The 72089-nt window shown below is 36.4% G+C and overlaps 2 protein-coding genes and 1 non-coding gene across 3 annotated transcripts; 2 read left to right on the top strand and 1 right to left on the bottom strand.

Moving 5' to 3' along the window:
* The first annotated feature begins 2035 nt into the window (after nt 1-2035).
* On the top strand, nt 2036-10970 carry LOC145583026 (uncharacterized). The gene is made up of 8 exons (XM_081640130.1): nt 2036-2667; nt 4412-4552; nt 4729-4824; nt 4925-5051; nt 6223-6332; nt 7235-7315; nt 10051-10133; nt 10289-10970. The coding sequence occupies exons 1-8, from the start codon at nt 2293-2295 to the stop codon at nt 10503-10505; spliced, it is 1230 nt and encodes a 409-aa protein (XP_081496256.1). The 5' UTR covers nt 2036-2292; the 3' UTR covers nt 10506-10970.
* A 5799-nt stretch (nt 10971-16769) lies between these two features.
* On the bottom strand, nt 16770-16876 carry LOC145583694 (small nucleolar RNA R71). Its single transcript, XR_014100293.1, has one exon. It is a non-coding gene; the product is annotated as a small nucleolar RNA R71 (small nucleolar RNA).
* Nucleotides 16877-16886: 10 nt separating this feature from the next.
* LOC145580916 (uncharacterized) lies at nt 16887-53605 on the top strand. Its single transcript, XM_081637999.1, has 7 exons — nt 16887-17061; nt 17191-18891; nt 19031-19603; nt 19698-20491; nt 20607-20840; nt 20986-21412; nt 53433-53605. Exons 1-7 carry the CDS (start codon nt 16887-16889, stop codon nt 53603-53605), a joined length of 4077 nt encoding a protein of 1358 aa, XP_081494125.1.
* Nucleotides 53606-72089: the final 18484 nt, after the last annotated feature.

Below are 72089 nucleotides of genomic sequence, written 5' to 3'. Positions count from 1 at the left end.
GATCCCCAAGAACCCTAGAATTAAACTACTCATGCATAATTAAAACTAAACTGATCAAAGCAATTAAACAGATTATAATTAAAACAATAATAATAAAACTAAAACAAAGCAATAATAATAAACTGCAATCCAAACGAAAATAATAACACTATGAAATCAAGAACGGAATACGGAGTATACTTTACTACTAATAATCAAAAGCATAGAAAATATTAACTAGAAAGGACGAAAAAGACGAAGCGAGGTAAATAAAACAAAACTGAGCTAAAACTAAAAGAAAGTTAATAAAAAAGCAAAAAGCTTATGTAATTCGCAACGCAGTAGAAGTAAAACAAATTAAAAGTCCCCCTCCAATTGTTCAGAACTTGGTTTATATAACAAACTGCTAAACCGACTTAACGCAATAAGCCGATACTCGCTTGATCGGGCCCCATCGATTTCGCTCAGCTGACAACAGTGTATTATTAAATTGTAACTTTGGGCTTCATTCAAACTGGCCCAATTTCCTGTCCTCATTACTTGGTCCATGCTATAATTTCTTCGTAGCCTACTCACTTAATCGAGCCCTTAATCACCGAATCAAATTCCTCTAACTCGGCCTTGGGCTAAAATATCCGATTATAAAATACGATTCAACTCCAATATCTTTGTAGTGGCTCGGAATAAAAAAAAAATATAAAATAGACTCGTTAGTGCCGAAGTGTGGGTGCCACGTGGCGCGCGAGGATTCGTTGCTTGAAACTTGAGGTGGCCGGCTATGGGAGAGGAGTGGAGAGCAAGTTTGGTCCCCCCCTTTCCAAATGGTCCTCACCTAACCTCTCTCATGAATATACCACTTGTTGATTTATTAGTAGCTTGATAATTAATTTTATTTTTGATTTAAAAATAAAATGGAAAAATCAATTCTCCCACATTGATGGAAGAGCAAATCTCACTCTTGTTTTTCCCTATAAATACCCAAGTTGGGGTATTGGGAAAATCACTTGAGTAAGGTGTTGAAAAAGACATCTCCATTGAGAAAACCTTTGAACACATATAATTACTCAGGTTTAGGTCGAGCTTAGCTAACTCCTAAGCATTGGACCATTTTCGGGGCTCGAGTTGCGAGTGGACTTCGTTGGAGGTCCTCGTGTGAGCGGGGCTTAGAGCTTTCGAAGTAAGAGCTCTTTTAGTGAGCGAAGCACGCGCCAAAGGTATTAATCTCTTTCTTAATCTTATTGTTTAAGTTAATTATGCTTCATGATTATATTTATTGTGAGTGTGGTCTTGGCTCGGGTTTTTTTCAGCGGTGAGTCGGACTCATCGAAACCCAACAATTGCCGGTCAATCGGTGGTGGAAACTGGTTGGTAGCCACAGTCATTCGATTTTGACCATGGGCCAACCGAGTCCACCACTGTTTCCACCCTTGGTTGACCACAGTTGACTAGTAGTTTAGGTTGTCGGTTCACTATGGTGGATTGGTGGGTGCTTCCAGCAACCAAAAAAAACATGTAGCCCGTACCTCCTGAGGTGCCAATGGCGGGGTTGGTGATCCTCCGATGACCTAGCTTCGTCACCATCCATTTTCCTTCTAGTCAGTCGCCGACAATCCAGTCACGGTGGTGGTGAATGTGGTGGTGGTGATCACTGTGGTGGCGTGACTGATGGTGGTTAATGGTTGCTATGGCGGTGGTTTGATGTACTTAGGAGAGAGAGAAGCTAAGTGGGGTTTAGTAAGCATATTGATGTCCGTTTACATAAAATGTTGACTATTTGATAAATAATGTAAGCTGGATTTAGCGATTCAGTAAATGAATGTTTCGTACCACTCAAACGACACAATACAACAAAGGGCATCACTTTCCTTTCTCACCCTTTCCCTCTCTTGATTTCATTCCCTTTACCCCATCTAAACCAAACACCCTCTAAAATCGTATATACATTGAGGGGAATTTTAGTATTTCTCACCCCCATATGTTAACTTGAAAGTATAGTTTTACAAGAGCAATTTGACCACCAAGCTCATATCAGAACGTCACACATGGGATTCGATTTATTTTTGTGGGAATGCTAAATACCGCCATAAAAAATTATCAAACCGTCGTCATTTCAATCAAAGAAACATCCTTGCAATTACTTAAATTTTCCCCATTAGCTTTAGTCCATCCACCACTTCTAAAACAACCAAGTCAACTACCACCAATCACAGTACCGGTATGACCCATGCCATCACGTCGACCCTTATTTTTACCTTTAGGATTAGAAGAGAGTACGTGAGAAAACAAAACACAAGCCAAACCCTAGCCTAGCCAATGTGGTCACAAACCAGACCCTTGTCACAAAAATGCAGTCTTCCCTACTCATCCTCTGCCTTTTCCACCTTCATAACCCTGATTATGATTCCAATGAATCCTTCTCACAGAATCACTAGTAGAACTCTTAGTAGAACCCAAAGCCAAACCTCCATTATCACTTCCTTCTCAAGGTCATCAGCAACAAGGTCACTCTCTCTTCCACCTTCAACAAGAGACCCAATTGATGGGATCCTCACATTGCAAGAGTGGCAGAATTGGGGCACTAATTCCCCTGTTCCTGCTTCTGTCATTGATGCCATTCATTACTTGAAGGCTTTGGAAACAGAGACTGATGTTCAGATGAATTTTGGTGGCAATGGTGGTAGACTCACTGTACGTTATTCTTTCATTCTTTCTCATTTCTTGTGTTTTTTCTGAATTTTTCAGATTCCTATTTCATTATTATATGTTGTGGTAATTATGTATTGAATTGGGTGAGGATTATGAAAATTTAATGTCTTTTTATGTAATTATTTGCTCAATTTGTTCTGTAGTTGGGTTTTCAATTTGTTCTGTAATTGGATTTTCAATTTGTTTTGTAATTGCTTGGTCAATTTGAATGGCGGGGAAAAATCCCTATTTTATTTTTTGGTGGGGGTAGAATAATGGACATGGGTGTGGGAGAAAAGGGGTGGTGTGTGTTGGGTGAGCTTGATTGACTAATTTGGATTTTAGGGTAGTGACATTTTTGTTGATTATGAAAGAAACCAAGATAGAGCCTAAATCGTCCTTGCGTATGATAACTTGATAAGAGTCGAGAGTTACGATTGTGAAGTCAATCAAATATAGAAATTGAGGTTGTAACATAAATTTGGTGAACTTGAGGTTTGTAGTATTTTCTACTAGAAAGTATTTGTTTCATCTTGTAGGGCGCTTTGTGTAATTTAACTAGGTTTATGCTTAGCTATTGTATGGTTCATTCTAAAATATTTTTTCGGTGATGTTGAATGATTTTTCCTAGAAGCTGAAAATGTGAAGTCTGAATTGAATCCTATGAATGACCCTATTTGAATCCAATTACTACTATTAAGTCATCAACAAATTGAATTAAATTACAAACAATATGATGCTTCTGTTTGCCCTATAAAACTTTATTTGGCACATCTAACTGGAGCCTGATCCTGATATGTGAAGTTGATTCCGAATATGATATGTAATTTGTTGAATCTAAACCAAGTCCAACTCATTGCCATTCCTATACATATGGTTCACGCTAGCCCAAAGTGGCTTGTAGATTTTTTAGATTTGATAATTTGGTTTATCACAAAGTCAATTTATCAACTAGTGTGACCAGAATACCTACTTCATGTGGCTGTCTTAATTTGTTTCTTGTTTAGAATTTATCTTATTGAAAAAGGTAGAAGTCCGAAAACTTCAATTGCTCTTATAGTGATTCAATCCTTAATTGCAAAGTGCATCATAAATCCTAATTTCACTTCACCAACTAAGGCATGCGATTTTTTCTTTTTATATCACTAATCGTGGGTGTGTTTTCTTCCTTTAAGTAGTGATTTCTAATAAGGTGCTTTTGATCCTATGCGGATGGCATATCAGTAAATAAATTTGATTCTTATGCAAAATGGAGGTCTGTAGCTTTGTTTTTTGAGCCACATATAGGATTTGTTCTACATTATGGTTTTGTTTGAACCATTAATATAGAGTTTGAAGGAACTACAACAAAAAGAGCTTTGCTATACCAATGACATTATGTCACAGATATCCTTTTCCTAATGATGTAAACGTTCTTGACTATTATCTACTATTCAGAGCTTAATTACTTTGGTATCAACTTATTTATTAACACTACTTTTCCCACCATCAGTTTATTGCTCTCATATATTGCTTCAGCATTGTAAAAGAAAATTACAAATAATATATGTTCTGGTTTGACCTAAAACGGCAACACATTGAATATTTTGCAAGTACGTCAATAAAGTAATTGTTACATAATCATTGGTGTGAAAAATAGATTATTGACCTTTACCTTTTTCGCACTATTTATGTTGGAGACAAAAAACAAGGTTGTTTTATGTTTGATTTTTGAGTTTATTGAGTTGTTCATTCATGTATGTTTCAGGGTGAATTCAAAATTAAAGAGGATAAGAAGCATAGAGCAGCCTATAAGGCATTGAGTGACTCGGAAATGAAGCTTCAGTTTTTCTCAGCACGACAGATAGCTTGTCGTTTACTTGGCAGTCGAGGATACCTTTGTCAGAAGGTACTTGATTTCTGTAACTTATTAGCATTATTGTAATTTTTGAATGCTGGTTTGTACTTATTACATACTGTCTTTGGGTCTGCCTCTATTTTTTTTCCTGGTATAAGTAATGTTAAATGATTTTTTTGCATTATTAAATCATTTTACCTAGTTATTGATGTCTATCCTGCTTCCAGTGTTGGCTTCCAAATGAAGAAGATTGCATGTGCTTGAAAGTCAAACCTAGCCCACTTTGGCATGGGATACGATTTTGGTTGTACATGCATCCTAAGGTTTGTGTTTCTGTTTCATTATATGGACATGCCTCAGTAACTGTGCAATAGCAGATGGCATATATCTACGATTGATTTGTCTTTTGTCTTATTTTTCTAGGATTTTTTGCGGCAAAACAACACAGGAAAGGTGTTATGGCAAGTGTTTGGTGTGCAGGCAGCAACATTATGCCTGTATGGTATTGCTGAACATGAAGACATAATGTGGAATGAATTTAAGAAAGCAGGTTTGTTTTTAATAACGTCTTCTAGGGTAATTTGTTCATCTTTTGGACTTTTATAGAGTTGTGTTAGTTTGGTTCCCAACCTAGATATATTGTCTCATATTTATTGTATCTGTAACTCTGTATAATTGTTTCCTATGTTGCCATTCCTCCTCTGTTTCCAATTGCAGTTGCTGCACACGAATTCATAAATTACATGGAACCAACTTCTTGTTTCTCATATATCTTGTTCACTTTAGAATAGCCATTTCCATATCTTTTATTTTACTTGTATGTTTTGCTTTTTTGTTTTCCGTTCTCTCCATCCCACAGTTTAGCTCCAACTCCAAGTGGTAGCTAGGAATTCAACTAGTAGCAAATGGCTTCCATAGTCTCCATTCTTTATGATTTGGATTAGGCTTGCTGTACTATAATGACTTTTGACCTACTTCCTTTGTTTATTTATAATGTGCTGTTAAGGTTATGCAATAGCTTAGTAAATTGTTATATCGATATTGGAACTGCTTTGTAATCTTTTGTTGATAATGCAAAATGACTAGCTATTAATAATTTAAATTGGCTGTAATATACGAAAAGAAAACTTGACTGTTGCCTGTCTTGTTAAAGTTTGGTGTGTGGAAATTGTTCTAGCCTATTAGGTTTTGTTTTAGTCAGGTTATTGAGCAGTTGAGCTGATAACAATAAAATGATAAATCATAGTATTGGAGCTCAAATTTTAAAGATACTATCAATATTGCTACTGTATTCTCTCACTTCGTAACTTTTGTGCTGTGTTATCTTTGTATTTGCATCATATTTCATCCATGCAACTATAAATGAATATTAAAATTTTGGTTGAGTGATTTGCTATCTGCTAGATTGCTAGTTTAGTACCCCTTTGAAAATTGGTGGTCTTTAGTTAGGACCATGGCAATGTATTTTGAATTGGCAACGTGATAATGAAATCAGGGTAGAGATAGCCTTAGTGTTGGTGTGCCAAGGGACACAATTCCCTTTAAAAGTTTGCTGTGAACCTATGTTATGTTTCTGGAGTCAGGTTCTCCGATCCAGCACTTGACCACTTTTTTTTTTTTTTTTGATATGCTGGTATTCAGTGGATTTCATTTCATGTGCTTTTCTTGTCACGAGATCACTCTGAGCGCTCACTGTTAACGATATACATTTACATATTCAGGAAAAAACATGGTGTGGTGCCTGTATCCTAGTAAGCCTGGAATTCCCAAGTCCGTAAAGGATTACTTCTTATGTGATATGCCTAGCATCAATGATAGCAATTTGGACAAGGTACTTATGCATACTTATGCTTTAATATCTTCTTGTATTACTAAACATTTATCGTATGTGGTGGCGGATGATGGATTGTTATTTGGTACACATTATAGATTCTTATAGGGAGGGAAGGGAGGAGTGATGTTTGAATTAAGGGGGTAGAATCATACATTGGTGAGGGGAGTCTAATGTTGAAATCATACGAAATTGGACATCAACTGCAAGTCAAAGTCAATTTTAGATTATGGTGCATAATCCATTCCTATCTGACTCGTTACCATCCACTCAATAATTTCCACTTGTTACCCCAGAATATATTGTCAATGTTTTCTCCGCTTTACTGTAAATAGTGTGTAAAGAACAAAAGGAGTAACTTTTTTTAGGAAAGTTTGTCCTTAACCACCAAACGTTTCCACCTTTTCAAATTACCACACTATGAAAACTTTTAATTATTTAACCACCTTATGTTTGTATAAACCTAACAAATCACCACCTTGTAATTGACTTCGTTATGAAAATATCATCTGTCATCATCATCATAATCAAAGCCTTAATCCCAAAAAGATGGGGTCAGCTGCATGAATCAATACTCATCCCGTATAGTCTTCCACGGTAATCCTTCTTTTCCATTTATTCCCATCTAAGGCCAAATAAGATTGTACACCCACACCATGTCCTTTTGAACTCCTTTCATAAGGTGGTAAGTTGAGAAAAAGTGGGACACATTAGATGGTTAGGGACACATATTCCTAAATTTTAACATTATATTCTTCTGTGTAAGGTTCCTGAATCATAAAAAAATGCTCATTCCTAGTATTTTTTTTGTTTTATATATACAAGTATATATTTTGTGATATCACCTATTCGTTTGAATCCACCGTGCTAATTTATTTGTCCATATTTTTGCTGCTCCACAGACAAGTGGAGATAATATCTTGAATTTCATTCTTATAGATGGAACATGGAGCAATTCTACGGCAATGTTCAAGCGGTTAAAGGTAACTCCGTCTTCGTTACATATCATTATCATTCATAAGGGAATAAATTATTCATTGTTGAATGTCCTTTAATTCGAGAAGACGAACCTGCTATTGTGAGGTTGGTTGGTTTGATATGAGGAAGTTTCTCTTTCACCTATGAGCTTCGTCTTTCCCCTTTAAAAAAAGTAAAACATATTGTTGTGTTCAAAATGGTCTATCTTGTCTCTAAATGTGCTGAAAGATTTGTGATTGGATGAATATTGGGTATCTTGCTGTTGGTTTCCAAGACCAAATTTAATATACTTCCCATTTTTTTAGTTGCAATATTTTACTTTTCACACTTTCTGAGACACATTTTTAACCATTTATAACTTTAGTTATGCATCTGTGTAAATAATAAGAATTAGGTATTTATGATCTATAGTCTATATTTGAAACAAATCATATAAGATCTCACATGACTATGTTTTTCTTATGTGCAAGTCATAAAAGATGGTCTAAGTGTGATGAGTGAATACTCATCAATACATTTTTTCTTATGTGCAAGTTATCAAAGATGGTCTAAGTTTGAAAAGGATGTGAATAATCAAAAAGGAGATAATAAGAACTCCGAAAGCAGTAGCCACCCAATACATGGCCATTGCAACCCAGATATAATATTATTGCATTTTAATGAGAAGACCGAGGGTTTTACTGATTTTAGCAGCCAACAATCATGGAGTTATCATACCAACAATATTTCAAAAAATTTCATCTTTAAGCTCAATCAGACGATTGGAGCTCATGCCCCCTAGTATTAAAATTTAAAAGGGGAAGTGGTAGATAAAACAAGGCAAAAGTAGAAGCTAGAAAACAGTGTTGCAAAATATAAATTGATTAGGATTGAAATGCAATGGACCATGGCGCCGTTGGGACATGATGACATACATGTAGTGGTGGTAATGGCTGGCAACTATGGGTTACAATCTAGAAAGAGAGTGAGAACACAGAGAAGGATAAAAATTACTGAGGTTGCTAGTCAAAACTGACCAATATGAGATGATGGTGAACACTATGTGTTATCATGGTATTAGAGCCCAAGTTGTGGGTCTCTTCTAAACCGGGTCTTCGAAGCAAGTAGATAAGGATATGCTTCAACGGGATGTCTAGCTCCTAAGAGAATGTATGTGATTACCTTTCCACTTAGCTTTGAATTTAAAGGACACTTACAAGTGAAATGAGTGTGGAACCCATATGTATGCACTTCTGAGTTGTCCCACATTGGAGAAAGAGGATATGATGAACCACTTTATAAGCATAGGAGTTACTCCTTCCAAACCCATCATTTTTGGTAAGGAACCATCTTGGGCTTTCTATTTGGACCAATCTTTATATTGGATTATTCTTAATTAATCAAAAGACGGGAATGTTTAGAGAAGATAAGAGGAAACGTGGGGTTGTTATTGTCAATTATTTCTATACTATAATGTAGCCTAAATACCTAATTTATAAACATTAAAATTATCACCAGGTTGCCTTTACCAAAGGGTGTTGTTGCCTGTTGGACATCCACGGAAAAAAAAAAAAAAAAGGAAAAAAAAAAAAGGAAAAAATGGTTTTTTCCTTGTATACAAGAGTCCTAGCAGGGTCTTGAAAGGTCTCTTGTATGCAGCTTTACTTGGCTTTAAGGGTCTTCAAAGGTCTCCTGTATGCATCTTTACTTGGCTTCAGTTTCATTAAAAGACTATTTTTATCCTTGACTTAGCGATAACAAGTAGACACCTGACCACCTAAACAGCTGCACTGTGGGGCCAAGCTGCGCTGTACAACTGCAAACTAGTATTAAAGAAGTTGTTTTCATTAGACATTTGACACCCTAGCTCTATAATTGTAGTAAAGAAGTTTATACTCCAATATCCTAAGCATTATATGTGTTTCTGAATTTTATATACCGTTGTTGCATAAAGAAGCTACTACATTATTCATGTGGTCAAGCTTGTAAAACTTTGTTCGAAGTTCATAATTTACAAATTTAAATATTTTCATGTGAGATCTTGATAAATTTGTTGCAATGTGTATTTCTGTAATGTACATTTTTCATGATTTTTACTAATAATATAAAAGATAGATATTAAAGGTCAAAGGTATGCATTTGAGGCCGTGTAAAATGCAGAGTATAACATCTTTATAGAACAGAGTGAGTATGATTCATGATAAAGGCAGTTTATCATAATTCAAAGCTATATAATAGTGATTCTATCAGCTTCATTAAATATAGGCCTTATGTTGTCGCATAATTAGGGAAGTTTCAGAGGTCCATTTAAAGTGCAGCTTTTGAAAATATATCTAAATTTGGATCACGCGGATGAATCAAAATCTTAATATCCTCTGTTACAATGGTTGTAATCACTTGGGATATGCAACTTTAATGATCAGCAACTGTTACCAACACCATAATCCAATTTTATTAAGTGGCTACACTGTCAAATCTCCAAGCCCTTGAGCATTAATAGATGTAATTCTGATCTAGCTTAAATTTAATGTTTTTTCTCCTTTTTATCTTATTAAACTGAATTTTTGAATGATCTTTCCCTGGTATGTTTTGATTTTCATTATGTAAAGCAGTTCATATTCTATAACCACTTGAATTTTGATGAAACTGTGCTCTCTTTCATTGTACAGATTCCTTGAGCTTCCTGTATGCTTATGATTTATGAATCTTTTCATTAATTTTAAAAAAATATGTATGAAGCAATAACTATGTAATCATCCAGGACCGAGCAAAACTTGAGTGGGGAGAGGATGACATAGCTTGCATATCGGTTGCAACAGGTGCTTCAGCAATGCACAGACTTAGGCGAGTTGTAAAAATTAATTTATTCTTTTACCACCTCATTATCGCCTTCTGATTCTTTCCTTAATTTCCTTGAGAAAGTTCTTTGTATGTACTTGTAACTACCTCATAGGGTATCGTGTTTCTTTTACTGACTGTTCCTTTTGTTTTGAGTGCAGGCCCCAACCATCATGGGATCGCACTTGCACAGCAGCAGCAGCTGCTGGCCTTCTTTATGAGTTGCAGCTTATTCCTCAATTCAGTTCATATTGTCTTGATAAACAGGGTGAAGCTATAGAAGATAGTGTGGATGTTTTGTTAGAGGCTCTTACTACTCGGCGCCTTCGTATGGGCAGGTCCATTACGCGTAAAATGAGGAGTGGCTATGTCTGTTAAAATTGACTTTGCGATTGACAGTTATTTCCCAGAACTGTTGAATATAAAAGATAAAACTAAAGATAAATGAGCAAAACTAATGAACATTGAATTTATTATTGCTTTATAAAAATGAGATACATCCATTTCTTTAAATAAGCTAATGATAAAAACTACAAAAGCTAAACAATAGGAAACCACTAGTCCACTACTAACCCACTTACCCTCTAACTAGTAACAATCAACATAAACAGTAACATTAACCACCCTCAAGGCCTCAACTTAAAAGCACAACTCAACATCATAAGTATGTTAAGATGATTAGTGGAGAGATGATTTCGTCATTTACTTTGATCATGTGATCATGATAGTATTTTTCTATTTTATAGCTTTAGTTGGTTGTTTTACTCTCCTATAAATTATGTTGTGTACCCAAGTTAATGTGTAGAGATTATTAAGAATATTATTATTGTTTCATTCTATTACATGCAGTATTATTGATGTTTATTAGTTCAACAATCATTTGTCGTTCCAATATTTTATCTCGTATGGTAGTGACTAATATAATATCAAAACCAAAATTTTGAATTAAGTTATAAGTAAAGATAGTCAGAGCACCAAAATAAAATGAAATAAAAAAAAGAGTAAAGGTAGTCAAAGATTCAAAGGGTGGATTGGATGTGTGACAATTGTAGCAAGTTTATAAAGTTAAATTATGATAAAGCTCTCAAAAAAGCACTTTGAATAAAATAAAGAGAAGAATTTAGAGAAGGAGAGAGTAGAATTTTTATTAATTCCAGAAAAATTGGAAAAGAATCAATCAGATTACATCAGAAGTCTTCTATGTATTTATACTACAACAATACAACTTTCTAGAATATTACAAGCTAATAACAAATTTCTAACAACCAAATAGGAAGTTAGTTACAGAACAGGATAAATTCTGTTACAGTGTATAACAGAATTTGTTAGACCTTTAGCTGACTTGATATGATGCACGGATTGATGACTTGGCAAAGATGCTTGAGTCTCGGATTGCTGACATGGCTCACCATCCAATTCAACTGTATGCAGCAAGCAAGCCACCAAAGCAATGATGAGCTGATGCAGCTGCAGCACATACTTCAATACCCGCCCTCAAGCTAGTGGGTGATTGAGTATCAATCATGCCTAGCTTGGACAAAATCTCATTATGCTAAGGAATGCTGAGGATCTTGGTAAAAACATTAGCTAATTGCTCCTTGGTTGGTACATAAAACAACTTAATCAAACCTTCTAACACCTTATCTCTTGTGAAATGGCAATCAAGCTCAATGTGCTTTGTCCTTTCATAATGGGCTGGGTTCTTCCCAATGTGAATTGCTGACTGATTATCACATTTTTACTGAACAGGACCCAAATTAGGAACCCTGCTCTTGAAGCAACCTAACCAACCAAGTTATTTATGAAGCAGCAGCTGCCATAGCTCTGTATTCAGCCTCTGAGGATGACTTTGATCTGTCTCTTGCTTCTTAGATTTCCATGAAATAGGGCTCTGACCTAGAAGCATAACAAAGCAGTAACTGATCTTCTAGTATCAGAGCAGGCTGCCCAATCTGAATCAGAATATAAAACAAGTTTGCTAGTAGACTGAATCATAATGCCTTGACCACCTGTATAGGCCACATATCTTAGCAGATGACGCAGAGCTTTGAAATGAGATATTCTAGGATTATGTAAATACTGACTAAGTCTCTGTACAACATAACATAAATCTGGACGAGTGTAAGTCAGAAAATTTAGTTTGTCAACCAAACATTTGTATTGAGCAGGATCCCTGTAAGGATCTGAATCATCAGCTCTCAACTTTGGAGAAAACAGGCAATGGAGTTTTAGCAACCCTAGATACATCCAGTTCACAATCTACTAATAATTCATTTGTGAACTTTCTTTGAGTAAGCACCACACTAGTAGCAAGCCTGGACACTTCTATCCCAAGTAAATAATTCATCTCTCCCAAATCTTTAATGCTAAACTTATTGTGGAGAGTGTCTTTGACTGTTTGAATTTCAGCACTATCTGGACCAGTGATGAGAATATCATCAACATAGACTGCAACAATAGTCTTAGAAGCCTGAGTATCCTTGAGAAAGAGGGAAAATCATTCTTGGATTGATTATAACCCATAGAAGTAAGCTCAAAAGTCAGCTTGGCAAACCACTGTCTACTGCTTATTTTAAGCCATAAAGTGATTTCTTGAGTATGCAGAATTTGTTATCAGGATTAGGAACCCCTTCAGGTACTTTCATATAAACTTCCTCAGTTAAATCTCCATGCAAAAATGCATTATTGATGTCCAGTTGATGTATAACCCACTGGTTGCTCACAACAATTGAAATCAAGCATCTCACAGTTGGTAACCTGACAACAGGTGAAAAAGTTTCTTAATAGTCAACCCCATATTTCTGAGTGAATCCTTTAGAAACCAGCCTTGCCTTGAGTCTCTCAGCTGTGCCATCCTTTTTTAACTTGACCTTAAACACCCATTTGCATCCAATGGCCTTTTCCCCTTTAGCGCAGATCTGTAAGCACCCATGTCTGATTATCTGTCAGTGCATCTATCTCCTTCTGCATAGCTTCAACCCATCTTTGATCTTGTGAAGCTTCTAGAAAATTGACAAGTTCAACCACCTTAACCATCTCATTTACCATAGCTTTATTAGAACCAGGTAACTGATCAAAATGAACAATATTACACCTGTGTCTTCCTGGAGGAATAGGACACATATAATCTTTCATCCAAACAAGTGTAACATGTGGTCTTGAAGATTGTCTGATTATATTTGGAGTGGGATTAGGGTTGGGCAGGGTAGTGTTTATAGTTTCAGTGTTTGGAGTTTGTGGTTCAGGTTAAGAATCAGTCTGTGTAAAGCTCAGAATTATCAAAATGTGTTTCTAGTTCAGGTTGGGGAAAAGAAAAAGCATTTGGATATTCAAATAAATTATCCAGATCAAGGTTTGTGTTTAGGGTAGAAAAATGGGTTCAGGTTTGTGTTTGGTTGTGGAAAGATGAAAAGGAAGGTTTTTCTCATGAAAAGTAACATCCTTAGAAACAATTATCTTAGAAGTTTCAAGGCTAAGAATCTTATATGCTTTCTGATTTAGTGGATAGCCAATCAGGACACATGACACAACTTTAGAATCAAACTTAGACTTGTTAGTCTTGAGTATAGAAACATAACCAAGACAACCGAATACTCTCAGGTGACTTAAATCAACTTTGACCTTATTTAGCCTTTCATAGGGAATTTCAGAATCAATAATAGAGCTTAAAGGCATTCTATTGATTAAGTAAGAGTCTGTTAACAATTTCCCCCTAAAATCTAACAGGTAACCTAGATTGAAAATAGAGTGCTTTAGCAGTCTCAAGCAAGTGCCTATGTTTTCTCTCCACAGTTCCATTCTGCTGAGGTATATCTGCACAACTCTTTTGGTGTTTTATCCCATTATCATGATAAACACTCAAAATTCCTCCTTCACACAGCTCTTTTGCATTGTCTATTCTAATACACTTTACTTTCAGATTGTCTTGTGTATTAACAAAAATCATAAAATTGGACAAAATATCAACAGAATCACTTTTATTTCACATCATGAATGTCCAAGTTTTTTTTGAAAAATCATCAACAATTGTAAGAAAATAAGTACAATAGTCATGAGTTTTCACTCTATAAGGTCCCCATACATCAACATGCTTCTGACCTACATTACAAGCTTAAAAAAGACCTTCTGACCTTCATGCATAGTATTGTGTTCATGTGAAACGAGTCTTTTGTCAAAATGCTGGAGTTTGTGTCACATTTCGAGTCGACTTTTGACTAGGTTGAGCGGCATTATTACCCTTTAAACACGCGAGTGTTGTGAGAAAGGGGGGTTATCATTATTAGTGGGGATGGAGAGAGATCAGGCTCATTTTTAGCTCGCCACATAAAATTGTGCGGAGTGACCACTAAGTGAGATATTCTAGTCATCGATTCCTTATGTGTACATGGTTGACTCTGTTTGATGGCCATTCAGGTTGATTGATAGTCTGAATGAGGTGATTGGTTGGCTAAGATGCTTGTGTGTCCAATTTCAATTTTGAGTATGGAATTTTCAAATGTATTATGGGGTGAAGTATGTTTGTCTGGTTGTTGATAGTCATTGATTGTCTTGTTTGAGGGCAAGCAAGAAATTAGCTTGGGGGAATTTGATGTACACGTTCTATACCATGTTTTACCCTCATTTATAGCTATTTTCGTATGGTTTTTGAGCTCTAGGAGCTATTTCTCGCTAATATTCTCTTCTCTAGTGTGGCTTGGTCTATTTAATTGATTTTGTAGGCACATGAAGATTTTAGGATGATTTGGACTTGTTTTAGATAGCCATGAGAGCTTACGAAGATGGTAGAGAATTTTCCCGTGTCCGCCCTGGAGGCCAACATTGCCCTGACAGTCAGGGTGAAGGAAGGAAGAGAAGAGCATTTTGCGGAGAGTGTGAAGAGTTCAACTTCCATCCACCCGGACCGGGCGGCATTGCCCTAGCAGACCGAGCGGACAGAGTATTGTGCGAGGAGGCTACGTGAAGAAGCATTGGGCGAGTTTGTCTGTCGCGCCCGACCGGGCGGCTTTGCCCGGTCTGACCGGGCACGGTTTCGCGAAGCCCGTTTTCCTATTTTTCGGGATTTCTTAATTAAGGGATATAAATACCCTTGGTAAAACCCGAAGAAAACACTTAGTTATTATTTTTTGGCAGCTTTTAAACATTATTAGAACCCTAATATTCTCTCTAGATCTAGATTAATTTGCACTTTCAAGTTTTGATCTTTGTTCATCAACAATTGGTACTTTTCTTCATTCAAGCAATTGGTATTCATCTTTATTTCTTCTTTTACTTTTAATTACTTATTAATCATGTTTTCTTCATTTAATATTGTTTTTGCTTCGGTTAATATGTGTGAGTAGTCTTCTCATTTCAAGATCTAGCGGAACCCGAATATAATTGATGCATGATTTACTTCTTTAAATTCTCTAATAATAATTGTAATTGATATGCTTAATTGATTATGCTTATGCCAATACTAGATTAGGGACAATTGGTATTTTTATTAATCCTTTGTTTTAATCGCAACAGGAGTTGGGTTTTGACGGATTTGAATAAATCAATTAAGGGTTTGAAGTTCATCACGGGAGTAGTTGAATGGATGATTAGGAAGTTAGAGTAATGTGCTTAAAGTCTTTAATTTACATGATTCCACGGAAGTAGGCTTGATTGTGATTAGAGAAGCCATTGATAACTCGGGAGAGATCATTGGTATTATTTAGGGATTACTTTTCCTCTTTAATCAATTTGAATTATGTGTTAGGGGTAGAACGACTATTGCATTAATTGTATTCGTGGTGATGCTTGATCTTGGATGTTTTTAGCATTGAATTGTCATATTGTTTAGATTTAATCGTTTTAATTAGTTCTTAGTTATTGATTGTCACTTATTTTATTTGGTTACTTGCTTAGTAATTGCTTGAGTCTATTTGATTAGTTAAACCATAGTCTCTTGGGATCTGACCCTTGCTTGCCTGTCTACATAGTAGTGGTCTAGTTTGGTTTATTTTTGTTAGGCACGCGACACGCCTATCAAATTTTGGCGTCGTTGCCGGGGACTAACGGTTTTATACTAGTTATTTGTGATTCGTTTTTACTAAGCTTTATCTGTTGCTTCGGCTATTGTCTCTTGTGTTCTTGATTTCTTTGCTTTTAGTTCTTTGTTGCATGCAAACTCGACGTTCAGAGTCAGACGATTTAATTCCACTTGATTCTAAAATTGAAGCAACTGCAAGGAGACGAGGAGGTAGAAGAAGAAGGAGAAATCAAAACCTTAGAAACATGGTCGATCCAGGAACAAAGTCTCTTTTGGAGTATGGTATTCCTGATACCACAACGGGACTCCTCTCCAGCATTGTCAGACCACCCGTTACTGCTCAGAACTTTGAATTAAAACCACAGTTCATTCAATTCATTTCTAATGATTCGTTTGCAGGCACACCTCATGAGTGCCCTGTCAGTCACATTGATAGTTTCTTGGAGAAGTGCGATACTATGAAACTAAATGGTGTTACAGATTATGCTATTAGACTTCGCCTTTTCCCTTTCTCATTACGGGATAGAGCGAAAGAATGGTTAAGAGATGAAGGTACTGGCTCTTTTGACATATGGGACAAACTGGTGAAAGCTTTTCTAGTCAAGTTCTTGGGACAGGAAAAGACTGCAAGGTTGAGAAATGAGCTATCTACTTTCGGGCAGTCAGATGATGAGTCCTTATATGAAGCATGGAGGAGGTTCAAGCGATTGCAGAGATAATGCCCTCACCATGGTATTCTTGAATGGATGTTGATCCAAACCTTTTACAATGGTTTAACTCATGAGTTCCGAATCTATATTGATGCTGCATTTGGGGGTTCTCTTCTGACTAAGAACCCAATTGAGGTAAAGGAGCTAATTGAGAAGATGGCGGCAAATGATAATTACCATCCAGGAGGACGACGTAATGTTAAAAAGGGAGGTATGCATGATGTTGATGCTCTAACCCTTTTAACTAGTTCTATGCAGGCATTGACAAGCAAGTTTGACAAGTTCTAAGCGGCATCTTCTGGCTCATCTGCTGAAACTTGTCAAATGTGTAATGTACAAGGTCACATTGCACCTGATTGTCCACAAAATTCACATGAGATGTCGATCGAGGAAGCCAATGCATTCTACACTTCAAATCCCAAAAGTCCATATGATCCTCATTCAAACACATATAGTGAAGGTTGGAAACATCATCCAAATTTCTCTTACAAGAATACCCAAGCTCAACAAAATCCACCTCCACCACCACCTCAAAACAACAATTATAATGCACCACCTGGTTTCCAAGTAAGACCACCTCTAGTCCAACAACCAATGCAACCACCTCCACAAAAATCCAACCTTGAGTTAATGATAGAGAACTTCGTTACCACAACGAACAACAACATCCAACAACTACAAGCTCAGAATAAGCTCATGGAAAATCAAATAAGTCAACTTGCTCATCAAGTTGGCCAATCTTTGAAGACTCTGGGCGTTTTTCCGAGTCAAACAGAGCAACCACCGAAGGGGCATATGAATGCTGTGACTTTGAGGAGTGGAAAGCAGTTGGAAGATCCTCCCACGAGGGAGCCATCAAAGGAGGTTGTTGAAGAGGTAGTCACAAAAGAGAAAGTGGTCGATGGTACCGCGATTGAGGAAGAGCCAAAGGCATCAACTCCACCACCACTTATTCCATATGTGCCACAAGTTCCTTTCCCACAAAGGTTGGCTCAAGATAAGTTAGAGAAAAAGTATGGAAAATTTCTTGATATTTTGAAGAAGCTTCACATCAACATTCCATTCTTAGATGCAATATCCGAGATGCCATCTGATGCAAATTTTTTGAAGGATATGCTCTCTAATAAGAAGAAGCTAGAGGAGAATGCTACTGTTGCATTGAATGCAGAGTGTAGTGCTATTTTACAAAATACACTTCCTAAGAAATTAGGTGATCCGGGTACCTACTCAATTCTAGTGAAGCTTGGGGATATAGAGATCAACAAGGCATTATGTGATCTTGGTGCAAGTGTGAGTCTCATGCCGCTCTCTATTTGCAAGAAACTTCAAATGGGTGAATTAAAGCCTATGCGCATGTCTCTACAACTTGCGGATAGGTCGGTGAAGTTTCCTTTGGGTATACTTGAAGATGTTCCTCTTCGTGTGGGAAAATTCTTTATCCCATGCGATTTTGTTGTGATGGAAATGGAGGAGGATGCACATGTCCTTATTATACTTGGTAGACCATTCTTAGCCACTGCAGGTGCAATCATTGATATGAAGAATGGAAAAATCACTTTTGAGGTGGGAGACGAGAAAATGGAGTATTCGCTCTTGAATGCTATGGGAACTCCTTCCATGGGAGAGACTATTTGCCAAGTGGATGTCCTTGATGACTTAGAACGTGATCAACTTCCCTTGATCAAGACAGATGATGCACTTAAAACGGTGTTGGTGGGAAATGCCAATGAGGAAGATTGGGAAACAAGGGAGTACACGCGGCTACTTGAGGAAGGAAAAGCAAATCCAACCACCGCTCTAGTGAAGGAAGTCCTTAGTGTATCATGTGTTGGGGAGAGTACTACGCCTCCCGAGGTAGAGTTGAAACCTCTTCCCTCTAATCTTAAATATGCATATCTTGGTCCTAATAATACATATCCTGTTATTGTTAATGCTGAGCTTAATGACACTAAATTAGAGCAACTGCTCACTGTTTTGAGAAAATACAAAAGTGCTATTGGGTACACCATTGATGATATTAAGGGTATTAATCCTTCATTCTGTATGCATAAGATAATTCTTGAAGACGATCATACCTCCTCCATAGAACCTCAAAGACGACTTAATCCAAATATGATAGAGGTAGTTAAAAAAAGAGGTTCTTAAATTGCTTGCTGCGGGAATAATTTACCCTATCTCAGATAGTAAGTGGGTTAGTCCTGTACAAGTAGTTCCAAAGAAAGGAGGTATGACCGTTGTCAAGAATGACAAGGGTGAGCCTGCCACTAGAACTGTTACAGGTAGGCAAATTTGTATTGATTATAGGAGGTTGAATAAGGCCACCCGGAAGGATCATTTTCCCCTTCCATTTATTGATCAGATGCTTGAACGTTTGGCTAAGCATTCCTTTTTCTGCTACTTGGACGGATACTCTGGTTTCTTTCAAATTCCCATCCGTCCATGCGATCAGGAAAAGACTACTTTCACATGTCCCTATGACACCTTCGCCTATCGAAGAATGCCATTTGGATTATGTAATGCTCTAGCCACGTTTCAACGTTGTATGATGGCAATTTTCTCAAGTCTTATTGAAAATTCAATGGAAGTTTTTATGGATGACTTCTCTGTCTATGGAACATCTTTTGATGTATGTCTTGAAAATATGGAAAAGGTGCTCCATAGATGTAAAGAAGTCAATTTAATTTTGAACTGGGAAAAATGCCATTTTATGGTACAACAAGGAGTTGTTCTAGGCCATGTGGTGTCAAATAAGGGTATTGAGGTTGATAAAGCAAAGATAAAGGTCATTGAGCGACTACCCCCCTCCTAATTCTGTAAAAGGAATTCGGAGCTTTCTTGGTCATGCAGGATTTTATAGGCGATTTATTAAGGATTTTACGAAAATCGCTAGACCTCTAACTGAGCTTTTGGCCAAGGATGCCCTATTTGTATTTACTGATGCTTGTCTTGAGGCTTTTAATAGGTTGAAGGAAGCATTGATCTCCGCTCCCGTTATGCAACCCCCGGATTGGACCCTACCATTTGAGATTATCTATGATGCTAGTGACTATGCGATAGGGGCCGTCTTGGGGCAACGGAAGGATAGAAAACTTCACGCTATTTATTACTCTAGTAAAACTCTTGATTCTACTCAAATGAATTATGCCACAATTGAAAAAGAGATGCTAGCATTAATTTATGCAATAGAGAAGTTTCACTCATACCTTGTTGGTTCGAAGGTGATAATTCACACAGATCATGCTGCATTGAAATATTTGATGACTAAGAGTCACGCCAAGCCGCGGTTGATTCGATGGGTCCTTCTGTTGCAAGATTATGACATCGAGATAAAGGACACGAAAGGGACTGAGAATGTCGTTGCAGACCACCTTTCTTGCCTCCTTCTCGATAAAGGGGATGAAGATGACCTCCCTATTGATGATTCTTTCCCTGATGAACATTTATTAGCACTTTCTCAAATGGAATCACCTTGGTATGCTGATTTAGCTAATTTTTTGTCTACAGGTACATTGCCTCATGGCTACTCATCTCACCAAAAGAAGAAATTCTTTTACGAGGCAAGGAGACATTTTTGGGAGGATCCATTCTTATACAAATTATGTGCGGATGCAATGATTAGAAGATGTGTCCCGGAAGGTGAGGTAAACCATATTATTTCCTCATTGCCATGACTTACCGTGCGGTGGACATGCAGGTCCTACAAAAACGGCTGCGAAGATTTTACAATGTGGTTTCTATTGGCCAACCTTGTTCAAGGATGTCTATGCATATGTTAAGGCATGTGACCGTTGTCAACGGACTGGTACTATTTCAAGGAAGCACGAAATGCCACTCAATAACATACTCGAGGTCGAGTTGTTTGATGTGTGGGGGATAGATTTCATGGGACCATTCCTTTCTTCCTATGGTAGTCGAAATATTCTAGTAGCCGTTGACTATGTCTCAAAGTGGGTTGAAGCAATTGCTACTCCAACCAATGATGCTCGTGTGGTAAGTAAGTTCTTTAAGAAAGTTATTTTTCCTCGATTTGGTTTACCACGTGTGTTAATCAGTGACAGGGGAACACATTTCTTGGAGAATCGGTTTTGAAAAAGTATGAGTGCAACACAGGGTTGGAATTGGCTATCATCCACAGACTAGCGGTCAAGTTGAGGTATCCAACCGAGAAATAAAATCTATTTTGGAGAAAACAGTCGCTAGAACAAGGAAGGATTGGTCGGTTAAGATCGATGATGCGTTATGGGCCTACCAAACGGCATTCAAAACGCCAATTGGTACCACTCCCTATAGATTGGTGTATGGAAAGGCATGTCACTTACCCGTCGAGCTAGAACACCGAGCATTTTGGGCCATCAAGAGTTTAAACTTCGATGCTCAAGCAGCGGGTGAAAATAGATTATTACAGTTAAATGAGCTAGATGAGCTTTGCCTTGAAGCTTATGAGAGTTCAAGGTTGTACAAGGAAAGAACAAAAAGGTGGCATGACAAAGGTCTCGTGAGAAGAAAATTCAAGGAAGGAGATCAAGTCCTTTTATTCAACTCAAGATTGAAGCTATTCTCCGGTAAGCTTCGTTCTAGGTGGTCGGGTCCATTCAAGATTTTTAAAGTCTACCCCTATGGCACTATCGAATTATGGAACAAAAATGGTGGTACTTTTAAGGTGAATGGCCAAAGATTAAAACACTATCGAGTTGGTGACCCAATCGATGAGAGTAGACATCACGCTCTCTAATCCGGCAAAAGAAAGTTGAGCAAAAAGGTGGTCGAGCTTATGACCATATAAACAAGCGCTTACGGGAGGAAACCCGTCTTTGTTTTATTTATTTCTTATTTTTTTAATTTTTATTTTTATTTTCTTTCTTTAGTTTTCCTTCTCTAAGAGAATGTCAAGAGATTTATCGTGCAATACTCATCGTTAATAATTGTTGTGTAGGTAAGGAGTTAAGGAATTTGGGCAAAAACGAGGAAGCTTTCATCGCCCTGTCAGCCCGGGCAATGTTGCCCTACCGGGCGCGAGACGCGTAAAAAGAAAAAAAAACGTGTGAATCATGGCGATGAATAACTAGTAAACTACTTCCCTGTGCCCCTATCCTTGATGATTAAAAGGTTTTTGGCTTGATTTTGATTGAAAGACTTGCAATGCGTATTAAATGATCATGACCTGATTTTGGATTGTCTTGGCCTAATGAAAGTCAACTTTGCTCAACTGTGTATGAATTTGGAGCTTGACTGTGTTAACTGTGAGGCTTGAGCCTTTATTATTTATTCATGTGTGTTATTTCCTGGTGTGACATTGATCTTAGTTTTTTCTTGAGACTTTTAGTAGTATGTCATGATACATTGCACATGCACGATGAGGAGGATGAAGGCCATGTTTGTTAGGTAGCCTCCAGATGAATTTAGAAACATCTGTTCCCTTCTTGCTTACTCATGTTGTAGCCTTGTCCATGTTCTTCATCTAAGTCACAAAATTAACCTATCGGCCCCAATTAGTAACTTATCCCAAGTCTAGCTTGTGGGAGCCATCTATGTTAGTGTTCTCTTATGGTTTGTGATGATGTTTTGGAGAAGATTAATCTGAAGCTTGAAGGTTTTTGAATTTTTGCTATATGATCTATTTTTAAAGCTCTTATAGTTTGTTATTAAAAGAAAAAAAAAATTAAAAAAAAAAAAAGAATAGTGCGATGAATTGTTATGTAGGGTGAATTAGGTGGTAGTTACTCTTAATTCAAGTTATGTTTGGAGTGTGTATTCTTGTGAATTAGTTCGATGGGATTTTGATGTGTATTGTTCATTTTTGATGGCTTAAAGGGACTATAATTACCTACATTTTCCAAAATTTTCCTACCCATTTTCACCCGACCTACATTAGAAGCTTGAAAAAAGTCCTTCTGACCTTCGTGCATAGTATTGTGTTAATGTGAAACGAGTCTTTTGTCAAAATGCTGGAGTATGTGTCACATTTTGAGTCGACTTTTGACTAGGTTGAGTGGCATCATTACCCTTTAAACACGCGAGGGTTGTGAGAAAGGGGGGTTATCATTATTAGTGGGGATGGAGAGAGATCAGGCTCATTTTTAGCTCGCCACATAAAATTGTGCGGAGTGACCACTAAGTGAGATATTCTAGTCATCGATTCCTTATGTGTACATGGTTGACTCTGTTTGATGGCCATTCAGGTTGATTGATAGTCTGAATAAGGTGATTGGTTGGCTAAGATGCTTGTGTGTCCAATTTCGATTTTGAGTATGATATTTTCAAATGTATTATGGGGTGAAGTATGTTTGTCTGGTTGTTGATAGTCATTGATTGTCTTGCTTGAGGGCAAGCAAGAAATTAGCTTGGGGGAATTTGATGTACACGTTCTATACCATGTTTTACCCTCATTTATAGCTATTTTCGTATGGTTTTTGAGCTCTATGGAGCTATTTCTCGCTAATATTCTCTTCTCTAGTGTGGCTTGGTCTATTTAATTGATTTTGTAGGCACATGAAGATTTTCGGATGATTTGGACTTGTTTTAGATAACCATGAGAGCTTACGAAGATGGTAGAGATTTTTCACGTGTCTGCCCTGGAGGGCAACATTGCCCTGGCAGTCAGGGTGAAGGAAGGAAGAGAAGAGCATTGTGCGGAGAGTGTGAAGAGTTCAACTTCCATCCACCCGGACCGGGCGGCATTGCCCTAGCAGACCGGGCGGCATTGCCCTAGCAGACCGGGCGGACAGAGTATTGTGCGAGGAGGCTACGTGAAGAAGCATTGGGCGAGTTTGTCTGTCGCGCCCGACCGGGCGGCTTTGCCTGGTCTGACCGGGCACGGTTTCGCGAATCCCGTTTTCCTATTTTTTGGGATTTCTTAATTAAGGGATATAAATACCCTTGGTAAAACCCGAAGAAAACACTTAGTTATTATTTTTTGGCAGCTTTTAAACATTATTAGAACCCTAATATTCTCTCTAGATCTAGATTAATTTGCACTTTCAAGTTTTGATCTTTGTTCATCAAAAATTGGTACTTTTCTTCATTCAAGCAATTGGTATTCATCTTTATTTCTTCTTTTACTTTTAATTACTTATTAATCATGTTTTCTTCATTTAATATTGTTTTTGCTTCGGTTAATATGTGTGAGTAGTTTTCTCATTTCAAGATCTAGCGGAACCCGAATATAATTGATGCATGATTTACTTCTTTAAATTCTCTAATAATAATTGTAATTGATATGCTTAATTGATTATGCTTATGCCAATACTAGATTAGGGACAATTGGTATTGTTATTAATCCTTTGTTTTAATCGCAACAGGAGTTGGGTTTTGACGGATTTGAATAAATCAATTAAGGGTTTGAAGTTCATCACGGGAGTAGTTGAATGGATGATTAGGAAGTTAGAGTAATGTGCTTAAAGTCTTTAATTTACATGATTCCACGGAAGTAGGCTTGATTGTGATTAGAGAAGCCATTGATAACTCGGGAGAGATCATTGGTATTATTCAGGGATTACTTTTCCTCTTTAATCAATTTGAATTATGTGTTAGGGGTAGAACGACTATTGCATTAATTGTATTCGTGGTGATGCTTGATCTTGGATGTTTTTAGCATTGAATTGTCATATTGTTTAGATTTAATCGTTTTAATTAGTTCTTAGTTATTGATTGTCACTTATTTTATTTGGTTACTTGCTTAGTAATTGCTTGAGTCTATTTGATTAGTTAAACCATAGTCTCTTGGGATCTGACCCTTGCTTGCCCGTCTACATAGTAGTGGTCTAGTTTAGTTTATTTTTGTTAGGCACGCGACACGCCTATCAACTACATGTTCATATTTTACAGTTTTTCAGATTTTTTAACTAAATGTTCAAAAGTATAGACGTGGTACACCTATTTCTAGGTGCACCATGGTGCATCTTAAAATTTGCAAATTAATCCCACATAACTAAACGCAAAAGAACAAATCATACTTAACCATTAGCAATCCAAAGAATAAATTTCTCCCTCCTATCAATCGCACTTACACTGTTTTTTTTTTTAATTTTATTTTAATATTTCTCTCTACTATTTACAATTAAAAATATATCCCTATTAATTGTACTTTATGTTATAAAATTCCTCTTTGGTCCCTACCTTATACTTAGACCTAACAAACGGCTCGTTCAGGTCGGGTTTGGGTCAGGTCAATTTTAGGTCAGCAAATATTCGGGTTGGGTTCGCGTTCATTCGGGTTTCTTGTTAAATTCGGGTCAAGTTCGAGTCAAGTTAGTTCGGGTCGGGTCAATTTTTAGGACCAATTTTCAGGTCAATTTCAGGTCGGGTCAATGATTTCGAGTCAACTTTCGGGTCAATTCGGGTCGGGTCAGGATTGTCAGGTCTACTTATAATTCTCATAAAACTTTGAGCCCTCCCTAATGCTGTAATTATTATGAAACGGAGTGGGTAGCTAGAATTTTGAAAATTACAAGCAAGTCCTTAGGTACAAATCAATGGTTGTAGCTACACTTGACAATCTTGACCCAGACTCAAATGACCCGATCCATGACCCAAATTGACCAAAAAACATAGACTCGAAAATGACCCGAAACCCAAAATTGTCCAGTCCCAAAAATGGAGTTGACCCGATCTTGACCCTACCTGAAGTTGACCTGACCCGATATTGACCGGAAGTATTTTACCCGAACAAACCCGATACTCGAAATATCCTGAACTAAAATTATCTTATCCAAGCTTAGGAGTGTTCAAAATTTGGTTTGGGCTGAAAAAATGGACCAGAGCGAATTAATCGATTCGGTCTCCAGGTTGAGAAATTTAATTTTTCGATATTCGGTCTGATCCGGTCCAAATTAAAACCCTATAAAAACCAGTCTTGGACCGGACTAATTTTTTTGCTTAAAGTTATGCATATAACCTTAAATAATGATTAAAATTATCCTTAATCTGCTGAATTTTTTTTAATTGTATGAGCTTTTTTGTACTAATGAAGTAATGATACATCAATAGTCGTTATAATATATATATATATATATATATCTTTTTTTTTTGAGTTTTCCTGAAAATTATTAAAAATCTAGATTTTTTACAAACAGATCTAGAAGCGGTCCAAAGTGGTCCGGTCTAGGTTTTAAAACGATTTTTCCGGTCTGGTCTAGGTTTGGTCCCATCTTAATCGGTCCGATTTTCGGTTCTTAAAATTCTAATATCCGATCTTTGATCTAGTCTGGATCGGTCCGATCCGATCTTGAACCGATTAACATCCCTAGCCAAGCTCATAAACCGAATTAATAGTTCTTGATCGTATTATAACAATAACAAGATATAAAATTATTGATTTGAGCTTGATTTACAAATAGAACAACCCAAACATAACCTGACCTGATTTTGAGCTGACTCGATTATTACCTGAACATACTTGACTTGAAAATGGTCTGATCCGAACACACCCAACCTGAAGGATTCGATACCTAACCCGAATCATACCCGAAATGACTTGACCCGACCCGAAAATGACCCGACCCTAACGACCCATTTGCCAAGTGTAGTTGTAGCTAGAGACTTGTTTGCAAAATTAAATAATCCTTAGCTATTAGCTTAACCATTGGAGGAAAAATATGCAATTAGCTTAGCTAAGCTAATTTTCTTGAAAGAAAACTTGCCAGAAAGAGAATGTTAAAAATCAATTAGTAATTAATAAGATAAAAACAACAAATCAATTATTTAATTAGTAAGTGTAGACACTTGATTGTGTCTCCCCAAAAACTAAGCCCAGTGATGAATACCTTTTCCGTCATTTGATAATCGAACAAGGTAAAATGTGAAAAGTCTTGTGGTGCGGTCGTTTTAATGAAAATACTTCTTTCTATTTTCGAAAATGTTTCTTTTCTTACTCTATTTATGGAAAATGTCCAGTCCACTTTAGTTTAGTCCATAATCAGGGGTCCAAAAATAGTGTAGTTGGATTGGGCTCGAAAAGAGCTTTCCAACGATATATTATAAGCCCAATTCTGATGAATAACGAGGAAATTATGGCCAAAATACTAAATTGGATTTGGAATGAGTTTTATATACGGCCCAATGATCAAGTGGAGGGCCCATTAATTGTTATTCCTAAAGTCATTAGGATTGATTTTAATCTTCTACAATAGTCTAGAAGGTTCTCTTAAGTTCTAGTGGGATTAGGATTAATAATTATATCTTTTAGAGAAATAAAGAATTTTATTTGGAATAAAACAAGTGTTTTATTAGATTAAATCTGATTTTAAAAGATAAGCACGGACATTAATAATTCTAATTTTATTAGATTAAGGACTCCATACAGTTTTAAGTTAACGCGTTCACCATCGCCAAACGACAGCTCCATCGCGCTGCGATGGAACCATCTCGCCGCGATGGACACTGTCGCGCCGCGATGGAAGTAGTTTTACTCCGAATCGAATTTGATCTTTTTCTAATCGTTTCGGGACTATTTTCTCTATAAATAGGGTCCTTATTTCCCGTTTTCAATCATCAACAATGATCTTTCTAATTCTCTTCTCTCTCTTAAGCTAATAGCTTGTTCTTTCTCCCTCTTTCTAATCCTTCTCTTTTACAAACACAATAACGTATTCACGAGTTCTAGACACACCTAGCCAAGCTCGAAGTTGCCTTTGCCCTAGACGTGAAAGGTTGATAATTTCTGAGGGTTTGGTCCCAAATCCCTATTTCAATTATTTAAATTAATAGTTTGATTTAATATTTTCCTTGAAGTTACTAACGTGTGTATTGTTTTGATAGTTTGAGGTACGAGGCAACAAAGTAAGTAATTTTATTGTTTTATTTTGTAAAAAGCATGCTTAGAGTATTATTCCTAGTATTATATTAGGATGTTATTTATTGCTTTCTAGTATCATGTTTAGGTTGCTTCCTATTTCTTCTATTATGTTAGTATCATGTTAGGGCTAAAGATTTAATCTTAAATGTTTAGTGATATGCTAGGATTTGTTATTAATCATGATAGTATCATGCCTAGGATCTTGCTAATATTATTATGATGATGATGATTTGTTGTGTCATTTTTATTATGTTGCTTGATATATTATTGTTATTGCTTGATCACGGCCTCTTTTGCAGGATTAAAAGGAATATGTACTTGTAATCACGCTTAATAAGATAGCTAATAATTTTATTTAGGCTAATATGATTTTAATTAAAGTGATCGCCAATAATAGATTTGTTTGTGCATTAATATTCAACCAACATAGATTAAACAGGTTTAGGATTAATATATTGATTGTATGTTAGTCAGAAAGCGCACATGAATATGAGAAGAATAAAGTAGAGGCTATTTTTAGGGTAGGTTCAATCTCTTTTAGGTTGGATTTGTACCTTCATCCCCGAATATCCAGTCATGGTTCCAGACCACTATGGAGTTAGCAATCTCATGGATCGTGAAGGGGTGTAACCTTTACCCTATGAACGGTTTATAAGTTCCTAAAACTTGTTGGCGACTCTTTTGCTCTAACTTCCTTCCCTTTGAATGCCACAATGCTTAAGTGTATGATCACAGTGGGGCTCAAGTGTGGGATGCTTGAAATATTCCCTACAGTAAGCTAATGGCTAGTCATTGCCTCATTGGGGCTCAAAAAAGCTAGAAATTAAAGGTAATTAGCTTAGAATCTTATGTGACATGACTAGATAGTTTGACAATTAGCTTGTCATTGAATTTGCTCTTTATGTGATTTGTTTTAATATCCAAATACGGTCATACTTATAATCTTTTACGGTTTAATGACTAAAAACAAATATATCTTTGTAAGTAAAACTTCTTAGGCCAAAAGGTCATCTTAATATACAACTGGTAAAAGGGATTATTGCTTTGTCGTAGTAGGACATTGCATTCATGCAATGATTAATCTTGTATAAGAAAATCATTTTTAATACAAAAAATTAAGGAAAAATACACATTAATAATCTCAATTTTTTTCGATGTACTTCTAATAATCCCAACTAAGGTTTATTTTTATTAATAATCCTAACTATGACCTGACTTAGCCTCCGACCTGCTAATAGACCCAAAAACCGGTTACCTGCTCAAAGGGTAAATTTTTTTTTTGGGTTTTTTAAACGCCACATGTCAACACACGATTGGCCTAATATTTAAAAAAAGTTAAATAACAAAAAAAACCCAGAAATCTATCCTAACCAACCCGGCAACACCAATGTGATTGAAATCTCAGCCACCGCAGCCAACCAAAAACCGGCCGGCGACCTCCCTGACCCCCAAAAATTGCCAGACCAAGTATGGGTTCAATTTATGGTGGTTGCTGTGCAAATTTGTTGCGAATAGAGGCCGAAATTGGTGCAAATTTGGGTTTCAACTGCAATTGCAACCAAAGTCAAAATTGGCTGCGAATCGAGGTCGAAATTGGTGTGAATTTGCGAATTTGTTGTGCGAATTGGCTGTCGCTGCTTTGGTTGCGCCATTGCGCTGGCTTTCGCTGCTTTGGTGCGCCATTGCGGTGGCTTCCGCTGCTTTGGTTACGCCATTGCAGCAGCTGCCGTTGCGGTTGTGACATTGTGGTGGTAGCAAGCTGCTGCAACTTTGGTTGCGCCATGGCAATGGCTGCAACGACTTTGGTTGCACCATTGCGGTGGGCGGAGGTTCTTTTTGAGGGAGGATGGGTAGTTTAAGAGTGGGAGTGGGTCTGCTAGGGTGGTTTTTGGCTTAGGAGGGGACGGCCGGCCGTTTTCGAGGGTTAGGGGAGACAGCCAGCCGTTTTCCGACGAGCTGGGGGTTGGCCGTGGCGTTTCACGGTGGCGGGAGGGGGAGGGAGTGGTGGCTGTTATGGTTTTAAGTTTTATTTTTCTTTTTTCTTTTTCTCTCTTTTTTTTATTATAGACCAATCACGTATTGACACGTGTATTGGTAACCTGATACAACAAGTAATTGACTTGGTGTTGACCGGCTGGGTCTATTTGGAAGCAAATTCATGTAATAGTTAGGATTATTCAAAAAATAGGAAAAATTGCCATGATTAATCCCAACTTTTCACCGTCCGCCAATATTAATCCCAACTTCTATTTATTTTCTATCACCCCTAACTTTGTACCCTATTAATTTTTATCACCCTAAGTGACTTGAAACCAGTTGAAGAGGTAAACCTTGCTGACTTGGGATTACTTGTACACATGTTGTAACCTGATTTGTTAAAAGTTAAAAAAAAATTAAAATAATTAAAATCAAAAATTAAAAGTAATAAAAAAAGCAAAACGACCCAACGACAGTCGCAGCCACCCACGGCCTGCCAATCCCCTTCCCCCGGAGCATCGACCACCGCCCCCTGCTCCTTCACTCACCAATTTCAGCCACCTTCACTCTCCAATTTCAGACACCCAAACTGACCCTTGCTCCACTTTCTCAACGGCCACAACCGCACCAAAGTAGCAGCGCCCCATGCGTCTTTCTTCTCTCGCGCACCAAAACCGGGGAAAGGAAAGGGGGCGGAATTCAACAGGGAAAAGGGTCGAAATTCAACGGGGAACGAAAGGTGGTTGATGGGGATGGAAGGTGGTTGGTCAGAATTCGACGGGGAAAGGAAATTATGGCGAAATCCGGTGGGGAACGGGGCGGAAGCGGACGAGGAAGGAGATGGAGCTACGAAATCTGGTGGGGAAGGGGGCAAAAACGGTGGGAGAAGGTTGGTGGTCGGAGTTAGTAGCGGTTGCAAAAACAGCAGGGGCTGCTGCCTGCCGGAGGTGGCAGGGCTGCCACCTGCTGTTGGGTAAGGGTTAGGGTTTTTTTTAATTTTTTTTTAATTTTTTTTTCAATTTTTTTGGACTTATCACGTGTGGACACGTGTTTGGTAACTTGCAATATCAAGTTGGATGACTGGTTCGGGGTAATAAAAATGAATTGAGTTTAAAGTTGGGTATGATAAAAAATAAACGAAAGTTGGGATTAATATTGGCGGACGGAGCAAAGTTTGGATTAATCATGACAATATTTCCTAAAAAATAAAGGAAAATTTGTCAAAAATAAGCAAACCTTTGCTCGGTCTTCCCAAAATAAGCAAACCTTTTGATTAACCCAGAGTAAGCAAACCTTTATTGGGTATTTTCTTTAAATAAGTCAGATAACGTACAACCTACCAAATAGGTCACTTTTTTCCTAATTCTAATTAATTTTTTTTCTTATTTTATATATTTGATGATTAATTAAATTGTATTAAAAAAAAACCCACCGCATACCATCGCTCCACCCCCATCCCCGCCAGCCACCATACAAACCACATCCCCGGGGGTATCTAAAAAATTAAGGGTTATTTTTTTATTATTATTTTTTTTATCTTGAAAAAGTGTTTTTTTTCTAATTTTTTACTAAATTTTAAAAATTAATTTAAATAATATATTTTAATTAAGTTTTTAAAAATTGGCCAACCACACAATGACATGTGGCATAAGCAACCCAAACAACCGGTTACACTTAAAAAGAAACCGGTCATGACTTATTTTGAGAAAATACCCCATAAAGGTCAACAAACTCTGGGTTAATCAAAAGGTTTGCTTATTTTGGGAAGATCGAGTAAAGGTTTGCTTATTATTGACAAATTTTCCAGAAATAAATCTTAGTTGGGATTATTAGAAGTAAATAAGTAATAGTTGGGATTATTAAAGTGTATTTTTCCAAAAATTAAATTATTTTATGCTTAGTAAAATATATACTTCATAGTAACATATATTTAAAAACAAATATAATGCTAGCAAGCTACTCCATACTCGCACCCTATTCTTTTTTGTTATTGTTGGTTAAGCTTTAATTTCATTTTTTTTTCGGATTTTGCTTTTTTCTTGTTATTTTAGATATAATGTCATTTATTTTAATTATAACAAAAAATCACTTGAACAATGGTGAAGTGAAAAATACAGACTGTACTAACTACAAAGAGTTTCAATTCGTAGAAAAAAATCAACAAGAAATAAAGAGAGAGATAAGTTAACTCACTAAGCTGGGAAGGAATGGGGAAAATGACCTCATCATCTTTTCTCCGTGATACCATGTTTACAGAAGCTTCTGGATCTCCAGATATCATCTTCTTCGAAGGTTAATTTGCGATGAAGTTATTCCAGCACAACAATATGCAATATGTCGTAATATTATGACTATTGTATAACCAAAGAAAAAAGGATTAGTTTAGATATGAAAACTCTGAGTAGTAGTTAAAAAAATGTTAACTTTGCGTTATACGTAAATTGCGTAATCTTTTATGTAGAACAAACTAATAATCAGCAATAGCGTATTAAAATAAAATTAGCACATGTACGTATTGATATTTTCTAGGTTAATAACTTCACTGCACCCATAAAAATAATACGGAAGAGTAAAATAACTACCACCATCAAAGTGCATAAGTCTTGAATAATTTTCATTTACCGGTGAATTCATTTTACATTACATGTATCAATGTAGGCACCCAATTTCTAGCACAAATGGTCAACTTGTCTATACCTAACCAATCTAGTGACATATCGACCTATTTATAACTGTTTATAATGTTAGAGTAAATCAATGGTTGATAATTGAAGTAATTAGCAAAGAATACTGTAATTAAGAAATTTATAATAGTAAAAGAGACAAGAAATTAGAAGGTGGAAAACTATTCAAGCAATTACTTGAAAACTATAAAACCACCAAAAACAGGGTGTTTACCTAGTCATGTCTAGGAATCTCTTTGTGTTTGGTTTTATGTTATAACTTTACATTGCGAGAAAAGGTTCGATTTCCGACGATATTTTAAAAAAATATTCAATCAAAACTATTAAAATAATTTTTTTTTTAAAAAAACTAAACCCGAATTTACAGAAATGCAACCACCTCTCACCTCTATTTCTTTCTCTAGAATTCTCACACCTCTCTTCTTTCTCATGCTCTTCTCCGATCCTCTTTCTCTATCCTCTCCTCTCCTCTTTCTTTCTCACGCTCTTGTCTCCTCTCCTCTTTTTGTCTCCTCCCCTCTTTCTTCCACACGCTTCTCTTTCTTTGTCTTCTCCTCCTCACGCAGCACCTCACAAAACCACAACAACAATGAACACCACCTCACTCACCACCGCACAAATATCCTCGCCTAGAGTCGCAATTCGACTAGGTTTTTATTTTTTTAAACAAACTAAAGGTTTTTCATGTCAAATTTGACATCTGTATATACATTAATACAAGATGGATGATGTATTAATTACTCTACATGGAGGAAGTAATTAAAAAAAAGACATAGTACATACGTAATTTTGTTTATTAATGAATTGATTTTACTATAAAATAATATCAACAAAAGAAGAACTATCAATTATATTGATGTGTCTTAAAAAAAAAATTAAAAGTGTTAGGTTAATAGTAAATTGAGTATTAGTAATAATTGTGTATGGTATGGGCCCTAGACTAGTTTATGTATATTTCGTTGTTTGCTGGTTATTTATTTTCTTAAAAACAAATCATATTTCATTAATCAAGTGTTAGGGGTTGTTTGGTTCATTAAGGATTTAGGGAATTGCACAATCACATAAAGTTTTATTTTGTGGGAAATAAATTTCATCATCAAAATCATGGGAATTCAATAAATTTGTTTGGTTACGAATGGAGGAAGTAAATTCCCATAGTGATTTTTACTCATTAAAGTGGAGTAAGGTAAGTAAATTCCCATGTTTTGTGGGAAATCAAAATTCTATGAATTATCATTACCCCCATTCCCACCTTTTTGTGTCAACCAGATAAGAAGTTGAAAATGAAATTCATGACAATTTGAATGCTCATAAAAGAATTAGTCAACCAAACAATACCTTACTATTTAATCTAAATTTAGTTAATACTTTAACAAATACATTAATTCAGAATAAAGTCCACTTTTACAAAATTGAGATCCAACACTTTTGCATCTCTTCCATATCTGTGTGAAAAAAACAATCCTTGATTTTGCTTTATTTTAGTTTTGACGTATATTTCAACCTAATTTATTGACTGTAGGCGAAGATTTGAACTCAAAAATGTTGATGTTGCATAAATTTACCATCAACATACCAATACTAATCAGTAAAACATAGTAAAAATTATAAAATAAACTAGAGAAGAGAACATACACTAGAATATAAGTAAAAAATACTCCAATATAAAGATTTATTGTAAGTTTTGTAACCAGCAATCTTAAACCAACCAAACACACACACATACAAAAACTATAGTTATTGGGTGGAAGTTGTAAACGAGATCGAAGATAACACTTGATTAATACTTGGACGAAGTAACGAAGTTATCAACTTAGGTTGTTTATTGCTTGATTACACGCTTTTTTTTTTTCTTGAGCATATTCCTGGGCTTATGTCCTCGGCCCCGACCACAGGTTTCTTAGTCCTATGCCCACACTGGTTACCTCTGATGACGACAGTGTCTAAGTCGTCCTTGAACACCGTTGACTTGATATCCTCAATACCATCTTTAGGACAAGCCTCGGCTGCCTCGGCCTCGGCTTTTTTTTGATATAGATGGTAGTATTTGACTGCTTTTGAAATCCATGCCAGTGAAATAAGAGTACAATTCCGGTAGTAATCGAGATTTTTAATGAATTTGGGAGCTTAATTCAATGGCATGTACTATTTACCTATACAGCACGCGACGACTTTTCCTCTCTTAGATTAATTTTGACGGTAGTCCTGTGTGTTAATCACGTTATCAGTTAGTAGTAAAGAAAGACTTATACTAAACTAATTGCCAAAAGTCGAACTAAAAAAAATCACTAGCTTTCTTATATCTTAAAATCATCAGAATCTGAGTGAACTACGGCTTGAAATGAGATCAAGAAGTGATATTTTACTGCTACTTTTTTTTTTTTTTTTTTTTTTTTTTTTTTTTTTTTTTTTAAATGCAAACGTTAATTCGCTGATTTAGTTGGACTTTTTCTTAATTCAACGAGGGAATCCCAAGTTAAAATAATTGATTTATTGGCTATTTGGCTGGTTTCAATAATCAATGTCTTGTTAATACGGAGTAATATTATCCATTGAGTTTAAGGGGGTGTTTGGTATGAATATAGGGAATAGAGACATAGAGTATAAAGGAAACAAATAAGAAACGGGAAAAAAACCATTTAACCTTTACCTTTTCATATATTAGGTTTAACCATAGAAAGGATTACTTAAACATAAAGAGGTTCCTCTCTTTTTATTCGAGGAGGGTATAGGTAATTGTTACGTTAGGGTTAAGAGAGGTAACAATTAGGTGGAAACCATTACCCTAATTAGATAATGGTGATTGTTACCTAAACCTTCTAACCAAACATTAGGTAACGGTAATGGTTTAGTTGAATCCATTAAACCCAAAAATACTCTTATCAAACATACTCTAAGTCTACCTACATAATACTACCCCCCTTTTTTACCAAGCTAAGCTTGGTCTAGTGGTAAGATTGCCACCTTCCAACCTCGAGATTGGGGGTTCAATCCCCACTAGATACACTTTGAGGGTAGGGATCCCTTACCCTTCCCCCTCACTATGAAAGTGTCTGACTCGCACATACCGTACTAAAAAAACCGTGAGGGTTGAGCTGAGGTACGATCAGGGTCTTTCTCCTTACCTTAAAAAAAAAACATACTACCCCCTCTTTTCTCGAATATTTACTCCAATCCCCTTCTTAATTTATCTATTTGAATATCCCCCAAACCTATTTTTAGTTGCAAGGTCTGCAACTTTACTCTCAGAACCCTTACATCTAGCCTTACGACTATTCTCTCTCATCATCTCCTTTTAACCAAAATTCTAAAAGTGTAACTCCATCAATTGAAGCAAATAAAAGGAGATAGAGAGAGTAATACATTTTGTGGTCATTCAATACATCAAAACATTCAAAAGTACTAACATTCACTATATACACATATGACTATCTAACCCGCCCCATGATGGGGCGGGAATGGAGATTGAAATTATATCCATCTTAGATGATCTTGGAACTGCCCAATGCCAAAAATGCTCAGCATTGGATATGCTCAACATCAAAACTACTTCTCGATATTCAAACTGCTCAACGTCGTAATAGCTCGACGTTAGACTGCTCACATGGAGGGCATGTAACAAATCTCCCTCTATAGAATTACTAGTATAATATGTGTAATTACACTGTAGAAATAGATTTGGGCGTATTATTGCCGCGTGATTACGCAAGCTATTCAAAGCCCTTAACTCACCTAAACATTTGCATCAGAAACAACTCTTACTTTATTAATAATTTAATACATTGTTATGAGTATTCAAAATTAAATGAAAGACATATAAAACCCTAAACTAGGTGAAATCATTCTCGAGATCCCAATGGGCATGTGTGACTCCACTTGAAATTCTCAACTGCTTACCAATAAGGTAAACAGGGTGAGGCAAAACAAATTTAGAAAATACGGATTATCAAAATATGCTAAGTACATATAAGTGCAAAATAAGTAAAATATTTTATTCATAAACATGCTTTTAAAGCTCAAGTCATGGAATTCATGACAAAACTTCATTCCTATGAAATAAATCCTTCAAATAACTCTTTTAAATAATCTCAAATAAATTCAATACTCAAAATTGCAACAACTCAAATACTCAATATTTCAATAACTCAATAAAGGATTCAAAACATTGAAAATCAATTCCAATTTCCTCTCCTAAGTGTACACAACCTCCAAGTTTGGGTAAAGGATTGAGGGAAGAAAGGAAAATGAGAGGCAGAAGTCAATTTTTTTTTTCTCTCTTTAATAAGCATAATTCCTTCAAAATTAGAGAGATCTGAAGGGAAAAATGGAGCTCATCTTTTTTCTTCCCGCTCCTTCTTCCTCTTTTCCTCGACTTCCTTTACTTCCTTATTTGGCCACAAACAGAGTAAGTCTTAAATTTAATTAAATCATCTCTTACTTTATTTATTCACCTTTTATTAAACTCACCCCTATTTTACTTTTATATCTCTTGTTTTAATCACTTACGCCCTGTTCATTTCACCTAAAAAAGTAATATTAAGTAAATAATTCCAGTTCAATTAAAGTAATTTCAATTAAGTAAAAATAAGTTCAATTTAGTAAAAATAATTTCAGTTTTGTAAATAATTTCATTTCAATAAAATTAAGTATCTTATAGAATAAATATAATAAAAAATCAGTAAAATTAATTTCTATTCAGCAAAAAAAATTTCAGTTGAGTATAACTAATTTAATTTCTATAAAAATAATTTAAATTTAGTAAAATGATTTCAGTTCAGAAAAAATAATTTCAGTTCAGCAAAAATAAGGTGAAATGAACGAGGCCTTACCCAAAAAAGAGGTTGTCATAATTAAGTCAAATTATTGCACAACAAGGAAGGGAGTAAGTGAACTCCCAGGCCCATAAAAGAGAATTTTCACATTATCTTTTAAATAATAAATTACAAATCACAACGTGAAAATTACTATTAATTTGTTAATTGCCACCTAATACAATTTTATTGTCCAAATTAACATGGTGAGTTAAATTCTGTTTAATTAAAAAATTGAGGTAAATTCCTTTAGTGTAACAACTAAGTCACCTGTAAATAAAAAAAATAATAAAAAATAAAAAAATATTAAGGTGTTCACTTCACCTCACTTTTGTTGAATTGAAATTAATTTTAATAAACTGAAATTACTTTTACTAATTTTCTACTATATATATATATATATATATATATATATATATATATATATATATATATATATATATATATATATATATATATATATATATATATATATATATTCTGTAAAATTACTGATTTTTTACTAAATTGTAATTATTTTGCTAAACTAAACTTTTTTTTTTTTTTTTTTACTGAATTGAAATTATATTTACTAAATGTTATTTTTGTAAAATGAAGTAAACGACCCTTAGTCAATTATCATGCCCTCCCTCATTAAAAAAAAAAATCTCTCTTCTATGTCCTCTCTTGCTTACCCGGCCCTTTGTGAACATCACCATTGGAGGAAAAGGTGAAGCTATGAGATTATACAAAGTCAATGATGTAAAAATAAAGATGCAATGTTAAGGTAAGTTAGATTTTGTTTTTCTTTTTGTTTTAATAAGTTGTATTTATAGATTTCAAAATTGCATTATATAGATCGAATTTGGACGAAAAATAAGATAATGTCATGTAAAAAATGATGTCATTTGGAGTTAGTTTGTACGAAATAAGATTGGGTGTCAATCGATATATAGGTTAGTAGCTAATATTTTGTGGGCTATAATTAGCAATTTATTTTTTAAATGGTAGTAATTAACAAGCTGAATACTTTAAAAGACTATACAATTGGCAAAATTTCACAGTCAAAGCTAATGTATAATGTCCGTTCAAAAAGGAAAAAAAAATGTATAATGTATTAATAATGCAAAAAGTTAAAGTATGTTTATGAGTTAAGCATAAATATAGGACCTTATATTTTGTATTTTTCACTTTTAAATACCTCCCACCTTTTTTCTTCACCTTTAAGACTTGAGGTTAGGTAAAAAATTTCAAGTCCTTATTTATTTTATTTGATTGTTGCAAACCTACAAGGAATTGAGATTTGGTAATAAATTTCAACAAAGACCTGACATTTGCTAATCAAGGGGCTAACATTCTAAATGATGCTCTGAGTTAAAGGTGAGTTAAGTGGTCTGAGTTCTAACCTCAAGTCCTTAAAGGTGAAAAAAAAAGTGAAGGGTCCTTAAATACACAATGTGAGGTTGAGTATTTATGCTTAACTCCTATGTTAATTATTCTTACAAGGAATGTTTAATAATCGATCTCTCATATTTCCATTATACAAAGCAATGCATTGGCAAAAATGGAATGACATATGTGTAGGACTTTAGATGCTTTAAGCAGAATTGCATAAATCATATTCATAAGCATCTAATAACCAAGATCATTGCATAACACATAAAAAACACATAATTGTACATTTGAAGCATGATTCTACGTGTGATCGATCAAGAACAATAAGGAGAATAAGAACCCCAAGTGTGTTTCCTCTACTTAGTCCACGGGCACAAATTGAACCTCCACTAATGTTAGTTAGTCGTGATTGAACCCTTCAATCAACCTTCTATGGAGAGGAGAGGAACGAACAAGCCACGAATTACCACACCAGCACCGAGCACCACCTTGGCCGGCCGTCCTTACCGTACGGATAGGGAGGGGGGGAGAGAAAGAGAGGCGTGTAAGTGAGAGAGAATAGGGTTTTGGGTGTTTTGGTTGCTTGCTTCACAATTCACCCACAATTCACTATATGGGTAAATTATGACTTGTCAATCAACCCTAGGAATGGCCTCTATTTATATATCACATATATAACTAGAGTCCATGTGAATCCCAAACACTTAACCCAATTCTAACTACACTAGCCCTACTCCTTACATGGCTTGTCATTACCTCATGAGGCCCATTAATAGGCCTCTCACTTGTTCAATCCAATACCCTTGTGTGTGACCTCATAGGATCTATTAGGCTTTGGACCATTTAATTTGACTAGCCTAAAGATCATTTGTCATATTTAGCAACAGACAATGACGACACAAAAGAATGAACTAATTATCTCCATAATAGTGATCCTGAATATATCTAGTAATTGCACTTATCGAAGACATAATTACTTCAATCTCCCACTTGTTTGAGACAAGTGCGCAATATTCAAATTCTTTAAGTTAACGTGTGTCGATTTGATAATATGATTGCATCTCATGTCGTGATAATATTAGTTTACAAATGTTTTCTTGAAAATGAGTTAGAATTACAAGACAAATGATTACTGTGTAGTCCATTTGAGCACGGCCATGCATTTTCTGAATTCTTTCTCTTTAAGGGGTCAAGACACATTCCTAATTAAATAGGTAGACTCGATTCAATCTTGTGGCAACTAAGGCTCCCACTCAACTTTTGAAGTAACCAGGAAACACCCTTTATAATCTCCAATTACGGGAAGACATTTGAATGTACCACAGTTATGGAATCAGTGTTCCACTCATGTCAAAGGAATCACTAATATATTCGGAAGCTCTATTTTTGAACTTCAAAATAAGTCTATAGTTCGATCATGTATCATTTATGCATACCCATGTAATTGACCGAGCATCACTATGCCCCTACAGCCCATGAAACTGCGTTATCCAATCAATCTTACATGCTAGTCCATTTATTGAAATCATTTATTACAATTTAATAATTTTGAACGAGAAACTTAAATAATATATGAATTTAGTTCACTTGTGGGGTTTCGTTCACCATGTCATCAACCTGATGAGCCCATCAATCCATAATTATTTTGGACATTTTATTTAATATCAAAAACCATAATTAAATAAGATTGAAACTTTGTTTCAATTGATAAACATAATTCTGCAAGTTAATGTATTACTTATGTTATGTTTTTTCAAAACATATACAACTTAAGTTACATAACTTGCCTCAATCCAATAACCTTAGTATGACTTTCATACCTTGTCCATGGAAGGGGTTTGGTTAATTCAATTCATGAGACATTCTCATGATCATGAATTTTGCAACTTCTAAATTTTATAATAATCTCCATCTCCATACACTAAGAATTTTTCTTCTTCCTTTCGTAAAAAACTTAGGAATTTCTAATTTGTATTCCAACGTTACATTGGATTTCAATCCAAATCTATCATCACTTGTTCTTAAAACACGTGAATCAAATAGACAAGTATAGTCCATGACATGCATGATGCATCCTTTGCAAACTCCATAAGGAGCATCACTTAAAAACCTTAATTTCATCAACCTTTCTCAAATCATTGAATCTTGTTAAGCAATGTGCCATGTTATATGGGGTTGAAACTCTTTTCATTATAATGCTGAACCTCATAAGAATCTTATCTATATAAGTTTCCTAACTAAGCTCAAACATCCTTCGAGATCTATCTCTATAGATCTTGAATCCCAAATGTACTCATCATTCTCTTCAAGGTCTTTTTATACAAAATGCATTAACCATCACTTGACTCTTCAAGCAATGAAAAATCGTTCTTTGTACAAGAACAAAGACTTTATAGCTCCCACTAAACATCTTGTATACATAACACTTTTCTTCATTTTATGTGAACATCAAATAATTTTGATTAACTCACAAAAATTAAGAACATTAACTCCATGATGCCAACTTCAATCCATTAAAGGATCTTTTATGCATCCCTAGGATTATTGGTTTTTCAAAAATTTTGATTGTATCACATACAAATCTTCTTTCATGAACAATTTCAAGAAAACATTTTGATATCCATTTACCAAATCTCATAAGGTAGTAATCACTAAAATATCTTTAATAGATCTTTGCAACATGACTAATGTAAAGGTTTCATTGTAATCATAGTCATACTATGAATTGAATTAGTTGAATCCTTTAACAAGTCTTTGCATTGTTTAGAAAACATTTTTCTTTTTTGTCTGTTTTGCTTACAATGGGTATTACCCAGTTAGGCAAACTAATCAAGTGTCATACACTTGTTTATAGACTTAGGATCTATTTTAGATTTCCATAATTTTTAAACCACCTGGAGTTATAATTTGTCAAATCATCTTTATTACTTGTATAATCATAATGTTCCAAAATCAATATTTTATAACTCTTAGTCAATCTGAAATCACGTTTCTTTGGTTAAATTTTAGATATGCTAGTCATCATTGTGTGTCTTTATGCAAAAATTGAAACTTATACAACAACTTTGTTTAATTTTCAATGAGAAAGACAATAGAAGATGTGCACTTGGAATGTACTACCTTCGACACATGGTTATTATTCCCATTACACTTAATGAGACCACGTGTTGTCATATGTAACATGAGGTGAATCATGCTCATATTGTAGCTTTTATTCGATTACTTCTCAAAATTCTTCAAGATCTCCGAATTAACTTTTCTTGAACTCTTTCAAGGTTCTCGAACATTTCGAGATTCTTATAGTCCCACTTGCCTTTTTAAAGAGGCACATTTAACATAGGGTGAACCAACCATGGTTTGAACCATGTTTGTTTGTTGCTTTTCTCGAACTGTTTCGAGATTTATACTACTCCCACTTGACCTTTTGGAAATGACATCTTTTCCATAAGGGCACCTACTTGAGCAACAAACATTTTGTACTACGTATGAGTTGTGTAATAGTACCCCGTGCTCTGTATAAGAATCGAACGCGTATCAAACTATTTAATACACCTTTTATTCCTGACTTTGTAGAAAGAATTTATAAGAACTTTTCTTATCCATATCACGTATAAAGCCTTTGCTTCATTTTGATTTGACATATGTAGTTTTGTTTAGTTATGTAGTGTTTCGGGGTTTTCTGTGTCCATCGGGAGAGTTACGTCACTAAGTCTGGATTCTGGCCGCTGTACCTGCAAAATAACGGAACCTCCGGGTGTTCGGAGTTTTCCTCCGACGATCAAGTTAGAACGGGTTCAGAGAAAAGAGATGCGGAAAAGTAAATATCTTCTCGGATTCCTAGATCAGGTGTTTTCTCTATTTTCGAGAATAATAAATGATGTAATGATTGAACGTGCCCCCAAAATGGGGGAAATCTCCCTATTATTGGGTCCTCGGGATTTATGCCCTTGTCTAAGTCACAGAAACCTAGGACTGGTTGGGCTGCGCCGTTTTACGGCTTTCTAGGGATTTGGGCCATGAATGCCGCTAATTCTTCTGGGTATCTGCCTGCCACGTGTCGAGCCCTGGTAGGTCCTCTTTGGACTCTTCCTAGGGTGACACATGTAACGCTCTGAAAGGTCCACGTGGTAGGGTAAAAATACCCAAAACGTTTTCCCTTCACAGGGTTGACGTGGCGTGCCACGTGGCGCCTGTGACATGTGTCACTGTAGACACCCAAATGTGTCTCCCCAAAACCAAACCCAGTGATGAATACCTTTTGCGTTGTGTCTCCCCAAAACCAAACCCAGTGATGAATACCTTTTGCGTCGAATGATTATCGAATGAGGTGAAAGTGTGGAAAATCTAGTGTTGCGGTTAGCTTTTATTAAAATTCTTTCTTTCTGTTTTCGAAAACAACTCTATTTTATGAAAAAAGCCAATCTAGTTTAGTTTGGTCCACGACAAGGATCCAATAATATTGTATTTGGATGGGTCTTGAAAAGAGCTTTCCAACAATACATTATAAGCCCAATTCCGATGAATAATGAGGAAGTTATGGCCAAAATACTAAACTGGGCCCGGTTTGATCATTACATGCGGCCCAATGATCTAGGGGAGGGCCCAATGTTAATTATTATTCCTAAAGTTATTAGAATTAATTATAGTCTTCTAGAATTCTCTAGAAGGTTCTCTTTAGTCCTAATAGAATTAGAATTAATAATTATATTTTGATAAGTTTTATTTGGAATAAAATATTATTTTATGAAAAATACGATTTCGGTTTTCATACGGACTTTACAAATCGATTTTGATTCATATGTGGACTCCGTGTTTTAAAGCGCGTAGGAATCCAGGCTGTCGCCAAACGACAGGCCTGTCGCCTGGCGACAAGGTCGGTTTTGCAGCGACAGAGTGGAGTTTTATTCCTTATCAAATTCTACTTATTTCCGGACTGTTTTCTTATAAATAGGGTCCTGAACCTCCGTTTTTAATCATCCACAATCAATCAATTCTCATCATCATCTACAACAATCAATCACCTATTTCTCTAAACCTTCTCTCTAACAAAATTCCGCATTCACGAGATCTAGACACACCTAGCCAAGTTCGAAGTTGCCTTCGCCCTAGACGTGAAAGGTTATAATTTCTGAGGGTTTGGTCCCAAATTTCTAATTCAATTATTTGATTTTATTGTTTGATTTTATATATTTTCCTTGAAGTTACTAACGCGTGTATTTTGTTATTAGAAAGAGATACGAGGCATCCAAGTACTTTAATTGTTTTATTGATATTATGATATAGAAATCATGCTTAGATTGTTATTTTGGTTCCTAGTATCATGTTAGGATGCTTTCCTTAGTATGATATTTAGGGTGATTTGCTTATATCAATTATGATTTCTAGGATGCTTCCTATTTTCTTTTCTAATATCATGTTAGTACCATGTTAGGGCTAAAGCTTTGATTTTTATTGTTTAGTGACATGCTAGGGTTTGTTATTAATCTTGTTAGTATCATGCCTAGGATCTTGCTATTAATATTATGCTTTAACATGATTATGATAATTATGATTATTATGATTGTTATTATGATTATGATTATAATTATGATGATTGTTATTATGTTGCTTGATGATTATTATTGTTATTGCTTATCACACCTTTTATGCATGCCTAAAGGGAATTTTACTTGTAATCACGCTTAATAAGATAATTAATAATCTTGTTTAGGCTAATATGATTATAATTCAAGTGATCACCAATAATAGTTTTATTTGTGCATTAAGTTCAACCAACATAGATAAACAGGTTTAGGGTTAATCTATTGTTTGCATGTTAATCAGAAAGCGTACATGAATACGAGAAGAATGAAGTAGAGGCCTATTTAGGGCAGGTTCAATCTATTTTAGGTTGGATTTGTACCTTCATCCCCGAACCCTATTTGGTTCAAGACCTTTTGGAGTTGACGAACTCCTGGATCGAAGGGGTGTAATCTTCACCTTGTGAATGGTTTACAAGTTCTTAAAACTTGTTGGCTACTCTTTTTCTCTAGCTTCCTTCCCTTTAGACGCCACCGTGCTTAAGTGTATGATCATAGTGGGGTTCAAGCTTAAGGTTAATTCTTGAAATATTCCCTACAGTTTTTGGCGACTCCACTGGGGAGGATTTCTATTTTAATTCCTGAAATTTATTTCGGCAATGATTTAGAATAAGTGGATGAGACTCGAAAAGTTCTAAGTATTTCATGTGCGTAATTTTGATTAACATTATTGTCATATGCATAAAAAAGGTCCTCATTGGATAGACCATCCGAAATGAGTAAAAAACATAGGATTTTTACACATAGGAAATTTGAGAAATATCTTTCACAACTAGAATTGAAATAACGCTGTGAAATCTGGAAAATTCTAAGAACGTAGATACCTGCTGAGGCATTTAGGAACTAGCGCCTAGAAAACAGGACTTGTCGCCTATAAAGTGCTTCTGTCGCATGGTGACAGTTATGTCGCTTGGCGACAGGGGTACTTTTGCGGCGACAGCCCCTGTAGTCTGGCGCCAAGTTCTTCCAATACCGAGCCAGAACTCTGCCTTCTTGTTTTGACCATTTCTAGCACTGTTGGCTCGATTCTACTTCCTGATTGAAATTTTCTCACTTTTCTAAAACCCATATGTGTTCTACATATGCACATAACCCTCTGGGGGTTCACTCTCCATCTACCCAATCGAACGCTCCTGGCAACGACGGGTACATCCGAGTCTGTGAATCCACCAAACCGTGGAAGCAAGTTTTTAACTTGCGGGGTCCCATCCACTCGCGCCAACCCTGCTAAAGGTAAGGCTTCCGCTTGGTGCATCCGGACTCATAACCATGGACCCTCTTTGACTAACCCATATCCTGAACTTTAGAGAACTAGAGCCATGGTTAGGTTGCAAACTCATTGCATCATATCTTGACTATTTGAACTACTTGTGCATTCTTTGCTTGTGCATACCTTATATGTGCTAACCGTTTGTTTGACTTGTGTTTAAGTCTAAATAAACCAATTAATGACTAAAAAGGACTGTGTCTAATTAATTAATTAATTAATTAGACTAATTAAAGACTAATAAAGTAATTAATCTGACTTAGTACGAGTTTAGGCATGTCCCCTTAAAGTAAGCTTACTGGAAACAGGCTCAGATTAATGTTCCAGCAATGGCGCAGGAGTTTGGGCTGTGGTGCCACATTATACTTCCTGTCGCCTGGCGACAGATTTGTCGTCTGGCGACAAGCTTTAAACTTTGGCGACAGTCCAGATTCTTACTCGAGTCATCACGACGAGTCTAATTAATCAGTCTGCTAATCAGTTTAATCAATTTTTAAGTCCTTAATTAAGTCTAGGCACTTAGTCCCATGGTCATACATAAGAGTCAAAGCATGTCACGTACACTCACTAGTGTTAGCACTCACTTTATATAGTCACCATGACCATGTCTTAGGTTCATGCATGAGTTGGTTTTTCTCCGTCATTTGAGTTGGGGGTACATTCTATTCCTAATTTTTTTTTATATCTTTCCATCTACATTATCTTTCCATTCTTTACATGCTTTCCCAATATCACAACATTCATTCTTCCTACCTTCTTCCATCCATCGCATGTTGAATAAAGTTGAGTCAAATAATTAACAATGAATATCCCTTAATTTCCCTTTCCACAGTACTTGGTCAAGGAGAGAAGGACGATTAATCAAAGACAACACCTTTATTCAAGTTCAACTTTTTGATAAGCCAATCGGTCGAAAAAGGAAAGCTAAGAAGATAATGGCAAGTTAGGAAGAAGTCAACGAACTCAAGGGACAAGTGGCTAACATGGCTGAAATGTTGAAGAATCTGACTCTCCAAATCAATGACCCTATGATACAACAGCAAATGGAGCTCATCCAGGAAAGTTTGAGCAAATTATCCAATGACTATAGATTGCAGGGCATTAGCTCACAAGGGGTCTCGGTGGACAAGGATCTTCTTCCGCAGAAATTCAATGCCAACAACATCCCGAAATTTAAGGCAATGGATAACCCTTATTTTCATTTAAGAGCCTTTGAAACTGTAATGAATATTAAGGGAATAGACAAGAAGGCTTTTCATTCTGTGTTTTCTCTATCATTAGAAACCGTTTGTCAGCAATGGTACTTTTCTCTTGATAAAGAGAAAACCTCTAGTTGGGAGTCAATTGTAAACCCTTTCATTGATAGATATAAATGCAATATTCAAGTTGAAACTGATCATAGGGAACTTGAAATACTCAAGCAGAAAGAGAATGAAGGCTTTACTTCTTTCTTTAATAAATGGAGGGAAACTTCTGCAAAGATGGTTGAAGTCCCTACTGAAAGAGAATCCGTAAGGATGTTCATCAAAAATTTACAAGAGAAGTATTCAAAGCACTTAAAATACCATCACAACTTGAATACTTTCAAGGCTGTGTATAATATAGGCATTGACATTGAAGATGACCTTCTGAAAGATAATAGTGCGAGAGGAAAGAAAAACGACCATCCTTCTTCTTCCTCTCCCATTAATGAAGTACATGCTACGATCACCTCCAAACCACGAATCCAAAGGTCGAGAAGAGTGTTCACTCCACTTGGTATGAGTTATGAAACAACTTTCGAAAAATTATACCACAAAGGACTAGTCATGCCAATAAGGCCTATCAAAGATCCAGTTTCAGAAGCCAGGCTACCCAAGTGGGATCCTAATAAGCACTGCAAATATCACCAAGGAAAGGGTCACGACACTGAGGAGTGTTGGAAACTCAAAGAAGCTATTCAAGATCTGATCGATGACAATAAAACTTCCGAGATTCTAGCCAGTGCAGAAGATCAAACATCCTTCGATCCTTCACTCCTCATCACACCTGTAGGTAAGCCCATGATCGAGACAGCATATATAACCTCTCTTGATGAAGTGGCCGTGATTGAGGAAGATGAAAGTATTATCTTAGATAATATAAGGGAAGACTTGTCAAGTCTAAAAGAAGACGTTCGAAAACTGCAAGATGTCATTGCCATGCTCTTGAATGTGGTAGAAGGATTAGCAAATCAGATGATGGTTGTTGAACAAAATTCTCACCAAGGATCTAATGAAGAACTCAATGCTCCAAACCCACGGATAAAACGGACCATTGAAGAATACACACCAATAGGAATGACTTACAATGAAGCTTTTGACTGTCTCCACGATCAAGGCCTCATTCGCCCCATTGGTCCCAGTCAAGACCCTCCGCCTGAAAAACGGTATCCCAACTGTGACCCAAAATCTTATTGTCGATACCATAGAGGTCGTGGTCACACTACCAAAGTATGTCTCGCCCTCAAAGATCGTATTCAAGACCTCATTGATTCAAGTTTCCTTCATGTTCCTCCGCGCGACAAGAAGGCCAGGATTAGTAACAATAATAATAGTGGCTGGAAAGGAAAGAGGAACGACAATCCTTCTTCTTCCAAAGCTACCCACTCGAACAACATTAGCATGCTTAACTTGGATGAGGTCCTTGCCTTGAACAAACGAGAGCAAAAGAGAACCTTTACACCTATTGGCATAAGTTATGACATAGCATTCGATCGCCTTCATGCAAAAGGTTTTATAACTCCCATAGGACCGTTTAGGGACCCACCTGTCGAGAAGAGAACGACTAGCTGGAACCCCAATGCACATTGCAAATACCATCATGGTAGGGGTCATACTACCGAGAGCTGTTGGAAGCTAAAGGAAGCGATCCAATATTTGATCGACAATAACAAGCTTCCTATACCTCCAGTCGGCAAGAAGACCGAGTGATGATAAGGCACAAGATAAGAGGCGAGCTTCAATGACAAGATTTCGTGACCTCTTTTTCTATTTCTTTTTTATTCCTTTCCCCAATAAGTCTAGCATAGGCACCGTTTTATTCTCCTTAGATCTATTTTGTAGGATCATTATTTCTTCCCCTTTTAAGAAAATGAGCATTTATTTCCTTACATATGATCATCGCATTGCATTGCATTTAAAAAAAAAATGCCAAACTAAGCACAAGGTGTACAATGATTTGAGGCACCCCTTGTAGCCACATCATATCATCTTTTACCATTCAAATATACAATCCTTTCTTTATAAACCACTTTGAGCCTCATTTAACGATAGACCTTTCATTCTTCAACCCACATCTACCTAACCTTGGGATGAGATGGTGTGTAACTTATGCAAATTCAAAAGCTTGAGTGAATCAAAAAATTAAAATAGCAAAAACAATACAAGTGGAGAAAGGGCAAGTGTTCTAATGTCTTTGATATGAACACGTCTCAGATTGCGTCTCTTATCGAGTGCTCGGTACCGTGCCTGAGAAACATGAATGCCAAGTGAGTGATAGACCGCATGATCGGGATTTCCCACACTTATCAAAAAAGGTTCAAAATAAAAAAAAATGCAAAAGCAAAAAAGAGAGCAGAAATAAAAAAGAAAAAGCTCAAAAATGAAAAACCTCAAGCATACAAATACAAAGATTCAAAAGCAAGGTTGCACACCTTGGGGGCTTACCTAGGGTCTTGAGCCTTTATCCCTTTATTCTTCAACCTTTAGCCTAACCACGTTACAACCCTTAAAAAACCTCTTTGAGGTATTAACATACTTGTGCGAGGTTCGGCTAGAGCTACGTTTGGCCTGATTCCTAACGGATACGTAGGCAACCTCACATTGGGGTGCGACCGTAATAAAAATGCATTCATATTCTCATTCACACACTCACACCATGATCATATCAAAGGATCTCCTATGCTCATCCCTATCTATTTAGAGCTAGACTTGGAGGCTTGATCCTTACATTATTAGCCTACCTAGCCTAAGAGTCACCACCATTCGACTCTTTTCAATATATTTTTCCACACACTTAGCCCTTGCAGCCTAACTTTAGTGTCACTATCACACACATCACAGATACATTACCAAATAATCCTACCTTTAGGAACCCTTTGTCATGAAATCTCAACACAACGCTGAAGCATGCCTTGTCATGTCAAAATCAAGATCAATCATCATTGCATCACAAAGTATGAAGTACTTAGCCTCCACGCCTAAGCTACCTAAATACTTTCATCTTCAAGTCAACTAGGATAGTCTAAGATGTTACAATCCTTGTACTGTGAGAGACAACATTAACGGATTAAACTCATTCAACATGCAACTTCAAAAACTTCGCTTCTTTCTTATTTTTTTTGCGTCTTTCTTTTTCGGTAGAAAGTCAGTACCCTCCACAAAAATTTTCGAAAAAAATGACGGAAAATTTTTGCTTTTTTGCATTTTTCGAGTCGCACAATCACATTATAATGCACACACGAGTCATGTACGTTGAGTCATGTCACCTCGAATTGAGTCTAACGCATGTGTCAAAACACATTAAATCACATAAGAGTCACACACGTGTCAAAACACATTGAGTCAACCTCAAGTCGGTCAATCACCTTAGGTCAACCCTAAGAAAAACACCAACAAAGTCTTTTGGGAATCTTTTGATTTTTACAGGATACAACCATTCAGCAAAGCTCCTGTTCGCAGCCAACCGAACGATCTCAACAAACATTCAAGTATCAAAGCTCTTTTGTTCAGAGACGCGTGGACGTTTCTTTCAAAGCTCTATTGTTCAGAGAAGTGTGGACATTTCTATCAAAGCTCTTTTACTCAGAGACGCGTGGACATTTCATTCAAAGCTCTTTTGTTCAGAGACGCGTGGACATTTCTATTCAAGCTCTTTTGCTTAGAGACGCGTAGGCATCCTATCAAAGCTCTTTTGTTCAGAGACGCGTGGACATTTCTTTCAAAGCTCTATTGTTCAGAGACGCGTGGACACTTCATTCAAAGCTCTTTTGTTCAAAGACGCGTGGACATTTCTTTTCAAGCTCTTTTGCTCAGTGACGCGTGGGCATCCTATCAAAGCTCTTTTGTTCAGAGACGCGTGGACATTTCTTTTCAATCTCTTTTGCTCAAAGATGCGTGGGAATCCTATCAAAGCTCTTTTGCTCAGAGACGCACGGGCATATCATTCAAGCTCTATTGTTCAGAGACACGTGGACATTTATTTCAAGCTCTTTTACTCAAAGATGCGTGAACATCCCTCTAAAAGCTCCATTGTTCAGAGACAAGTGAACATTCCTCAAAAAGAAGCTCTTTTGTTCAGAGACGAGTGAACATCAACGGCGACGAAGCACGACCACAACATCAGCAACGGCGAGATGACGTTCTCTAGCTTGTGGAAGGTCGTCAAAACAAAATGCAACAAATCGGTTACCTTCAGAGACGTGTGCTCGACGGTGCAAGATACGCGTTTCTTAACTCTTTTATCTGTTTTACTAACGCTAGTTTGCAGGTATCGGTGTTACAAAAATGATTTAGGATCGCGGAACGTTCTGAATCATTCTCCGTCCCTATCGTTACTTTGACTTTTGTTTTCGAAACTTGCGTTTCTCCAAACTCAGTCAAAGTGGGGGCTTCTGTAGACACCCAAATGTGTCTCCCCAAAACCAAACCCATTGATGAATACCTTTTGCGTCGAATGATTATCGAATGTGGTGAAAGTGTGGAAAATCTAGTGTTGCGGTTAGCTTTTATTAAAATTCTTTCTTTCTGTTTTCGAAAACAACTCTATTTTATGAAAAAAGCCAATCTAGTTTAGTTTGGTCCAAGACAAGGATCCAATAATAGTGTATTTGGATGGGGCTTGAAAAGAGCTTTCCAACAATACATTATAAGCCCAATTCCGATGAATAATGAGGAAGTTATGGCCAAAATACTAAACTGGGCCCGGTTTGATCATTACATGCGGCCCAATGATCTAGGGGAGGGCCCAATGTTAATTATTATTCCTAAAGTTATTAGAATTAATTATAGTCTTCTAGAATTCTCTAGAAGGTTCTCTTTAGTCCTAATAGAATTAGAATTAATAATTATATTTTGATAAGTTTTATTTGGAATAAAATATTATTTTATGAAAAATACGATTTCGGTTTTCATACGGACTTTACAAATCGATTTTGATTCATATGTGGACTCCGTGTTTTAAAGCGCGTAGGAATCCAGGCTGTCGCCAAACGACAGGCCTGTCGCCACGCGACAGACCCTGTCGCTTGGCGACAAGGTCGATTTTGCAGCGACAGAGTGGAGTTTTATTCCTTATCAAATTCTACTTATTTCCGGACTGTTTTCATATAAATAGGGTCCTGAACCTCCGTTTTTAATCATCCACAATCAATCAATTCTCATCATCATCTACAACAATCAATCACCTATTTCTCTAAACCTTCTCTCTAACAAAATTCCGCATTCACGAGATCTAGACACACCTAGCCAAGTTCGAAGTTGCCTTCGCCCTAGACGTGAAAGGTTATAGTTTCTGAGGGTTTGGTCCCAAATCTCTATTTCAATTATTTGATTTGATTGTTTGATTTTATATATTTTCCTTGAAGTTACTAACGCGTGTATTTTGTTATTAGAAAGAGATACGAGGCATCCAAGTAAGTACTTTAATTGTTTTATTGATATTATGATATAAAAATCATGCTTAGATTGTTATTTTGGTTCCTAGTATCATGTTAGGATGCTTTCCTTAGTATGATATTTAGGGTGATTTGCTTATATCAATTATGATTTCTAGGATGCTTCCTATTTTCTTTTCTAATATCATGTTAGTACCATGTTAGGGCTAAAGCTTTGATTTTTATTGTTTAGTGACATGCTAGGGTTTGTTATTAATCTTGTTAGTATCATGCCTAGGATCTTGCTATTAATATTATGCTTTAACATGATTATGATAATTATGATTATTATGATTGTTATTATGATTATGATTATAATTATGATGATTGTTATTATGTTGCTTGATGATTATTATTGTTATTGCTTATCACACCTTTTATGCATGCCTAAAGGGAATTTGTACTTGTAATCACGCTTAATAAGATAATTAATAATCTTGTTTAGGCTAATATGATTATAATTCAAGTGATCACCAATAATAGTTTTATTTGTGCATTAAGTTCAACCAACATAGATAAACAGGTTTAGGGTTAATATGTTGTTTGCATGTTAGTCAGAAAGCGCACATGAATACGAGAAGAATGAAGTAGAGGCCTTTTTAGGGCAGGTTCAATCTCTTTTAGGTTGGATTTGTACCTTCATCCCCGAACCCTATTTGGTTCAAGACCTTTTGGAGTTGACGATCTCCTGGATCGTTAAGGGGTGTAATCTTCACCTTGTGAACGGTTTACAAGTTCTTAAAACTTGTTGGCGACTCTTTTGCTCTAGCTTCCTTCCCTTTGGACGCCACCATGCTTAAGTGTATGATCATAGTGGGGTTCAAGCTTGGGGTTAATGCTTGAAATATTCCCTACAGTCACGCATGCATTGGTGCATGTAGTATTTACTGTTTATCTGGAGTAAAAATTAGGGTTTGGACCCTTAAATTTTTACCCCTCTATATATAGTATTTGGGAGAGAATCTTTGACTTTAAGAGAATTTGTCTTTTTTTTGAAAAAAGCACCTGCCGCCTGCACCTTGTCCGTCTGTGTTTACAACCGTCCAAGACCTTTTTTAAGCGCCCTTTGTACCCTCCGACTTAAGGTAACCGTCTGCTTTCTCTCTTTTTGTTTTTATTTTGCTTCTTTTCTTATGAAAATGGTTACCTAAACGCGTACGGCACGACCTATGTTAGTTATCAGCCGGTTACTGGGGATGGCTGAATCTAAAACTAGGAGTGCCGACTGCCCCTTCTCGGACTCCCCTTTACAAACTTCCCCGAATCCGACCGTCTTTGTGTCTGTGCAGGACAGTATGGCCAGAGAAAAACAAATAACCAGGAAGTGAAATCCAGACGGCTCCTTTAGGGCGCCTGTTAGCGTGATTTCTGATCAGCTGCCTGGTACTCCAGGTACTTTTAGTGATTCAATTTTATAAGAATCAGGGGAGGAGTTGGGGGAAGATGTCTATGGCTTTATTAATCAGTCCTCTGATTCGGACGTTAGGTCCAACGGTTCTGACAGCGAATATGAGCCTTCTACTTTTGGCAGGGTCTCTGAGGACTCTAATGAAAGACGCTCTAAGATGGAGATGGCGAGGGAGTCCCTCTTAGTTTAGATGGGTGAGGGTTAGGCCGAGCCCTCTGCCAACCGCTGAGAGCAATATGCCGCCTACTATCACCACGTTCCTATTGGCAACCGAAGACTATGGCTGATAAAGTAGGAGAGTTCATCTCTAAACATGTCACGGGACATGGTATTATTCTCAGCGTTTTGGATGCTGTATACATAGTAGTTGGCCGGAGGAGTCCTGCTACAGGGATGAATTTTTTGGCTGCTATGAGGCTGCCATTCAGGCTGCTCTTAGTTTTCCTCTCCACCCGGCCGATGAGAGAATTTTTTACGGATACCAGTTTGGTATCTGGCAACTTGTCCCCAATTCATGGGTCAATAACTTTGGGTATGTTTCTGCCTGTGAAATGCTCGAGGTAGAGCCAAGCTTTGAGGCATTTGCCCAGATGCACTACCTCAGTCAGACCCCGAAAGCAAGCGGGTCCGGATGGTACACCTTTTCAAGTCATAAGGGATATATGATGACTGTCGGGAAGGAGTCCAAGTGGAAGTTTTGAGGAACAAATTCTATAGTCACCTCCCCCGACCGGATGAAGAACAAAAAGTATAACCGGTGGAACCAGAACCCCCCTCTGCTCTCAGGCGGAGCTAAACTGGCGCCTATCCTAAGACGGGCCAAGAGAGCAGATCCTTGACAAGGGTCTCTTCAGAGTGACTGTCTGGTCTAATGAGGAGACTGGGGAGAAAGAAGTCATTCCCCAAAGCTACATTCCCCGCCATAAATGGCTAGCTGACGAGAATCACTTGGCCGCCTGTGGGCTAAGTATTGTGAGGCCGAGAGGTAGACGACCGAATGCGCATTAATTTTTTCAGTAGAACTTGATTGTATTGTTTATCTTACTAATCACTTCTAACTTTTCATGCAGACAAAGCAATGGAAAAACTTTTGGCCTCCAAGAAGCCGACTACCCACTCCATCGCCTACTATCGCTCCGTTCTGGGCAAGACAAAGGACGACGATCCAAAGGCAGAAAGGCCGCCTAAGGTAAGCCATTTTTGTACTTAACATTTTAATTGGTAAAGTGTCTTTTTCCCGCCTGCTAGTAACTTATTCTAGTTGTTGTGCAGGGAGAATCGAGCAAGCCCTCTCCAACCAAGCCGGACCTGAAGCTCCAAAAGCGTTCGGCCGACGATGATGTGAAGACTCTTGGAAAGTCCAGAAAGAAAGTGGCCTATAATCCTAGCAAGACCAAGGCAGGAAACGGCTTCCACCCCTCAACTGGAGGATATCACCATCAGGCCTAGAGGCCTTGAGAAAGTCGGACACCCATTGTAGACACCTGATTGTGTCTCCCAAAAAACCAAACCCAGTGATGAGTATCTTTAATGTCATTGATTATCGAGTAAGGTGAAGTGTTGAAGAGTCTCGTGAATTCTTCTGTGTTTTAATAAAAATAATTCATTTTGTATTTCGAAAATCATTCATTTCGTGTCCTATTTATGAAAAATGTCAAATCCAATTTAGTTTGGTCCATAAGCTGGGTCTAATACTCATGTAGTTAGATAGGGTTTGAAAAGAGCTTTCCAACGATATATTATAAGCCCAATTCCGAGTTATAACGAGGAAGGTATGGCAAAAATACTAAACAGGGCCTAAATCGAGCTTTATGTGCGTGTGGAGGGTCCATTAATCTTAATTATATTCCTAAACCAATTATGATTAATTAGAAGCTTCTATAAGTTTTTAAAATATCTTAATTATCCTTTCTAAAAAGATATGATTAAAGAATTTGAAATTGAATAAAACTTCTCTTTTTGAAAGTCCTAATTCTCTATTCGAATTGAAAGACGTTCAAACATATTAAGATATTATTTTCTTGACTCATAATTTTATCCAAATCTTAGACGGTTCGATATCCCTTGAAAGTATCTTTCCAAAGATATATTATAATATTAATTCCGAGCTATAACGAAAAAGATATGAAATAAATACGAAACTCTATCTAAAACTTATACCCTTCCACTATTTCGGTCATATCTTTTATTTTACAAAAGATTTTAATCTGATTCAATTGGCTTGGAAATTAGATTTCAAATTATTTCCAAAAAAAAATATTATTTTACTTATTTAACTTCTAGATCAAAAGATATTATAAAAACAAAATCTGCAAGAAAACTGTTTTAATCGCACCGCGATAATCTTATTGCGTTGCGATGATCCTATTGCGCCGCGATACTTCTTATTGCGCCGCGTCAAAAGGAGTTTTATTTCAATTCAAATTATTCTAACTCTTCTCTGATTGTTTTCGGTCGTTTTTCTCGACAAATAGGGTTTTTTTTCCCCCGTTCTAATTAACCCACAATCATCAATCATCTCTTTCTATCTCTAAGCTAAAGCTTATTCTCTCTCTTTTACTTTTCTAAGCCTTTTCTAAACCTTTTCAAAAACTACACCATACGTCCTTCACGAGACTTAGAAGCATCTAACCAAGCTCAAAGTTGCTTTAAACCTCGATGTGAAAGGTTGATAGTTCTGAGGGTTTGGTCCCAAATCTATATTTCAATTAATATCATTGTTTGATTTAATATTTTCCTTGAAGTTACTAACGTGTGTATTGTTTTGATAGAAAGAGGTACGAGGCATCAAAGTAAGTAATTTGATTGTTTAATTATTCTTTTGACATAGAAATCATGCTTAGATTATTTTATTAATTCCTAGTATCATGTTAGGATGCTTTTATTGCTTTCTAGTATCATGTATAGGAAATTAACTAATATTTCTAATATCATGTATCTTCCTAGTATCATGTTAGGGATAAAACTTTGATTTTTTATTACTTAGTGATATGCTAGGATGTGTTACTAATCATGTTAGTATCATGTCTAGGATCTTGCTAACATTATTATGCTTTAATGAGAATATTCACTAGTAGAAAATTGCAATTCTCCACCGGTTCAAAACCCCCCTATGCCACTGGTTTGAAGCGCTGGGCATTTGGGGGGTGGCAATACTCCCTTGAAAAGCCGCTGGTTCAAAACCGGTGGCAAAAACAAGTATTGCCACCGGTTAGTGGTGGCTATAAACCTTCCCGCATTATTTTTTTTGGGTATTAAATATAAATGCCACCGGTTAACCAGTGACAATGTACATGTAATTTTTTTTTTCACTTGAAATATAATCGAACAATTAAATGTAAGAAACGCAACATCATAATCAACTGAAATATAATCAGAAATATAATTATCATAAAATTGTTATTGTACAATACCAAAATCAAAAAAAATTACAACATAAAAAAATAAAAAAAATTACAACATAAAAATAAAAAAATAAAATAAAATTACAACATCTAAATCAATATTCCAAAATCAACATCTTGATTCTTCTATGTGGAGTCATAAACTAATACCTGCATCAATTAAAACACCAAAATTAATAAAACTCACGAACTTAAAATAAAAAACGCATGCATGTACCCAGAAAACTCCAAATAATAAAAAAAAATTGAAAATAAACCAAGAAATCCCCAAAAAAAATAAAAAAAACCAGAAAACTCAAAATAAAAAAGAACCCAAAAAACGCATGCATGGACCTAGAAAAATCGAATAATTAAACCTAAAATTACACCCAGAAAAATCAAATTAAAATCCAAAATCGATTAATTAAACCCACAAAAATCGAGAAAAATCGAATTAAAATCCAAAAATCGATTAATTAAACCCAGAAAAATCGATTAAAATCCAAAATCGATTAATTAAACCCAAAATTAAATCAAGAAAAATCGATTAAAATCGAATTAAACCCAAAAATTAAACCCTAACCTCGAATATTTTTGGATTAAAATCGAATTAAACCCTAACCCTGACTAAAGTCGGTGTTGTTGATGTCGGTCTTCGTGGTGTTATTGTTGCGGTGGTGGTCTTAGTCGTCTTGGTGGTGGTGGAGATGAAAGAGAAGGAGAAGGAGACGAGAAGGAGATCGAAGGAGAAGAGAGAGAAGGAGTAGAATGAAGGAGAAGAACAGGAGAGAGAAGGAGATGAAGAGAGAGAAGGAGACGAGAACAGAGAAGAGAGAGAAGGAGAGAGAAAGAAAAGGAGGAGAGGGGAGAGAGGAGAATGGCTGAGGAGAGAGAGAATTAGGGTTAGGGGTTTATAAAGGGAGGCGGTTTTTTTTAATAACAAAGCCACCGGTTTTGAACCGGTAGGATTTATATTTTCACCACTGGTTCGGTTTGAACCGGTGGCAATACCCTTCCCTCATTTTCCCCCCCTTTTTTCCCCACCGGTTTTTAAAAATTGGTGGGCATTACTTGGTGCCAATCTTCTTTTTTCACCTATATGATGATGATTCGTTGTTTCAATATTATTATGTTGCTTGATATTATTGTTATTGCTTGACTACGCCCTCTCTTGCAGATTTAAAGGGAATTTGTACTTGAAATCACGCTTAATAATATAATTAATAATTTTCATTTAGGCTAATATGGTTTTAATTCAAGTGATCGCCAATAATAGATTTATTTGTGCATTAATAATCAATCAACATAGATTAAACAGGGTTTAGGATTAATATATTGATTGTATGTTGATCAGGAAGCGCACATGAATATGGGAAGAACAAAGTAGAGGCCTCTTTAGGGCAGGTTCAATCTCTTTTAGGTTAAATTTGTACCTCTTTAGGGCGGTTTACAAGTTTTTAAAACTTGTTGGCGACTCTTTTGCTCTAGCTTCCTTCGCTTTGGACGCCGCCATGCTTAAGTGCATGATTATTGTGGGGCTCAATGTTAGGTGACTTGAAATATTCCCAACAGTTTTTAGCGACTCCATTGGGGAGGATTTCTATTTTAGTTCTTAAAATTTATTTTGGCAATTGATTTAGAATGAGTGGATGAGACTTGAAACGTTCTAAATATCCATGTGCGTAATTTTTATTAACATTGTTTTATAAGTATAAAAAGGTCCGCATTGGAAAGACTATCCGTAATGTGTCAAAAACATAGGATTTTTACACGTAGGAAATTTGGGAAATACTTTTCACAACTAGAATAAAAAAACACTACGAAAAATCGGAAAATCTCGAGAACACAGAAAGCTGCCGAGGCATGTAGAAACTGTCGCTAGACAACATGTTCCATTGCAATGTGATGGCCTTGTCGTGACGCGACAGAGCCATTTCTTGCGATGGATACTGCTTTCTCGCGCCGAGTTCTTCCAATACCGAGCCAGAAATTCGCTTCTTGTGTTGACCAATTCGAGTACTGTTTGGCCGATTTTACTTCCTGATTGAGTTTTTTCCTTTTTTTCTGAAACGTATATGTGTTCTACATATGGCTTTAGCCCTTGGGAATTCACGCTCCATCTACCCAATCGAACGCTCCGTGCAATGAAGAGTACATCCGAGTTTGTGAATTCACCAAACCATGGAAGCAAGTTTAACTTGCGGGGTCCCATCCATACGCGCCAACCCTTCCAAAGGTAAGGCTTCCGTGCGATGCATCCGGACTCATAACCATGGACCCTCTTTGACTACCATAATCCTTGAAGTTTAGAGAACTAGAGCCACGGTTAGGTTGCAAACTCATTGTACCATATTGTGACTATTTCACTACTTGTGCATCTTTTGCTTGTGCATAGCCTATGTGTGATTAAACTAACCGTTTGTCTAACTTGTGATTACAAATGTGCTTAAATAAACTAACCAATGACTAAAGAAATTTGCTCAATTAATTTATTAGTTAATTTGAACTTATAAATATGTCTAAAATCGAGTCATAGTTCCTTTGAATCAACCCCGATCTTTTATTCCCTTATCCTGCACAAATGTCAACTTGTTTTGATCAAAGTTGGAGTTTTAGAAAGAGTTACGTGTCGTGCCACCTATAGATCTGTATCCCCAGATTCTATCTTTCGTTTGACGTTAGTTGCATCCAATTCAGAGTCACAGATCAAATGTTATGACCAAATTACCATAGCCTGTCCAGTTTAGTCTATATACGTGAAGTCTTAACTTAGTCTTTGTACAAGTCTAATCACATGTCTATTCACATGGTCATTACACGATTCTAGAACATATCACTTTCACTCACAAGTCTTAGCACACACTTTGTACATACTTCTTTCACATCATGACCATGTCTTAGGTCCATGCACGAGTCGTCTTTTCCGTCATTTGTGTTGAGGGTCTATTCTATTTCCAAATTCTTCCATCTACATCACTTTTCCATACATTACATATCTCACACTTTTCTTCTTCCACATTTTCCAAACTCATACACCACCTTTATCTTACATGCTTTCTCCATACATACCATTCCCCTCATACTCCACGATCTTTCCCCATCTATGCATGTTGAATCGAGTTTAAGTCAAATAATTAACAATAAGTATCCATGACTTCCCTTTCCACAGCACTTGGTCAAGGAAAGAAGGGCGCCTAATCAAGGACAACACATTCGTTCAAGTACTACTTTTTGATAAACCGATTCAACACAGAAAAAAGTTCGTGATAATGGCTACCCAACAGGAAGTTGATGAAATGAGACTACAGCTTATCACGCCGCGTCAAAAAGAGTTATATTCCGATTTGAATTCTAACTCTAATCTGATTGTTTTCGGTCGTTTTTCTCTATAGATAGGGTCTTTTTCCTTCGTTTTAATTCACCCACAATCATCAATCATCTCTTTCTCTCTCTAAGATAAAGCATATTCTTTCTCTCTCTTACTTTTCTGAGCCTTTTCAGCATACGTCCTTCACGAGACTTAAAAGCATTTAACCAAGCTCGAAGTTGCTTTAGACCTCGATGTGAAAGGTTGATAGTTCTGAGGGTTTGGTCCTAAATTTATATTTCAATTAATATCATTGCTTGAATTAATATTTTCCTTGAAGTTACTAATGTGTGCATTATTTTGATAGAAAGAGGTACGAGGCATCAAAGTAATTAATTTGATTGTTTAATTATTCTTTTGACATAGAAATAATGCTTAGATTATTTTATTAATTCCTATTATCATGTTAGGATGCTTTTATTGCTTTCTAGTATCATGTTTAGGGAATTAACTAATATTTCTAATATCATGTATTTTCTTAGTATCATGTTAGGGATAAAGCTTTGATTTTTATTGCTTAGTGACATGCTAGGATTTTTTTATTAATCATGTTAGTATCATGCCTAGGATCTTGCTAACATTATTATGACGTGATGAGAATATTATGATGATGATGATGGTTCGTTGTGTCAATATTATTATGTTGCTTGATATTATTGTTATTGCTTGATCACGTCCTCTCTTGCAGGTTTAAAGGGAATTTATACTTGAAATCACGCTTAATAAGATAATTAATAATTTTCATTTAGGCTAATATGACTTTAATTCAAAGGATCGCCAATAATAGATTTATTTGTGCATTAATAATTAACCAACATAGATAAAATAGGTTTAGGATTAATATATTGATTGCATGTTGATCGGAAAGCGCACATGAATATGAGAAGATTAAAGTGGAGTCCTATTTAGGGCAGGTTCAATCTCTTTTAGGTTGGATTTCTACATTCATCCCGGAATATCCAGTCATGGTTCAGGACCACTATTGAGTTAGTGATCTCAATGATCGTAAATGGGGTGTAACCTTCAACTCGTGGACGGTTTATAAGTTCCTAAAATTTGTTGGCGACTCTTTTGCTCTAGCTTCCTTCGCTTCGAACGCCACCATGCTTAAGTGCATGATAACAGTGGGGCTCAAAGTTGGGTGACTTGAAATATTCCCTACACCCATGGGGTGTCTAAGAGTGGCAAAGCAAGTTCCCCAAGGACCAGGAGGTGGCCTTTAGGACAAAAAATCCTAAAAAGAGAATGGCTGATGGTGGGAGTAAGGCCCCTGTCGAGAGAGACGAGGCGGATGCTGGAGGTATTATCGCTTTTAATCCTTTGCCCTATCCTTGTAGGTTAAAGTTCAATCAACAGTCAACCAACACTTCTGAAGACACCTGGTCCTTTGGCTGAATTTACGTCAACTACTTACAAATTGTTGAATGTGCAGATACCCCCCTAAAGCCAGATATTCAGCTACTGGCGAAGACCATGCTTAGGGACATCTCCCCTGAGGATAAGGCGTTGGTCAGAGGAGTCGACACCCTCAACTTTGATGTCATCCTATCCCTCCTTGCTGAGGACAATAACTTGTAAATTTTACTTGTTTGTCTTTTTTGTGCAACTCTTCAAGTCTCTTGATTCTTACATTGTGCCAATTTGTCGGATGCAGGCCATGCTGCAAGTAAACGGCCTTAAGAAGCCGTTTTACGAGAAGATTAAAGAGGTAAAGGCTGCGAACGCTCGGGCCGCCTCTTCTCTAGATACGGTCGCTTTTGAGATTTCTCAAAATGAACTTCTGACCATTGATATGCTGTATTCTCTAGCAACAGCAAATCTGCAAATCAAGGCCGTTCTAGACGCAACAAAGAGGCGGATAACCGTGCTGGAGTAGGAGGTTAAGGACCTCAATGCAAAGCTCGAGCCCCTCAAGGAGGAGAATCAGGAGGCTAACCGGCTACATGATAGAGTCGACCAACTCAAAAAGAGACTACAAAAGCAGGAGGTCCAACTCGTAAAGAAGTATACTTCGAGAGCCGAGTAGGAGAAGAAAGACTTGGTTAATCAGATGATGGACGACTATGACTTTATCATGCAGATGATTTGGGAGTCTCTCTTTCCGTGTACTAGCTATGATGGATGGAAGATTCCGTTTGTTGTGGTCTCCGCTGAATTCAATGATAGGGTTCTACAAAAAGCTCAAAAGGAAGCGGAGGAAGAGGAGGAGGAGTCCTACTCTATCGAGGGGTTTTCCGGGGAGTCTAATCAGGAAGAGGAGCAGGAGAATGGAAATGACCAGTAGCCGACTAAGGAGAAAGATGATGTGGTTGTCGGCACTGAGGAACTCCCTCTTGATAATTAAGCTATTTGTTTGTTTCTACGGCCGAATGGCCACTAATTATCTTTTCCGGCCTGCGTGCCATGTAATCATGTATCTTTTACCGACCTAGGGGTCGGGTAACTCAACAATTTCTGCCGGTTATACCGGTCAACTCTTTTACAGTCGACCACGTGGTCGGCTATTTTAATGAATCATCCGACCATGAGGCCGGTTTTATCACATTGCGCTTGCTTTAAAAAGTTTTTAAAGTGAGTCTTTGAATTTTTGATATGCATAGATTTTTAGCTAAGTATTAAACTTTCCTGTATGCTATGCAATTTCTATTATCCCGAATGTTTTTTCCCCTGGGCGGTTGTACGCTTGGTTTTAAAGGTGAGTTGATTGACTTACAAATTTTTGATACTTAATAAAGTATGATGGATTTCCAAGTAAATCAATCACTATGGTGATTACCCCAAACCGAACGGATAGTCGTCCATTGAGCAAACGAAAAAGGATTCAATATTATCCGGCCCTTGGCCTTGTCAAGTTGTTTAAAACGAACAACACTTAGCTGCTAAGTTTTTGGACTTAGCTTATATTTATTATGTAAGATTTGGCCGCCTGCATTACCTAGAGCAATAGCAGGCGTTATTCGGTATATGTACCGAAGTAAAGCATCTAAATGAAATAGTAACCGACTACCGCCTGTTATATAATTGACGGTAACTCTTATGTTTTTAGGTTTCATGTTAGATCAAGTCAAACAGCTGTGAGCTTATTGTTGGGTTTCGATGAGTCCAACTCACCGCGAAAGAAAACCCGAGCCAAGACCACACTCACAATTAATATAATCACAAGACATAATTAACTTAAACAACAAGAATTAAGGAAAGATTAATAACTTTGACGAGTGCTTTGCTCACTACAAGAGCTCTTACTTTGGAAAGCTTTTAGCTTCGCTCGTACGAATGCTTAGAGGTTAGCTATGCCCGACCTAATACTCGAGTAATTATATGTGTTTAAAGGTTTTCTCAATGGAGATGCCTTTTCTAACGCCTTACTCAAGTGAACAATACCAAGGTATGCCTTGGCTTTTTATAAGGAGTGCTTCATTGTGAAATCCACTCATCTTTCAATGTGGGACTTTTTCACAAAAAGATCCCACATGGAAAGAATTTTGAATTCAATCCTTATTTAAATAAACCAAGGAATAACAAAGTAACAAGTGTCACATGGTTAGGCGAGGACCACTTCCTCACTTGCTCCCCAAGGCAACTCACATGCATTGTGATCTAACCATGTGGCACCTAACCTTGAGCCCCAACTTGGGTTCGGTTGTGCCGCCGCCTGCGGACACATGGCATTGCCAATGTGGCATGCCGCCACCTTGGCACGCTGCCACTTGGTGGCTACCACATGTGCTGCCACATGGCGCGTTTATATTTGGCGTGCTTCCCTAGCCTTTGCGTGGCTAGGGTTTTTACTTGTTACTTGAAGCATTTTCCCGTCTCGCCAATTCCTAAATTTTGGCTCGACTTTTAAGATTCGGTTCCGACGCTCTAAGCTTGGAACCCGATGTCTTTGTTCACAATACTCGAGTGACTTATTAATTCCTTTCGGATTAATTTGTTGTGTCGGTCGTTAGTTGCTTGGGTGTGACCTGAAGGGTTCAGTCAAGATTAAGCTGTAATATTAATTACTCAATAATATTACTGATCGGAAACGGCCTCCACCTAGGCATTCCGATCACTTGACCTCACTGAATAATTAGCTTTCTAATAATTCCGAACCCTCTATCGGAATAATACACTTGTTCGAAGGACACCATTCCTATCAATCTCCCACTTGTCCTTCCGGACAAGTGCGCGTTTAGTGTATAGCCTTTTTCTTATGTCGCTTAATGTCTTTTCATAAACTATAAGGTAAGGTTTATTCGTCATCCTTATTATGTCCAGGAGTATTTCTCGATCCCGAGTCCGATTGTTAATAAACAGATGATTTCTAGAATCTATTTGAGCACGTCCACGTATTTTTACAATCTCGCTCTTTGAGAGGCCTTGTAAACAACAAAGACATCTTCCCTATTTTACTAAGGGGACATTCCCAGTCTTGTAATGTAGCTTCTCTAGCTGAGAGGACCTAGCCGCCCGAGTGTTGCCGTTATAATCCCCTTTTACGGCAGATGTTTGACAACATCAAAGCGGACTAGTACTCAAACAAGAAAACTCACAATACTCATGGTCGAGGAAATTGGTTCCGATAGCCATAATGAGAAGTATACTTATGACGATTTTTAAATCTCTTAAAGTATTCTCATAGGTCGATCCAGTATGGTTCCAAACCAATACATGTGCAAATGATTTATGACAATCATGTCCTTATAGCACAAGAAACGGTGCTATAAATCAAACTACACACTAATCTCAAGTGGTCATTAATCGTCCATCGTATAAATGACCTCGATTAGGGATACTTCTTGATTATAATATTCAATGTTCACTTAATAGGTGTTTCCTTATCAAGACTGGTCTTGATACCCTATTTTGAATATTCTCAAAATCGAATGGACTCATTATTTAATCCTAAAACACAATTAAATAGCAAACGGAGTGATAAAATTGCATGAAATTTAAATTATTCCAAAACTTGAACGGTTTGTCTTATGATAAATGGTTTTTCCGAATGTTTTAAGAGTAACACTCTTTATAAAACATTTATAGAAATCACACCCATATCTAATATGCTTGATTTCTTTTGTGCAATTGTGAATGTTGTCGTTCACTTATTGCATAGGTTTAGTTATAATTACTTTTCTAATCTTTGCATCTTCATTACTGATCACTTTCATAATAAGATGATAAAATTTCAGAGTGTCATGGATTATATGTGATTTAGGATTTATTGTCCAAGTGATGGCTCCCACTCATTTTCATGATTTAGATCTTCAACTTGACAACCTACAATCATTAACGTTCAACAACGAACTTTCCATAGAACATCTTCTTTATTATTACCTATAAGGCAACAATATTCTCAACATATATTTTAGTAGACTTCCTGATGATGCTTTGCTTGGGTTTCACTCGAAACGGCTCACAATGATTTGGGATACCCTAATCACTTGTGGTCATGGAAATTTACCTTAAATTCCCGCACATTACACATGGATGCACGTCCATGTTACCATTCTCAAGCCACGACTCATTGTTAGCTCGTGCTTACAAATGGCTTCCTTGTTAAGGATCTAGTTCTTGTTAAGGTTTGTGCTTGCAACATCAATTCTCAAATTGTATTTGTTTCCATAAGTCAAGAACTCATCCTGTTGCTTATCCAAGTACTTTGGATGTTCTTGGCCATAATCTAGCAGTCTATTACATAGATTCAGGTTGATTGGTACTATATACATACTTCACATGCTTAAAGCAAGTAAGTCGTGTGACGATTCCATATCGTAGCATACATGATGGATTAATTATAGAATGATTCTCAATCTTTTTCCACCCACGTTACATTTTAGCTCATCCAGTGTCACTGAGTCTTGCTAAACTGTTTGCTATGTGATATGGTTGAAAGTCTCTACTAGAGTCTTTCTTGTTTGACTTAGTATTTATCCTAGCTCATACTTAGTTCAAACATTTACTTAGTTTTAAACATACGGGTCGAAAGTCTTTCAAAGTCCTTCAATCCATGTTTAACACGACAAATTTTTTTACACATTCAAACATTTTATTAAGTCTATACAATAGACCTTAATACCCAACATGTACTAAGTATCGTCTTTTTCTTGGTCCATTGTCGAAAATACTTTCAAATATAAGCATTTAGCATTTGATAGTTAATTTACAACAGAGTTCGTAAACTTCTTGTTGGACCTTACGAGATTGACTCTTGCTCCCACTAAACTTCTTATTCATAAGAATTTCTATGTTTCTTCATAAGCCAATCCTTTTATTAACTTTATGAGAGAACATGTTCCAATTCCTTTATGCAATGCTTCCTTCAATCCCATAATGGATTTCTTGAGCTTGCTTTCAAATCTAGCATTATTTAGATTTTCAAAACCCTTAGAGTATTTTCATAGTCACTTCCAAAATCCTATTTTAGGAAGGCGATATTTGTATCGATTTTGCCATATTTCATATGTGCAATTTTGCTAGAATAACCACGAAAAGGCTTGCGCATTCCGATTGGTGAATAGGTTTTTATTAAAATCAACTCCATGAATTTAATTATATCCTTTTCAACCAATCTAGCTATGTATGCATATACATTTCCACATTTGTTAGTTTTCTCCTTGAAAACTTATTTGCGATTGATGGGTCTTTCACCTTCATGCAAATTAATCAAGTTTTAAACATGATTTTCAAACATGGAGTCTATTTCGGATTTTATGGCCTCTAACAATTTTTCGGAATTTGGATTTATCGTAGCTATCTTACAAGGAATTATTCCCTTACTATCTAATAGTAAATAGTATGCTTGTAAATCTTAGGTTTATTTATAACTTAATAGAAAATTTATAGGATTCAATCCAAAACTTTGGTGAATTCTATACCTATACAGGGTTATTGCATCAAACACTGAGTTTCAAGGCGCTTCTAAAGCCCTTTGATTATCTTGATCTTACTCCAACTTTTCAGAAGTTTTGCGAGTAATGAATTCTCTTTTAAGGCACTTGTAAAGTCATTTTGAGTATTCTTGATAAAGTATTCTTACGAAGCCCCTTTTAAGGTCTTCCGAAATTCTCAGTTCTAGTTTGTTTCTAATCTCGATGGTCATCGAGTTCATTTTCCTCCCACTTGTCGTGTTGGAAATTGTTACTTTTTAGAAAGACACCACTTAAAGCAACAAACATTATGTTCTCATTTAGGTTGTGGAGGTAATGCCCGTAGTCTCACTTGAATGCTTACAAAGAGACATGTATATTGTCTTTGGGTAAAAGTTCGTTGTGAAACAAACAGTTAGCTCCCACTTAAGCTATCTTAGCCTTTAATGAGCCATTAAGCTCCCACTGAACCACCAAGCTCTTGCTAAGCCGGTGATCTCCCACTAAGTCACTTAGCTCCCACTGAGCCAGTGAGCTCCCACTGTGGCTAAGAGTTTTAGACATATACTTGAAAATACGTTTAGAAGTTAATTCTATCCATAACTGAATATGGTGTCCTTTCTTAGCTCCGACATTTTGTTTAGTGTAACATTAGTCATTTGTGCAAATATTTAAGAATTTTATAGGAAAGAATGTGATCCTTCATTGTTCGAGTCATTTTTAAATGGCATTGAGGTCTCCGTGAAGACACACTACGTTCTTTGTGGAGTTATTTATGAAAATTTCAATTTCATAACTTTGTGATGGTCATGCTTGGCTCAAGCAAACATCGCTCGATCTAGACGTTTTGATGTCTTGCCAAGTTGATTCTGTACTTCATTGAACTCTTGAACTATTCAAAGTCAAGTTTGTTCACATTTGATGAACATAGCCATATTCTTTCAAATTCTTCGTGAAACGTTAAAGTAATTGAATCCTCTTTAGCTTTCGGAGTCAATTGTCTATACCAAGAACAATAGCTCTTTACTTTGTCGGTTTTTAACAAGTAAGACTTGCTTGTCTTAGAACGATTCCGAATCGATCAAATGTCAAGAGCCTATATAGCCTTGAGTACGTTCTTGTTAATTTGACATTGCTAAAGATGTTCGGAACACAAATCATGCCTGTGATTTGAACTTTGTGAGTTTTCATGTTAGGGAAATGTTTGTTTATAATCAAGCATTCTTGACTCATGGTTTAGACAACCATGCCATTCAAATAAATTTGCAACCATTGGTCTTTACTTTGAATGTGAGTCTTTCCGTGTGTTAACGGATTGTTTGCTGATTATGGAACACAATAACCATTTATTTGTTCCAGCCTTAGCTTAAAAGGTCTTTAAACAAAGTATACGACCTTACAACTGATGTAGCTCTTCTAGCTTCATTCTAAGCTTGTAAGTCAATAACTTAGCTTATCTTCAAGCAGTATCTAATACTTGTGAAAATAATGACTTGCTAAGTTAACATGAACTCTTTAGTAGAAATGGAATCTAATTCCTTTTCTTTGTTCCTTGTTTCCTATATTTCTTATCATAATCATTAAGAACCATTTCTTTAAGAGTCTTTGACTTTTATACTTTGTTAGGCATAATTAAGCATCTAATGCGCCATATAACAAAGTTCCATCTTTTCCTTTTATTCGTACTTGAATTAATACATCAATGAGTTGTATTCACCAGCGTATAGAGCGAAAAGATATGTTGATTGTCAAGCATTGACAATTTTTGAGTTTCCAACTCAATACTTCATGTTTATCAAAACTACCTAGTATTTTGAATACATGATGTCCAACCGTCCTTTCGGACTTATAAAAGTTATTTTTGTGAATTGTATTTTAGAAATGCCTTTCCTTTCTTTGAGAACTATTTTCAAAGATTTCCTTTACCAATTATGGAAAACAATATAGTTTGATTTGGAATTCTACAAATATAAGGGCAAAGTATAACCATTTATCAAGAAAATAACATAATAAGTTTGAAATTTAAAGCATTCATGCAAATTTGCAATCTTATTAAGCGTCTTATCCACGCATTAAATTTGTCCCCATTTGGCGAGGATAAGGAGATTCCAAGATCCAAAGAAACAACGAGTGGCTAAGCATGCTTTGGCTTGTCTTAACACTCAATCTTCTAAGGTAAGAAATTCTTTGCTAATGGCTCAAAGCCACTCTTGGTTGGATAAATCGTCGCATCTAATGCTCTCTCAACAACTTATCCACTTTGCCACGACATGTTAGCACTCCATCACTCATATCATTGAGTATAACCAAAACCAACATGTATGAGATGTCTTGCTTTGGCAAACCCATCATCATACCTTATGTATCCTAGGGAATAATAGTGATGCCTCGCTTTGGCGTAACCTATCACTACTCTCAATAGGTCGATAAGTGTTGTTTTGGAATGGCAATTTCACTCAATATTTTAGGGACCTAGGATTTCTATGTTGGTTGATTTAAGTGAACTTAATTAATCATCACAACATTCGAAATCCTAAACATGCATCTTACATATGAACCACACATATATAAAATCATAAATATATATATCAAAAACATAAATAAAGATGCATTTGGCAAGTAGCATGACCCCTTGAGTCTTCAAGTCTTCAAGGGACGGCTTTTGCAATTTCATGGCTTCGTCTTCCAGGAACCTCCGTCTTTAAGACATGATTATAATTATGCAAATACTAGTATCTACAATTAGGAGTAATCTAAATATTAAGGTACAAAAATACTCAACGGTTCGCATACCATATTTAGAGTTTACAAAAATACATCATGGATCGCAGTCTGTATTTTCTATCCTAATCGGGCCCCACTAGTTGCCATTTTTATAAAACCTGCGGGAGAATATACATTACATTCATCCATTCACTATTTGTGAATGGCCCATGCATTTAACAACGATAACAAGTAACAATGCACAAACACACGAAAACTAGTAACTAATTTAGGTCGTTAATCCAATTAATACACCTAATTAAAACTAGTCAAAGTTGTTTAACCGATTATGTAATTTAGCGCAATTAAAAATTGAAGCTCCCACTATATTCCGCATCCATCTTAATTAATCCAATTAATTAAGTCGGTAAACCCAAAATTTTGCCAAAATTAAAATTTTTTCAATGCCGCTCAAAACCGAGGCCTAGCCTTAAAATCTAATTAAAATAATTAAAACCAAAATAATTAATTAAAATAATTAAAACGGCAAAAGAACACAAAAAATACGTAGTCCAAAATGTCTAAGTGCCTAGCACCAAGACTTGGAGTGCTCGTTGTGCACCACATTGCTTCGCAAGCAATGTCTACGCACACTAACCCCTATCAAGCACCAACATGCATACATACATATATAGCATGCCCAACACCACAATAGCCGAGCCACTCACAAGGCTGCACCTCCTCGAGGCAGCCCCTTGGCAGCCACATGTGGGATGCTATGCAGCCCGGCTTGCCAAGGGATGCTTTGCCCTCGATTCCCATGCAATATCCCCGGTTTTTAACCCCAATTTTGCGTGACTAAATAATTAACTCCAAATTAATTTTAGAATTAATAAAATGAGCCAAAAATGAAAAATTATTACAAGTCCAACTTAAATAAAAATTCATCAAGGTGCACATAACCAAAATTATTTCCAAGAACCATTCTTTAATAAAATTGGTTTAACTTGGTGCAACAAAATGAACAAGAGTAATAACTCACTGTTAATTTAATTAATTTAAATTAATCATGAGATTTTGACAAAATAAAAGGGAGTTGGAATTATGAACACAAATATTCAAATAAAGATTCCAACTTTAACTTGCGAATCCTTGAAAAATTATATCTTCGAATATGAAGATAAATGAAATTCCTATCACAAGATTCAAACTTTATGATTCCAATCAACTCAATACATGATTAAATCAAAAGTTCAACCAAAAAATCATCGAATTAAGTAACTCAAAGTTTCAATCACTTAAAACAATTAAAGATTGAATCTTTAGTACTTGGATGAATCAAAGAACAAAATTTTCACACTTAATGCAATGGATTTGCAATTATGTGAAAATATAAACCAATTTTTCAAGCACTAATTACTACCAAGTAACCATGCTTAAAGAGGTTCAAAATTGCAGAAACATTAATGAAAGAACCAAATACATAACCACCATAAATATGTCATTAAGATTCAAGGTTAGAAAGACTTAAAATATTTTGTCAAAACGAAAAATCCCTCGAAAAAGGCAATTCTGGTCGGATTTTGGCCAAAAACACAGTCCCAAAGGGTAAAATCGTTTCCAGAACACGTTTTTCACCCAAAATTCACTATTTTAGGGCGAAAATCAGGGTTCTAGGCTGAAGACAGCTTTAATACGGGTTTAAAAATAATAAAACCGAGCTACTACTCTAATTAGCAACATAAAACCAGTTTTATTAAGCCAAAACACGAAAATTATGATTATAAAAATAAATGAGCAAGGCTCCGATACCGCTGTTGGGTTTCGATGAGTCCAACTCACCGCGGAAGAAAACCCGAGCTTAGACCACACTCACAATTAATATAATCACAAGACATAATTAACTTAAACAACAAGAATTAAGGAAAGATTAATACCTTTAACGCGTGCTTCGCTCACTACAAGAGCTCTTACTTCGGAAAGCTTTTAGCTTCGCTCGCACGAAGACCTCCAACATAAGTCCACCCACAACACGACCTCGACAAAGGTCCAATGCTTAGAGGTTAGCTAAGCCCGACCTAATACTCGAGTAATTATATGTGTTTACAGGTTTTCTCAATGGAGATGCCTTTTCTAACACCTTATTCAAGTGAACAATCCCAAGGTATGCCTTGGCTTTTTATAAGGAGTGCTTCCTTGTGAATTCCACTCATCTTTCAATGTGGGACTTTTTCACAAAAAGATCCCACATGGAAAGAATATTGAATTCAATCCTTAGTTTTTATGTTAATACTACCTTTTATAAAATAATCCTTAGTTAAATAAACCAAGGAATAACAAAGTAACAAGTGTCACATGGTTAGGTGAGGA

Source organism: Chenopodium album, chromosome 15 (assembly GCF_948465745.1).
Source record: "Chenopodium album chromosome 15, dcCheAlbu1.1, whole genome shotgun sequence".
Taxonomy (NCBI): domain Eukaryota; kingdom Viridiplantae; phylum Streptophyta; class Magnoliopsida; order Caryophyllales; family Amaranthaceae; genus Chenopodium; species Chenopodium album.
The sequence above is the reverse complement of the archived record's forward strand: the minus strand, read 5'-3'. Positions and strand labels throughout refer to the sequence as shown.

Bases quoted from the DNA above. Each gene is read 5' to 3' on its own strand.
- LOC145580916 (XM_081637999.1), top strand. From the start codon at position 16,887: ATGTTGATCCAAACCTTTTACAATGGTTTAACTCATGAGTTCCGAATC. The intron at 17,062-17,190 runs GTATGCATGATG...GTAATGTACAAG, and splicing joins ACGTAATGTTAAAAAGGGAG to GTCACATTGCACCTGATTGT. The intron at 21,413-53,432 runs GTAAGCTTCGTT...TATAAGAATCAG, and splicing joins AAGATTGAAGCTATTCTCCG to GGGAGGAGTTGGGGGAAGAT.
- LOC145583026 (XM_081640130.1), top strand. From the start codon at position 2,293: ATGTGGTCACAAACCAGACCCTTGTCACAAAAATGCAGTCTTCCCTAC. The intron at 4,553-4,728 runs GTACTTGATTTC...TCCTGCTTCCAG, and splicing joins GAGGATACCTTTGTCAGAAG to TGTTGGCTTCCAAATGAAGA. The intron at 10,134-10,288 runs GCGAGTTGTAAA...TTTTGAGTGCAG, and splicing joins TCAGCAATGCACAGACTTAG to GCCCCAACCATCATGGGATC.